The following is a 72,089-nucleotide window of genomic DNA, read 5'->3' on the forward strand; positions in this document are numbered from 1 at the left end:
AAAAAAAGTATCTGCTTTGAGAAATACCCACAGGAACACAAAAATGACACTGAACTAGCATAATTTTTTGCCAAGTTACCTACTAGGCTTAATGCCTGTTCTGTGGCTGCTCAGCAAAAGGGGTGGTCCTGCAGATGCCAAAATTTTCAAACCTAGGAGTAGCCCTAATTTGTGTGCTGCCTCAAAGCATACGACCCCACAGTTTGCAGAACCCTTTTGCAACACCAGCATTGTAGAAGCCCCAGCTCAAATGCTGATTTTCAGAGAACACTCACCATTTGGGAACCAGGGACTTTGAGCAAAAGGCGACTTTGAGATGCAGAACTCCCCGTAACAGTCGTGATAGCTCCATTGCTGTGAGTGATGCTCACTATGCTGCATAAAACAAAATTCCAATGTTAGTGTCACTCTTTGTAGTATTTATAAATATGGTTATGCCCTCCATTAACAGAGAGTTTAATAGCTTTGAACTATTTTTTAATAAACAAAATCTTCACATTTTTCAGTACTGAGATCAAAGCATAAGCAATTCTTATAAACATTTTATTTGAACCAGCATTAGAAATCAGTTTCACATTTGTTGTATCATTTGGTCCATTCTTATGTAAAAGCTTCCTATTCTGTTTTGTATATAATTTTATTTCAATTACTGTAATTTTGGTTTCTAAACACACACATTAAAAATCAGCTAGCCTGGAATATGTCTCTATAAAAAGCTCGCCGCTCTGTGCTGCTCGTTCTTGTTAATTGATGCATTAATGCACACCTGATTTAAAATGCATAGTACAAACACGAAGTGCAAATTACAGCGAACCAAGCTGCAATCAAGCTTTTCATGGCTCTGCAGTGCGTGGCGTGGTATTCACCAGCTGTAGCCTAGGGACCAGCAGGCTACGTTTAAGCCCTCATGCCTTAATGTATTCCCAATGACCAGCTTCCCTGGGAGCAGTGCAGAAGGCTTAGCATGTTCACTGGAAGCAAGCAGTGCTACAAGACCATATGAACTCAAAAAGACCCAAATCTTCAGGTCTAATTTCTTACTAGCCTGATTCACAAACAGCCCCTCGAGGCAAGTACATCCAAAAACTCATCAGGCCATTTTATTGTTAAATGATGTGGGGTTTTTTTCTAAAATTGAGGCAGCAACAATTTTATTTTTTTTTTTAGCAGTTGCAATTAGATATGGGCCGCATTTGCAGATTCAGAGCCTTTTTATTTCTCTGAGATTCTTGATCCCCAGCATACTAGGGAAGCGCTCTGCAGGCTTCGAATCAAGCCCACATGGCTCTGTAAGACTACGTTCAGAAGCAATTGCTAGATCAGATCCTTAATTTGTACTTGACAACGTTCACCTCATACACACAGTAGGTGGGCGGGGGAATTTGATGGCTTTCAGATTGTGTGGCGGAAAGGAAAAAACAGACTTTGTTCTGTACTTGGCGTGAAAATGATTAATCTGTTTTATATTCTTCTAAGTTACAACATGGATGTGGAGCGAGAGAGACTTAGATTTTTAATCTTTTCACTGAAGTAAAATAATTAAAAGGGTTTCACAACCTCATTTATTTCCACATGAAATATTATATTTCAGGCATGTTTGAAAAAGTGTTTCAGAAGCTAGTGATTTAAAGCAAGCAGCTGCATACTGATAGCAGGGGAAATATCTCACTGCGGCTTTAGATCACAGGAATCCACTCAGCAAAGGAACCAATTTTCCTTTCTAATTTAAAAAAAAAAAAAACCCACTGGTTAGAGTGCTAGCCTGAAACTAAAACACATGTCTGGTTATTTTGCAAGAGAAACATTATAAAAATGGGTTGAAAAAGCTGCAGCTCTTTTAATATCTCACAAACAATAATTTACCATGAAGAGAAAAGCTACTAAATTCTTCTTCCTCTAATTACTATTCATTTGTTATGTACGGACAGGAGATGTGCCACTGTTCATGTCGCTATTTTAAATACTAACTGATTATGAACTCTGTGCTTGCTCTTGAAGTTATTGTCACATAGGGGTGATGGCAGTGGGTTACATGTGCTCCCAGTGCTCGCTGCAGCGTGTCTCGAGCGGTGTCTGTCTGCTGGTCTCAGAGCAGAGGCTCTGTCACCACAAACATCTAATGCACTAAGTGCTTGTAATGATTTCTTTCCCGTGTAATAGCCTGCTCTTGCACCTTAACCCCTAACAGCTCAGTTTTATCAAATGATAAAATGCTTTATCACACGAGTCAATGCTGAGATAGAAAATGTGTTTTGGGAGAACTGGTGATGACCTGCAACCTGCTCTAGGTGACCCTGCTCTGGCAGGGGGGTTGGACTAGATGATCTCCAGAGGTCCCTTCCAACCCCTACCATTTTGTGATTCTGTGCTTCTGTGATTCTGCGACTTACAAGTTGGTTTGCTCAGTCCGTTTTTCTGTCCTTGGACTTGTCAAGCGTGGAGACAATCACATCCCGGCAGCGTTTACATTTGATGTCCATCTAGAATAATTTACTGGGTCAAAGAATTATCTCAGTCTGACACTTGGGGTCCCCAAGGGTGACCAAAGAGTGGGCCAAAGAGTGCCAGTGGTGCAGCAGACCATCTCTCAGTCGGGCTCCTTGATGGCCCATCAGGATAAAAACAGCTTCTCTCCGCTGGGAGAAGTTTTCACCTACAGATGTCTACAGTAACATGTGGGCCCATGATTTTCTTGGCAACTTTTCAAAACTGGGCTTTTTCAAAATTATTTCCATACTCACTCAATAGTTGGACATTTGGAGCTTGGCAGACTTGGAGAAAAAGATCTGCAAGGGAATTCAGGGTTCAGAAAGTCATATTCATGTTATCAGTATTTTAATTTGCCCTGAACTCAGACTTAAGCCCAGAAGGAATCATTAAATATTGTAATGTTCTGTAGATCACAGGCTTTCAGACAGTTACCCTTTGTTGAGGCCCCAAAAATGTTTGTTTGATTACTCATTTCTTCCATGTGAGATTTGATTGTTGATTTGAAGACATCCAGACATGGGAAGCCCTCCACTTCTTTTCATGGTTTGTTCCAATGGCTAATCGCTCTCACTTGTTTCTCAATTAACTCTGCCTGATGCTGGCTTCCAGCCGTCTATTCTTACAATGTCTTTCTCATGAAGTAAGGCAGCTTTGGGTAAGTCAGGGTCCGGCACTGGCAAGCTACATCCACTCAAGCAAAATGCTCTGCAACAATAGTTGTTAGCATTTTTAATTATAAACTCTTTATATATTTATCTAAATGAGTTGAGGTAAAAAACCCACAGTGAATTAGTGTTTTATACAGCATTTTAAAAGACTTTGAGCACTATATGAGCATGTGGTTTTATGTGAATATTTCTGTAGGTGGGTATTATTGAGAATTGTCAAAATAAAAAACCCTACGTATTTGTTCTTCTGCTTTGTGTAACAAACATCTGTATTCTTGTCTACCTCAAATGTCTGTTTATGAAGTTAGAGAAATCCACTGTCTAAGGAGTACGCCAGAACAGCACTGGAAACTGAAAAGAAATACCAGCTGATGGTCTGGCTGACTAAAGAGAATGAAATAAAACTCAAAGCTTCACCTGTCTCTAATGGAACCCATAGGGAAAACCCTTAAAAGACCCAACTATGGCATTCAGTAGCTGTATTTTCATTAGAAAGCTGTTTCTTCTCTGCCGACTCTGTCATGAAATCAGGATGGACAGAGAAACTGAGGCCTTAGATGCTCAGAAGAAACAGGAACTACTCAAAACCACAGAAAACACAGCCGAGAGAAGACAAAAAAAATCTGTGCCTGCATTCATTGAAACCTATGGAAGCTTTGCTCTCAATGCTAACACATGCTTTACTGCTTTGACTGAAATATTTCTGCTACACAGTCCCCTCAGATTCAAGAACTGTTAATATCATCCCCCCATGTTAATGCCACTGCACTGGGGTGGGTCCATCTGCCATCTGTTTACAGGCTGGGTTCGGAAGGATGGCACCATGAGGACATACTGAAAACCTGAGACAAGCACAAGAATGGTTTGGAAATCCACCGACCTCAAAGCCCACAGAGATGTAAAATCAGGCAGAGAGCCCAGGGGCAAGGGCAAGTAATATAAAAATATTTTTTAAAAACCCCAAACAGCCTGCAAAGTACTACTCTAGAAAGTTACTGTCATCTTTCTAATACAAGTTTCAAAGACCCCTACAAAACAAACTAGCCAAACTTGAGATAATGGTCTAAGTTCTTGTTGTTCTCCACCATGGAAGAATGACACTGCACTTAACTAATCGTTGTGAATGAATCGATTACACAATTACCATTAGTGCAGTTATCTGATTATGCCCTTTCACACAGCTAAAGGAAATCAAAGGCAATCCACGTACATTAATGTGCTGCACCTTTTCTGCAGGGTATTCTGGCATTGCATTAAGTGCTATTTCTAGAAACTGCCTGCAGCGGATTTAAATTCTGCTCGGGTTGAATAAAGGAAAGATAATGTTACTTCAGTCTCTTCGAGTCATCTGGGTTTTGTTTTGATCATATTTCAGGAATATTCACATGCTTCCCATACATACTGTAAGAGTATTTTTGTAACTTAAAGTTCTCCTTTCCAAGGTCATTTATTTTAGTTTCAACGCATCTCTGCTGATAAACGGGAGATGAAGGGGCATGAGAACTTACTTCCCCATTTAATCACAAACTCTAAGCAATAAAGCGTACTCCCTAAGTACTAAGAATAGTTTTGGGCCAAATCTTACATATGGGAAACTCCCATGGCTTTTAATTAGAGGAGTCAAGAACTACAGGACTCTACACCCCTTTGCTAGGTTAATCTTGAGGGTAGCTGAGGCTGAAGCACTGCTGTGGTATGGGTATGGTACCTATCCTATGGACACCCATACTGCAGCCCTTTGGGGCACCTGAGCATGGGGTCTGCCCCCAAGTCCTTGCAGGTCTCTTCCAGCTTTTTTATACTACACACATCCAGGGCCCAAACTATCTGGCGCCACATAAATAGCTCTGCTTGGCTTATGTTACTATTTACCACTGCCACTTAACACAAAAAGGGGAAACCCAGTCCTGAGCTCCTTGCACTGGCCACCCGAGGCCAGAAGCTGGCATTGAATGGAGCCATCAGCACTGGCACCCTCAGGTTTCCCTGAGCACCTGCACACATGTAGACTTTATTCCATTGCAAAGGTCAAAGTCCATTGGTATTGCCTCAGTCAAAAGCACCTTTGCTTTCCTCATTCTCATGCTTTGTTCAGACCTAGGCAAGAGGGCTACAAAGAAGTGCACTCTCATGGCCTCAATGCCCTGTGAAATCTTAGTCCAGTGTGGGATGTCCTGGAAGCCACTATGGACACAGGCCCTCCATGAAGGCTGTGATAAGCCATGAAGGCTGCTTCTCCATGGCAGGAGAAGCACCAACAAGGCTATCTGCTTTTCTAAAAAAGCGAAAGAAACCATGCTGAGCCCAAGGAAACCCATTTTGTGATTGCGTGTATCACTAAGAGTAAGTTTGAAGGATGGGCCCTTTCAGAAGGCAAGGAAGAAAGGAGTAAAAACTTGAAAACAGAGAAACTAGCTGCACAGGGCTACTGATTAGTGTCAGTCATGGATCCACCTCCTCTGTGTTTTCTTAGTCTTCATATTCTCCAGACACCTACTCATTGGGTAGTTCTGATAGTGCCTAATGGGAACCAAGCTGTGCAGTAGGCACAGCCATCACAAACTTTCTTTTTAATGGCTTCTGTGTCAACACTAGCTCTGGCAGAGATGGGGCACTTTTGCTGGTATATCCATCACCCCAACTTGTGACGCTACAGGATCACTTTCCAGATATCTATATACACACCTGGAGGAATATACTTCTTGGCAATGATCACTGTTCATTTGGCATGAAAGGATGTAGAAGCTAGAAGCAAGATGGTGGTGCAGTCAGGGGAAGAGCATCATCCATCCAAAATCAGCGACATGTTCCCTCACCCTGGCACCCTGGAAAAGCCGCTGCTCTAAAAGATCAGTATCAAGGTCTCTTTCTCAAAGGTCCCTTCAAAGCAAATCTTGGAAGAGTAGACAACTGGCAAACTTCTTGGTCCTCCCTGGAGCTTTGCTTGGGCTGATACAAGTGTGGAAGCCAAGGCAGGGGTAAGAAAACACTGACTAGTGACAGAGATGTCTGGCTGGGAAACAAAGACAACATGGGACTGTGGGAGGGTAAGACTGTGGGAGAGAGCGAGCCTTGTGGGAGAGGCTGGCACTGCCTGGTTTTCTGGGGCATGCCAGGCTGCTCAGAAATAGGTTTCTGGCATGTACTCACAGACAGAATTAGTTTGTGCCTAGCCCAGGAGGGAATCAGCTCCATGAGCCTCACGTATCTCCATCAACCAACCTGGATAAACACTGCAAGCCTGGGATGGGAAAATGGAGAGGTGGACGTTGGGGTGTCAAGGGAGGCAGCCAGCTGGCCAGGGCCTCGGTACTAAGCGGGATCAGAACCTTAGAGCAAACAGTTTGCATTCAAAGATCTGTTAAGATCTTTTCTGACATTGTATAGGGTGGCTGTGGGAAGCACCAGCTTGCTCAGAAATGACATAGAGGCTGAGAGGATGGGACCATGGCAGGAGCCTTCTGCAGCTGCAGGCGCAGGAGCACTGGGCACAGACAAGCCACATCACCCTGCCACCCACTTCTCCTGCTGCTGCTGACGGGGGAGATCCGGGTTCAGTGGCCATCTCACCACCAGTGCAGGAATGGAGAATCATGAGGGGGTAGGCCGAGGGATAGGCGACAGTGTCCTGCTGTCTGAGCACAGCACCCTGACTAGGGCCACAGCCATATTGTCCTGCCTGGGAGCCCTGCCACTACAAGGACACCTGGCCAGGAAGATGACAGGGACAGAGACACCCTGGAGCATAGATAACCCAAGGGTGTGTCCGTGGGTGACCCACTTGGGAAGACAGCAGGAGGAAAAGCAGTAAGTGGCAAAGAGCAGGAAAACATCGTCACAAATGGGAGCGTGTAGCTTTGTGACAACACACTGTAAGCACAAGCAAGGAGCAATGGAAGCTGATGCAGAAAGGACAAAGGTAAAAAAGACACAAGCGAGTACACGACTAGAATAACTATGCTCACAGTTTTATTCTAAGTCAAAATATTTTTTTCCCCAAGAATAAAAGTTAGAAGGAAGAGGTAAGAGAAACCTAATGTGTACGGCTATGAATGAAATAACTCAATCTTAAAAGAACAAAATGGGAAAAATAAAGCTTATTTCAATTCTAGTTAGATTCCCTTTTCAAAAGACACCTGGCTCTGACACTCTGGTTGCATTTAATCACATCTGTCCTATTAAGCAAGAGTGAATGACCTAAACTGTATGAAAATTGTTGCTGGCCCAAACATGACTCACCAGGAATGAAAGCCAGCCCCATTAATTACTTTCTGTGAAGGATTCCCAAAAGTGCATTATTCACCCTGAAGTTCTAAGCACTTTGTAGTTCATGAGGCAAAGGTGGGAAGACTCTCGTTCGGATGCAGGCAGAGAGCTACGCCTTTGGACTCAGCATGCACAAACTTGTGGGAAAGGGGAGTGACAAAAATGACACAGGATTCAAGATGATTAATTAACTATCTGTAACAGAAGTGCTGCCATAATCATAAAGGGAGACATGATTAAATGTACAAAGAACTTGATGGGAATCAGGTGACCTATAATCAGTTATAAATTTTGATACTTACCAGCTCTCTGTTCCTATCCATAGTCTGTGCCCCCAACCAGGTGTCTCTCCTGTCTGGTTGAGTATAAGCTCATCAGAACAGCAAGTGTCATACCCGGTGATGCTTTGTGACTTCCAAGTTTTTACAGACCTTCTGAGCTTACGTGACTCTCATATCTAAAAGTGATAATAAAACATATTATGTCTTAATGAAATAGTGAGTTACTGCATAAATATCCTATCTTCACAAAAATATAAAAAAACTCCACTCTGCATTATATGCTAAACTTTTTTTTTTTGTAATGAACGTGTTAAAAGGCTGCTGTGTTATTATTCTGAATTATTCTGAAAATACTTGCCCTGATAATGCAGCAATAGGCATGTGCAGTTGATTTGAAGGAGCTAAACTTTGCATCAAATTTCCCCTGGGTACTGTGTGAAACTGCACAATAAATGAGTATTGCTGTAACTTAAACAGATACCGACTCTTCAGAGACATGAAAATAAAAATGTTGTGGTGTTAAAATGTAGCCCTGACAGGTCTATTACACTCTTCACAAAGTCTGTTAGTTTTCTTCTAACAGTAGCTGTCTTAAAAATTAATGACGCATACTTTCAATGTTATCTCATTACTGATGTACAAGTCAGTAGGTTCAGATGAAATTCCATCTAGATGGGTACGTCCTCCATGTATCGGGGAATGGGCTCAGTTCACCAGAAAGCTTTCCTTCTGTGTATCTTCATTTTTCTACTTAATCTACAGCGACTTCCTGTGAGATCTTCCTCTCTCTGCTCTCCTTTCCAGTTACCAATAAGACTGTTTTAGATCTCCATCTTGGGTTAAAATTTCCATATGATAGCATAAAAATTGAGGGGTTTTTGACTGAAGTTTGTGAAAAAAACCCAAATATTTTAAGCTGTGAAGCAGAAAAAAATCTTCTTCTATAGCACCTGTTAAACTTTCCAGTAATATTTGAAAAGATCCAAGCAGATGAGAACTTTCCTCCATAAAGATGTATACAGCATTCAGAGTATTGAAACTCCCAGCGTAATTGTTATGATAAATTTCCCACTGGCTTATTATCACCAATTAATAATGCAGAAAGTAAGTAGCTTTTAGCCTTTTAATTTGGACTCATTTAAAATTAATTAATCTCTGTAGTCATATGTCAAACATGCAAACCAGCTTTCTAAAGGAGTGTCTCTGTGATTTAACAGAACTTCTTATAGAACCATGGAATCATGGAATTGTCTGGGTTGGAAGGGACCTTTCAGATCATTGAGTCCAACCATCAACCTAACTCTGACAAAAACCACCACTAAACCACGTTGCAAAGCACCACATCTCCCCGTCTTTTAAATACCTCCAGGGATGATGATTCCACCTCTTCCCTGGGCAGCCTCTTCCAATGCTTGATAACCCTTTCGGTGATGACATTTTTCCTAATATCTAATCTAAACCTCCGCCGGCACAACTTGAGGCCGTTTCCTCTTGTCCTATCGCCTGTTGCTTGGGAGAAGAAACTGCCCCCCCCCTCTCTACACCCTCCTTTCAGGTAGTTGTAGAGAGCAATAAGGCCTCCCCTCAGCCTCCTTTTCTCCAGGCTGAACAACCCAGCTCCCTCAGCCGCTCCTCTTAAGACTTGTGCCCAATCCCACCCAGTTGGCTCCCTCCAGCCCAGAAAAAGCCTGGGAAAGTAGGTAAAATCAGCATTCTGACCCAAAGGCCAGCAGATGTGGCTCTGCCAGGGGTGCACAGGACACGAGGGAGTGCAGTCCAGCATCCCTCACCCAGCTGGGGCCTTAGATTTCAGTGGACACGTACATGCTGATAGCCAACAGATATACGCACATCCAATATTCCCAGTACGGGCGAAATCCCGAAACTGATGTTGTTTTTTTCTTTTACATCTGAATGGTGGTTTACACTGCTTGAGCTTATGCTGCTAACATCAATCAATTAATCTCTAAAAGAGAATTAATGAAGATGTATGCTTAATACCAAGCTGGTCTGGCCGGGTGCCCAGGTACTGGGAGCGATGTGTTTTCCATTACTGGAATGCATTTACTCTCACTGCTGTGCAGAACTCTGATTTTATTGTTATTCTTTCCAAATTTAAGACAAGACAAAACAAAACATAACAAAAACCAAACTGCAGAGGCAGAATATCTAATTAGTACTATAAGACTGAAAAATAATAACCCAAGCGCGGTCAGTAGAACAAAGTGCTCACTTCAGGTAGCATTTTAGTGAGGACATTCTGAAAGGAGCTGTGAGTTTTGGTATGCAATGAAATGCTTTCCTCAGCCTTCAAAGCATCTGATCTCCCAGGAAATAAAAACTTAGGGAATTGAGTCTTACTTAAGTCCTTCTTTCAATAGAAAGAGCACTACGGAAATTTCCTGGTTAATAAATGTTTGAATTTATGTAAATTCCAGTTCCGTAAAATGCTGGTCACATATGTTAAAAGATGCACAGAACGTTGCAGAATGATATTCGCTTTACAGAGGGTTTTTCTATTTTCCATATTATTTTCCACTATGTGAATGGTACAAAAAGAAATGAAGTTAATTTTCTGATAAATTTTTCTTCTGAAGACCGAAAACCACACATTATCATTTGGAATTAGGACTTATCGTCCTTCTTCCCCCATTTCAGCAGAGGTTGAATTTTGTTTCATCTACCCCATCTGCTTTGAAATAACCCAGAGTCACGCAGCTCCAGTCGCAATAAAAATATTTCTGCTGCATAATATAATGAAAAATGTAACATAAAAAGGTAAATAGGTATCTGCAACTATTTTAGATGTGTAGGCATAGGTAGCTTTTGCTAGCACCTCCCAGTGGAATAAACCTCTTCATTTTTATTCTGGAAAGCTCTTCAGCACTGAGCAGTCTTAACTGCTTTCCCCGGTGCTCGTCTCTGGCTGAACCGAGCGTGGTGGCCAGCTGCTTTGTAAGATGAATGTTTATTCTTGCTAAAATCTGTGCTGCGACAGCATGCATAATTAAGGGAAATGCATTTTACGGGACTGTGGAAGCTGAAAAGCACATAATCACTTGCTTTATCTTTATGGTAAGGTTCAACTTTGCATCATCTGCCCAGGTGACCACTTTGACTCCCAGGCAGCCTGCAGTGGGCACACCAACGCACTGCAACAGGTAGGTCCTGGCACGTAGAAGATCTGCTTGAGGGTAGGAAGGCTCTACAGAGGGATCTGGACCAGCTGGATTGATGGGCTGAGGCCAATGGTATGAGATTCAACAAGGCCAAGTGCTGGGTCCTGCACCTGGGTCACAATAATCCCACACAGCGTTACAAGCCTGAGGAGGAATGGCTGGAGAGCTGCCTGGCAGAAAAAGACCTGGGGGTGTTGGTCGACTGCGGGCTGAATATGAGCCAGCAGTGTGCCCAGGTGGCCAAGAAGGCCAACAGCATCCTGGCCTGTATCAGAAATAGCGTGGCCAGCAGGACTAGGGAAGTGATCGTCCCCCTGTACTGGGCACTGGTGAGGTCCCACCTCGAGTACTGTGTCCAGTTTTGGGCCCTTCACTACAAGAGAGACACTGAGGTGCTGAAGCGGGTCCAGAGAAGGGCAATGAAGCTGGTGAGGGGTCTGGAGAACAAGTCTTATGAAGAGCGGCTGAGGGAGCTGGAGTTGCTTAGCCTGGAGAAAGGAAGGCTGAGGGGAGACCTTATCACTCTTTACAGCTACCTGAAAGGAGGGTGTAGCAAGATGGGGGTCATTCTTTTCTCCCAAGTAACAGGTGATAGAACAAGAGGAAACGGCCTCAAGTTGCACCAGGGGAGGTTTAGATTGGATATTATGAAAAATTTCTTCACCAAAAGGCTTATCAAGCATTGGAAGAGGCTGCCCAGGGAAGTGGTTGAGTCACCATCCCTGGAGGTATTTAAAAGACAGATAGATGTGGTGCCGAGGGACATGGTTCAATGGTAACTTGGCAGTGTCGGGTTGATGGTTGGACTCAATGATCTGAAAGGTCCCTTCCAACCTAGATGATTCTATGATTCTAAGAGTGAAAGTTTTACCTTCATTACTAAGTTGGCATCTCGCAAGATTTCATACCACAGGCACACTGCAAGCTGCAACTCTTAGCGCTGTTGATTTATTTAAATACGAGTTGATGGTTTAATAGTATTTACCTAAACTCATGTACTGATAGAGACAGCATAGTTGAAACCCGCTAAGCTTTGGCAGTCTCTTCTCATCAATGTAAATGGTGTTTTGTGTCCTGGATGGTGACAACGGAACCAGGATGACAAAATGAAAATTATCCCTCACACGTCACCCCCTGGTACCTGGCAACAGGGAACGACCAAACGCTCCTGCCCAATCTGAACTGCCTGTACTAGAACGTTTCCCACATTACGCATACTTTGTATATTTTCTACACATCTGCAACAAAACACGTGTATATATGTGTGTATACACACACATGCTCTAACACATATACATATGTGTATATCTATTTTTTTATATATATTTATTTACACACATATTGGGCTGCTCTCACACTGGGACAAAGCTGTATCTGTTCCCGAAAGTGATTATTTGATCCCAGCTTCATCCTGCAAGAAGATCAGACATATTAACTCCCAATACTTTTGAACTTTTCTCACTGGAGCAAGCTGAAATCCCTTTTACATATTGGGTTTATTAAGAAATTTGTTTTCACTGCTTCGAACAATATAAAAATCATTGCAAGAAGCTATGTGTGTTCCTGGTGGAATTGTAAGCTCTTTGGGAACAATTTTCACATATTTTCCAGCGAAGTTAGACGGCTTTGTCCCAGATTCTAATGCTACCCTGGGGGGATTAAGCTGTTCAGAGGTTGCATCCAGTTCTGCACAGATCCCAGGAAAAACATACTTGCTCATCCTGGCTGCAAATTTTTAGGTGAGAGGTTGAGCTGGTGCTCTGTGCTGCCCATGGGCCAGCAGAACTACACGGTTTTGCCAAAAGACAGAACACTACATTGTTTTCAGGGCTGGGATGAATCATTTTCCTGAGGTGCCACAGAATTCTTCAATTAACAGTTTTCCATGAAGCTAGGATGAGCATGTTCGTGCAAATCAGCATGCAGACCAAAGTCCTTAAATCGCTGTCTTTACTAAATTACTTTGTGATAGATACACTGACATAGTACTTTCAGAGGTCTTAATCTGCCTGTTTTCAAACGAACCATTAACCACAACCTAGTATGGCACTGGCACCAAAAGAACTAAACAGCAAGCTTCCCTGTGATTATAAGCATCTATAAAATAATTTGTAAACTTCTAAATTCAGATTTGACAGAGTGCTTGAGCATATGCCAATTTACAGTATGTAAGTAGTCCCTCCAGCTTACATCTGTGAAGACAAGGGAGGAGAAGAACACTGTCAATTTATGAAAATATTTGAGAAAAGATCACTCTCCAGAAGTGCATATGTACTAAATAATGTGAACTTATTATGAGTACTTCAACTTAATGAACGCTTTCTGAATCCTCTAATAGAGTGGCCAAAGTAAATCTGGCCAAAGTAAATCTGAATCGATTTAGACATAGAATCAGATGATTTGAAAACTGGTGAAAAAGCTATAAAACACTATAAAACCCAGCAGGTTCAAAGGGCAGGTGGTATCTTCTGCCAGCTGACCTCTTACCAGCTTCTCACACCTGGGGATTGTTTTAACTTTTTACATTTCCACTTGTTCCTGATGTCCATGTATATCTTCCAGGGCAGCTGGCTGGGTCTGTTCCTTTAATCTTGAGAAATCAAGCCTGCAGACATCACATGTGGAGGCTCCAGGTAATCCTAGAGGTCGCGGGCTTCTGTGCTTTGACAGCTTTGTGTACCTGCCAGAAGTGAGGGTATTCTGCCCAATTAGTAAGAACTGATTAAAAGGAGAAACTGAGGCGGCCTCTTACAACCCCTCCATATAAACAGCAAAGGGTAAGGCAGCAGCGAAGGTCCCTTCAGCGTCGCCAAATCCTCCAAAGGCAGCCACAGCACTAATCCTTCTTCCCCGTTAGGGGCATTTCCAGCACTGCTCCTGCACCCAGCATGTTTCCACTCGGTATCAATACCTTCCTACAGATTTACAAGGAGCAGGTAGGTGGGGTAGAATAACAGGATCCTCCCCCACATCATAGACTAGGAAGTATTCAGCAATTTAGCATGAATGAATAACTCAATAGTTTATTTTAAATGGAAGAAATTGGATCTGCAATAATTGCATTTTCGGTATTTTGAGTACTATAATAGACAACACCAAATGATGCAAACATTTTAAAATGCAAGAATAATGCAAAATGACTTCTGCTATAATACAAAGCAAATGTTGGCAACAATAGGAAGTAGATCAGATGAAGTACTAATTTATGTAGCACAGGAGAAATGCAACTGCTGTACAGAGTTTTGCATATTGTAAGAAAAGAAAAAGATCAGTTACATGTAGCCAAGCCTATGGAAGAATAACTAATCCACAGCATTTGAAAAGTAGCTTTGTATATAAATTTTCAGGCAAAATGTAAATACGATTTGATTTCTTGCTGAGCATATTGCTCTAATTTTTGTAATACTTGGTTTGTATTTTCTGTATTATGTATGAGAAAATTACATGTTGTTGAAGTGCCCGCTTCCATTTAAACACTGGCACCATTAAATTAGAGCTATGTTAACAGTCACCATTTGAGAAAAAAGCAAATACAAAAGTTATCATTGTAGTAGGGCAAAATCCCACTTTGAAAAATTAGATAAATAAAAATAAAACTATGGGAATATAAACCTAAAAGGGTTTTCATAAAGTGCATAAAGTTCCATTGTATCAATTCCTTTAGGAAAAAGATTTTGCAAACGTATATCCAAAGCAAGTGTTAAACTACAGTCCTATATTGTTTAAGTTTAGGAGCTAGTGTTGTGACATCTGATTCTTATTTTCCAGGTAACACAAAAATATTCACTTAAAAGCAGTAACTATGGGGCGGCAAACATATATATGTATCTTTTTGTAACTATACCTTCAAGTAGGGCATTTAAGATATAATTATTTTGATAAAATTACTCAAAGGGCTACTATACATATTTTGCATGAATTGCTGAAGAACGGCGTTATCAATTAATACTTAAAAAAATCTTTTACACAGCAGTTCCATTTCTGAAAATGGAAATTCATTAAAAATTGTAATAAGAATTAAAGAAGCTGGAATTAAATCCATCCTTCAGATTATTCCCCTAAGAAAAATCGTACTGCTTATTTTTTAACCATTTGACTCAAAAAGAACTTATTTCGGAATGTTTTGCTGATGAAACAGAGACCCAGACATTGTAGCAAATAATTAAATATATCATAAAAAGACAGACTTGAAACTTCAAAATAACTTGGAAGAGTGGTTAAGTGTGTAAGCAAGTACTAGGACAGACAAAATGTGACTCAAAAACTCTAAGCAACCAGATAAATTTTTAAATTCATTTGAGGCTTATTAACCTAAACTGTCTGGAGAAGTTGTTGACTCATGAATTCAGCTGACTGTACATATTCAAACCTCAGTTTTTCATCCAAAACCAGGTACCAATGATGTGAAATAAACGGAGCAAAATTCACAGAGCTCAGAGATCCTCAAGTATGTTAATGCCCTCCTGGGAACCTGAATGGAGGAAAACATAGAAAAAGTTTAGATCATAAAAGAAACCAAAAGACAACTCAGAACTGTATGGTTAATATGCAAACCAAAGTTGCTGTATTTCCACATTTGTATTTGCATTCTGCTTACAAAGTTCGGATTTAGGGATTTCAAGTGAAATGTTTGCATTTTTATACAGAACAAGAAAGAATTCTCTCCTTGATAAATCTATGGTACTATGCAGAGCTTTATCCTTCCTCTTAGGCCTGGCTTTTAAAACTTAAAGCCCTCAAAATATTACAATCAGTTGTGGTGCTGGAAGAAGGAACTTCGATTGCAGAAGTCTATTCACTTGTTCTTAACGAGCTGAGATCAGGTAGCCAAACCACGTTCTTAACTCTACAAGCAAGTAAGAGACAGAATCTTAAGAAACTATTCTTTAGAGTTTTTAAATGGTCAACCATGCGGTAAATTAGATTATCCCTAACCTGGAACATTCTTGTACCAATGAAAAATGGATAGGATAATAGAAATGTTACGATAGCATCTATTTTTTGTAGTATGTCTCAAGTATTTAGGTACCAACAACCTACTAATGTACACAGTCCAAAGGTTATTTCTGCTACTAGATTTTATTAGGAAAATAATTTTCCCCCATCATAAAATAAATTGCTTTTTCATTGAAAGACTAAACATCTTCAGAATCCTTTTTCAATGAAATCCAAAATATTTTCACCACATAAAATTTCCATGCAAATATTTTCAAATTTAAGTTAAAACTGGTTCTTCATAAAACTAGCTCAAGCTATTATATTTATATGATACCTTAAAGGGTACTATTGTAGCCTGATATTTCACATCAAGAAAGCATTTGAAAGATGGCTTTATTGAAATTTCTGTACTTTCTGCCTTCTAATTAGAAGAGGAATTCCTAAATGCTGGCTTGGGGCAATCCACCTTTTAGAATAAACACTCCAATAGATCGCGAGCCCTAATATACAAAACTGCTGAGAATTTTTACTTAATTCCAGTTGTGGGGATCCCCTGCCTTCATCTTGTGTTCATACTATATCCCTACAGTAATGGCAGCAATTACTTTCATGTAAAATAATACTATTATTACTATATGCAATGAATTTGTAGCTTGTCATTTGCTAAATAAAATTTGGCAACTAAAACCAAATGTCAGTATCATATGACAACACAGGAGCAGAGCAACAGGAAGAGTTCTGCAGAACAGTGGAAAAGGCTTGAGAACTTCAGCGCTGCTATTTTAAATATGTCTGTTCTAGCACCAATCTTTGTTCTTTTAACATTTTTCTGTACTAGTATATACTCTCCTTTGGAAGCTCTGCTCTTCTGATTGGTCTTAGAAGACAAACTTCCCTTTCACGGTAGTTTTTGACCTTTAAAAATGATAGAATGACTTTCATTAATAAAAGATAAAGTGAAATAGTAAACTTCAGACTTATTTTTTACTTCATAGTAAATATAAAATAGCTTAAAAAGAATCTACAGACCTCATCTGAAAACTCTGATCACATAGGTCTTTATTTAAACTATAAGAAGGCTACCTGAATAACTATTCAAGTCTGACTCTTGAGATGGCTTTGAGCTCTAGCTTTAGACCACCTACATTTAGCTGTCTATATATGTGTTACATCTATACATGTGTTATGTCAAAACTCCTATTAAATTCAATGGAAATCTAGTAGACATGCCTAACAGACTCTACAGAGCTCATTCAGCAGCAGATATCGTACCTCCACCCCATGGGCTGGGTACCCCAGCATCCTTGGGAGTTCCACTGGCCCAATCTGTATGGCCTTGAAAAAGAACTATGTACCCAGCATAGTCCTGACTTCTAAATATGGGGACAGGAGAGGGTATCTCAAACTCATGCTACTCCTTTTATGCCAAAGAAAGACCTGAGTCCTTCCCAAAAGAGTGGGGGATTGTGTACATATGGGTAAAAACAGAATTAATGAGAATGATTTAAGAATCAAATGTACAACTTCTGCAAATGTTAAATACTTCTCTCACCCTGCTTCATGTCATTGATTTTATTAACATACCCACTGTTTTCATGAGCAAAACAAAGAAGAAAATTAGGATGATGCTGTTATTTCTTGGACAAGTTAAGAGGCTGTGCAACTTGGCACACGTTAGTCATAAAACATGACCTTTTTTGCAAGATAGTTGTAAAAAAAATGTTTTATTGTCATGAATTATAGATCCAAGTCCTTCCTGTTGACTACATCATTGAATTCCATTCTACGACCTTCTCACCCATAAATCTTGCCACACAGTAAATTTGAAAACTTACAAGTAATTCTCAAGTGTTCCAATGAAAACATGCACTCTGAATGCATGTGTAATAATACATAATGAAGAAATTCAGAGCAAAACTTTTCAGAATCAAAATTGTGGGCACTGATCCAATAGCAGAAGTTATTTTAGCTCTAGTTTTCTTTTTAAGTCATCAACATCAATGAAGAACCCAAACCAATGGGATTCTTAGAAATCGTATTATAAGCACTTTATGGAAGACACTATTTCCTGTCCTGGGTTTAAGCATTGCCTACCACGATCAACTCGATCCTGTGGCATCTAACTCATAAATAAGAAAAAAGTTAGATTTTTTTACTTAAGTGAAAAAAGTAAAGTTCTGACCATTCTCAGAGACACCATTTCTATTTATAAGTCCTCAGTGAAAGTTACAGACTTTGGACCTACAGATATCCATGCTGAATCACCAAAACAGACCGCCTCTGAAGAAGGACAATGCCTGACTTGCCTGGCTTGAAGCAGAAGAGATAATGGGAAATTATGGGAAAGCATTCACTTGCTTTTTGAGAGATTTGGGAACAGGATATGCTGAATACTGAAGTATCAAGGTCCTATATGGAAAGGACATCCATTCATACAACAGACTTTCTTCAGGGAAAGTAGACAACCAATATATATATGTTCACCGCAGGAAACTGATCCATGCAAAGAAAGGAAGGACATAAAGTGCACCTCTGAGATAAAATTCACATTTGGCTACTTGTTAGCACTTATGTTGAAGCCAAAAGTCAGATTAAAAGACACACAGTTTATATTTTGCTTCTTTATTGCTATGGTTTTCTATCTATTTTTTATAATATAAGTTTTTGTGCTGTTGTGTCTGTGTGACCACCTTGCTTACATCAATACTTTCTTTTGAATAAATATACTTCTATTTCTCTCAGAAACAGTGAACTGTATAGGTTACTCCTTCCTGCCTGTTTTACTTCTGATAACTTGCGATGGGCCAATGGGTCAATAAAACTGGTGGATTTCATATGCTCTATGTATCCTTAATATTCAAAGGAATACTCAAAGGAAAAGCTTGTTCTATCCTGCAAGACTATTATCGACAACCATCCATGATGTAGGTTGAAATATCAGGTCACAAAACTAAATTTACTCATTTTGTGTGACCATTTTGTCCTTGAATTAGATCTTAGCACCACAAAAGCATTTAGCCATCCCATTTCATGTATTATTATTAAATAATATACATAGCTTCACTTTAGTGGTTTATGGTTTTAACTTCAGCTCAGATTCAAATGAAATCTGGCAGCACAAAGACCAGGTTTAAATGAGCCAATGAAAATACAAATTTAAGCCAAATTCTAAGTTCAACTAAGTACAAGATGTCGTTGCATTTAACATTGCTTGTTTCACACACACAAAAAAACCCCACAGCTTTATTTGCTAGTGTCCAATAAAACCAAGAATCTTAGCTTCTGTTACCTCATTATTTTGCTCTAGAAACTGTTTAGTAAAGTGATTCCTTTGGAGACAGCTGATATCATTATCACGATCCAAAAGAGTAGGAACTATTACAGATATCTGATACTATTTTAATAAAGAAAAATATTTAAAATTTGTAATGACCATACCCAGAGTTTTCTTCAGTACTCCAGAACATCCTAAATAGAAGGGTTACTTCTTTTGGCTCTCTTTAACTTTGAACAACCTTCTTCTTTCTGTTAACAAAAAACAAAAAAAAAGGCAAAAAACAGTAAAGCAAACGAAGCAGTAATACTAAGCTAACAGCTCAACTGAAAAATTGTTTCTGTGTGAAATGCTTAGTTGAATGGTATGAGAAGTAATTAATGAAAGTTTTTATTTTCCAAGGTAAATATAAAGTACGTTTCTATGTATAGTAGGTATATAATTAAAACCAGAGCTATTTTGAAAATACCCTTTTGCATGCTGGCAGCCAAGACTTTCAAACCGAAATGATTATTTTTGGTGTCCAAACTTGAGATAATGACAAAGGCTTACTCTTCAGAGAAGTGTTTAGCTGTGTCCCCAGTCAGCACCATCGTATTTTAATCTGGAGAGAGGAGTCAGACTAACGAGCACTGGAGTCCATCCCTACCCCAGTTAATAGACAAGTCCACCTCCTATTCCTGAGACTCCAGCTGAAGCTTCCCTAGAGCTGTACATCTGCCTCACTTGGCTCCAGCAGTGGCAGTGCTGCACTGTCAGCGTGTCAGGCAGACTGGGAGACTTTGCTGTGTCCTGCCGCTTCCCAAAAGTAGCTTGCAGGGCTCAGGCTGGTACCCGTGCTACTCACAGCCTGCCTGGAGAGAGAGGAATGGCATGGGGCACTTGTGACTCATGACTAGGACAGGACAGTGCCCCTTCCCCATCCCAGCAGTGCTACCAGACCAGCTACAAGCTCTCTACTTGCCCAGTCTGCCCAAGCTGCAGGGCTAGCTCCATGCTTACAAGCCCTAGTGTGGCCGAGTCATTCCCAGTGGCAGGCAAAGGACTTCAGCACTTAATTCATATTATGGTGGAAGTCTCCCTCCAGTACTCAGACCCCTGGGGTTGTTATTCTTATAACCACAGTTATTTTTAGTTGCTGTTTTTTTTCTTCTTCATGAGACAGACTCCTGACTCTACTGCTGTAGCATCGCAGTGCTGGGCCTGTAACTAGTGACTCAGTTGTGGCCTTGCAGAAGGGCCTTTCCCAGCTGCAGCTGGATGGGGCCAGCTCAGAGCAGCTGGGCTGGCGTTTCCCACACCAACTCCTCTCTTCCCTGCTGCAGCCTGAGCTCCAGGGTATGAGTGCATTCCTGCAGCAGGCCCCTGAGGCTCCTCTACTGGCCCTTTCTGAACTGCACAGATAGCACAGACTGTGCTTTTTTAATTACCATTAAAAACTGCAGAATTGTCTTGCATTTGGCTTTAAAGGCATAACAAAACAAAAAGATTGACACATAAAATTTAATGTTAACATGCAAATTAAGTGGAAGAACGTGAATTATGGATACATACTCTTAAGTTCTTAATCAACAGTAAATGAGTATGTTGACAAGGTAAGTTCATATAGCGCAACATGTGAGTAGGCGAAGGCACTTCAGATCAAGTATGGGTAATGAGACCTCAAATGGTCACAACTTGAAATGAAATAGAAAACACAAGGGAACCTGGATGAAAAGGGAGTTAAGTGTGCACAACTTTTCCTCCTGGCTTATTTTGTAGAGTTATTGCACAGAGTTTTCAGTTGGCTATTAGCAGAAATAATACACACATTATGAAGTAAGAAAATAAAATTGTACTGAGCAATGGAGACTTGGGACCGGCTCCTTCTAATGGGCCTAATTTGTAGGTAGCAAAAACACAGAGAATGTGGTTGTAAGAAGAAGGATATGGAAGATACAACCAAGTTTTAAAGAACTGATATTTAGAAGCAGAAGTGTATCCCAGTGGTAGGTAAAAGCAATATTTAAGAATCACGAAAAAATATTTTGAAGAGGAATTTAAAAGTAAACATTATTATCATTACAGCAGCATCCAAAGGAAGAAGTATTAAAAAATAAATAAATTCATATTGGGAACCTATCTAATTGCTGCTGCTGACCCCATCTAGTAATAGAATAACAACTTAAATATATTTAAGTAATTCAGAGAATACAACTTTTAAAAAACCCAGAATGAATTACAAATGGCCTTTTGGAACTCATCTCTATAGAACATGCTGAATTTAAGCACTTAAGATGGGATGCTTACAGAGGCAACGAGAATGCTCATATATTGGGCAGGATAAAACGGTTTTCTGTAGAAACAGAAAATCTGCTTCAGAAACATATTTACTTTAATTATACATCATTATTAACATATTACTTTAATTATACATCATTAAAGGTTTTTATTTCAGTAGGATCTTTTGCAGGAGACAAAATACATGCTTGAAGTAACAATAATATAACCAACAGTTAAAGTTAATTTTATCCGAAGCAGGCTCGATAAGATTTCTTGGTTTCCGTGTTTTAACTTTAATATGCTAAAATGAAAAAAATAATATTTTCCTTTTTATCTATTAATTCAGGTCCCTGTAGACTGGATCAAGGTGTGTACATGTGGGGTTTTTTTACCTGTCTTCTTCTGGCACAACCTTTCTTTACAGATGCTTCTGTGTTGCTCTCCTTGACCAAGGAAGTTGGTTTTGAAGTCAGTGTTTCACATGTCAGATACTCATTCCCTGTAATCATCTTAAAATACAGACATTTATACCTTCATTAGCAAAAAACTCCAGTATTTTTCTACTTGTTAATATGACCTACTTTTTCAAAAGGAGTCCTCATAACACAAAGTTGAAATAACCTACCAAATTACTTTTTATAGGTGAAAAAAATGATAAGCACAACACAGTTCATCTGTGTGCCCGATATGTGAGATATCATCCTCATAAAAATTGCACTGAAATCAGCTCAGCTATTTATCTTATTGAAATGCAGACAGAATCATAGAAAATTTAGCTTGTAAAATACCTGTAGTGTTCATCTATAACTTTTACTCAAAACAGAGATAACTTCAAAGTTCGATCACATTGCTTTGGGCCCCATCCAATCAAGTTTTGAGAATCTGAAAGGATAACAACTCTACAACCTCTCTGCGCAATTTGTTCCAGTACTTAACCACTCTGAAGATTTATTTTTTTTCCCTTATGCCCAGGAGGAATTTTTCCTGTTGCAAATTGTGCTTTTAGTGAAATTGTAATTAAAACTTGTTGCCCTGGTTTGAGGCCAGCCCAGCCCAAACCACGACGCTTTTATTTGCAAACCTTCCATGTTTGTCTAACAGCACAATGCCTTACACACACTGCAGTCACCACTGCACAATTGATGAGGTTTGAGTTTCCTTCCAGGAGCTGTTCGTTAATGTGGTTTCATATGAAGACAGACTGCACACTGAAAATTTCACCACGTTAACCTCACACAATTCTTGATAAACTGATAAACCGTCTTAAAGAAAAGAAAACTAATTATCCCACCTTAAAAGTCCCAAATAAAAAGTGTATCTCTGACAACACAGTAAATCATCTTCCCTTTCAGAAAATTCCCTGTCAGCAGCAGTGGCTGAAAACATTAACTTATATTGTAGAGATTTTATAAAACTACATTGAGAATGATGATAGAAAACTACGAAAGCCATGCTCTTTATTGCTTCCTGTTGTTTTAGAATATACTGAATTTGTGAGAACCAGTGAGAATGAGCCCTGTTATCTACCATACCTGTCCAAAGTTAGATTTGGAAAGATGACTGGTTGTCTTAGCGATAGTGTCCTTAGAATGGCATGCTGCTTTATTGTCTTCATTTTTGGCGATGCACATCATATCATTTAAGACAGATTCATGAATATTTAACCCTGCTCCTTCATTTGATCTCTTTGTTTGCTGCTGTGATAAACCACAATTTGTCATTTCATTGTCTAATTTACAAATCTGTAAAGGTACTTTCTTTGACTGGTGATGTTTCTCAAGAACTTGCGTGGTATTTTGACTTGCAAACTTTTTTCCCCTTCTTGCACTAGAAGATGCATATGTATTTGAACTCAGATTGATGTTTGATTTCTGAAGGACTGATCCAACATTCTTAAGAAACGAAGGAGAATCTGCCTTTTTGTGATTGACTTCACTTGAATTCCCACCTGAGTTACCAGAAAAATCAGAATTAGTCAGTTGTCCACAAGATACTGTCTTCCATCGAAACACAGGTGTACCAGGTTTTGCCTTTGTTTTTGTGTTCATTACCTCAAGTATGCTGCTATGACTAGGATTTTTGACTGACACATTTTGAACGGGTTTGTAAACATGACTTGTGCTGGATTTGCACGTGGTCAACATGGAAGATGAAACAGCCATAATTTTTACTGCTGAATGTCTTTCAGCATTTTCTCTTTTCTTCCCATCCATTTGATTTGTGGTTTTTCCGTTCATTTGCATCAACTTGCCTTTGAAAATTGGTATAATTTTGTTGACTTTTGAGGGAGGGAGTTCAAAGGCTGAATTAACAGGCATTCCCAAAGACTTCACAACTGGTAACTCCAGTACTCCTGGTATTTCTCTATTATTCATTGATTTCTCTCTTGCTTCAATGCTAACCTTTTCTGTACCCTTACAGCTACTCGAAAAAGTGTGTGTTTCTGGCTCTTTGATCAAACGCTCCATCCAGTGGCTGTTTTCCATACTGCACGGTGAAGAAATTCTAGGCAAAGTCTGTTTTCTTGGAGGAGCCTGCGTTAGAGATACTACACAAACCATCTCACCATCCAATTTCATATGCTTAGATTTTATTTCCTGCAATACAATAAGAGTTGCTAAATTGAATGAGCCGGATTTAAAAATCTGACAGTGACACCTAATGCATCACTATATGATATCTACCTAATATATTCTACTTTATATATATCACAATATACAACCATACATTTTCCTGTTTTGAATTAGAATGAACTTTTTTTTTTAAACAATATTTTGTTGTCACTATAAATGAAGATTTTTTTTCTCATCCACCCACTTCTTTGTTTATAAACGATGCTGGAATATGGTATTTCTCGGAAGGAAAGACTTAAATTACAGTCATTATCTTGGTTTAGTGCTTTCCAACTGGGTAATGCCTACCCCTTTTGTGGGGGTCTGCAGAGACTGACTGACAGGGCTCCTCATCTCTTAAGACTTCTAAGGGCATCTGTATTCTGAGCAAAAGACAGTTTGGATGTCTATAAAAACTGCAGATGACAAAGAGGAGCCATTCTAGCTTTGATCACTGAAGAGACATAAACAAGAACTGCTTTCTGAAAGAGGATTATAGTATTTTAGAATCTCTGCAATTTCTGTCACCATTCTTTGTTCAGAATTAATTACTTCATTTCTTCTTTCACACACTACTACCAAAGAAATTTGCGTCTCAGCCTTTGTCACAAGCTCAAATTGAAGTTTTGCTTGCTTGCCTCCTTTCCATCACCAGCCGTGGAGTGAAACTTACAGCTTGAGTGTTTTAAAATGTGTAAGTCCACAGAACTTTATATATTTCTCAGCTTGTTTTTTAAAAAATAAATTGTAATAATAACAATAATGTTATTATTGTTGTTATTGTTATTATGGAAGAGGTGTGAGAAAGTTCTGGATACCCAACTGTAAAATAAGGTCTATAGAACTGCAAATATTGATAGCAACTAATTAACACTAAGTCCAATTTTTTAATGTATTTGTGATGTGAACAACAACATAACAATGGCAAATAGCAATACATTTAATTACACATTTAATTAAAATTTACGATTGATAGTTGTTTGTTGTGAAAAGCATAGTTTTATGCTCTTACTGTGTTCTGAATATAAAAAAGACCACTTTGTACCATGAACAAAGTACATGCCATTACCGTGTTTATAAAAAAACCTTATACACACCGGAGCTCTGGAGAGTTCCTGTGTAGCATAAAGTGCTTTACTTGTCATCTTTACTGGAAATCCACACAGATGTGAAAAATTATGCTTCATGTCAGAAAGAAAAGATTTCAACACAGTTTCCGAATCTGTTCTAGGGAAATATTGCACTGGCTGACTTCGAATGCAACTTAAAGGGTACCTGAATAAGTGTTAAGGGATACGTAACAAGTTTCTCTACGTTTTCATAATTATGGATCATCTTCATTGAGAAGAGAGCATGAACATCTCTAAAGATTTTTCAAAAGGATGAACAAAAGCACTTACTTTCTTAAGGGACTAAAGCTTATAAAGTTGACTTCAACACGATTATACCACACTAATCTACCATAGTAACGATTACTCAATATAAGTAATCCTTAGTCTAGTCTTTCCTAGCAGGAAAATTCTCTTTAAAAAAAATCGTTGTTGGCCATATTTTTACAGTAACTTCACCGTTCCTTTTACATCACCATTTAGAATGGCATTATGTTTACAGAAGCTGTGAAGCAAACTGATCTATTTGACTTGCTATTATTCAATATTAGGACAAAGAGATTTGACTAAATATTTTGTTCGAATTTGTCTAGTGAAAAAATGCTCCACCGACTTCTATGAAATTATGGAAGAAGAAAACGTGGCACATTCAAAAATAAAAATTAGAACTTCACCAGAAGTGTAGTACAGAAAATGTAACAAAAATATTGTGAAAGGATATGTAAAGAACCTTTCCCCTATTGGTTTGAAGTAAACACTGAAGTATATTTTCTTCTCTTCAAGATCCTCTGGAAGAATATATCCATACTTTAAAAAAAAACACAAATGTGTATTACAAATACAAATTCAATACGTACAAAAAAGGTAGGGAAAAATGAAAACAGTGTATATTGTTTCTTACCAGATTCTTCCAGTGCAGCTGAAATTCTTCATACGAATGGAAGGGAGATCCTGGAGGAATTATGTGGCTGATGTTTATGATTTGACCCATTTTCATGCTATGCACAGGTAAAGAAGGGATGCTTAGAAATGATGTCATAAAACTCGGATGAAAATATACTGGGCTTTTTGGAAAAAAAGGTAAATCTTATTTTTGGCATTGAAAGTATTTATGGATTATTTTTACGTTTTAAGGACTAATACCTTTAGCTCATAAGTTTATGACAGAACAATAGCAATATTTCCTGGAGTATGGAAAACAAGTTGTCACGTACAAGTCAAATTTCTCTTGTCTGTAATACTCACTACCAGTGAATGTAGAACATAAGCATATATATCATTACTTCTCGTATTTTTAGGATGAAAATCATAGGTGAAAATAAAGATGGTTTGTGGCAAAGGTAGAAATATGTTTTTTATTTAAATTGACACTTTCTGCTAAAATTGTATTTGAGAAAAATTAATGCCCTTGCATATCACAGAAGCAGCAGAGAGACTGGTGAAATTGAAATAATACTTAAATGTGTATTTTTTGATTCACTGATTAATTTTTCTCATTTTCTATTACTTTGAGACTATAAAAGTAAAAAAGAAAGATTCCTGAATGGAAAATAGACTGTAAAACAGAAGTGTTCTTACCACTATTGTCAAATTCACAATTTATATGGCAAACATTCCAGGAAATGTTTGTTGCTGCTGAAACGTAAACAGAGTCCTACCTTGGCAAAACATAGCACCAGTTACTTAATATGGAATGTTGGTGAATAACTGCATCTTCATTGCTGTCAAACAGCTTTACGGTGTTTGCTGAAATATCAAAATCTCCCACCTTAAAAGTGGAAAAAAAAAAGTTATTTACAAATCTTTCTACAGCAATACAGAATTAAAATTTCCAAAAATAGTTGTGTAGCAAAATACACTGAAGCTTATGCATTGTTATTCTTTTATCAGCTCTCACAAACTGATCATTTCAGAAGATATTCCTATTATCAAACTGCACACTATCTTACGTTAGAGCCTACACTTCCAAAAGTTATGCAAGTGCAAGGTTTAAAGGTTATTTAAATCAGTGAGATTCAAACTTTATTTGAAGTGTTTTAATAAATAAGAGTACAGAAGGAATTTCTCAAACTAAGAACTAAAGTCCAAACCAGAGACACATGTTTGACCATCTAGTAATTGTGTATGCCACGTTGCCTAATCAAGTGTAAAGATCCAAGCAACAGAACAAATGGGACATACAGTTTCACCCTGTGAGAAGTCAAAAAACACCACACATTTTCACAATGTAAAAATATTTGACTGTAGGGGCTAATCGAACACTTAGAACTGAGAAACATTTTCTTTCTTTATGGTCTACCAGGGTTTGCATTTATTCACTGACAAGAAAATCTGCCCATTTCTGTTTTAGAAACATATTAAAATGATGAAACTGATAATGAAGCCATGTCATGATTGCTTACATTATTGCTTTGTGTCATTTTGGAATTGGATTCCTATAGATAGTTTTAATGTTTAGGCTGTCCAACTAGGTCACGGAAGAAATCCTATTCTTCTATTCTAAGAAAGAAGAGTTTGGATCAGAAATACTTGTTTTGGAAGAAAACAGCAAGCCTGACAAATATGCCCTTGTATGTATGGACATATTCAACAAAAGTGATATGGCTATCAGAAAGGATGGTAACTTTTCAACTTCAATCATGGTTTCTTAATCAGTGTATTAATTACGCTTACAAGCAGCATCATCCAGGCTGCTCCAGTATTTTGGAAGCTGCATAGAAAATGAAGCAAATTCCAGAATAATTATATACAGGAACCTTAAACATAGTGCTGACAACTTACCTGTAGCTTCACTTTTAAGATGTTACTCAAAACTGTCTGTGTATTACAGTGAATGCCTTCTATAAAACACTGCTAGTAGTAAATCTAGAATCATAAGGACACTTCACTACTATATTCTGTTAGCAGTTTTTGAAAAGTCTCTTAATTAGTCTAGAATCTCAATTTTACAATGCTTGCTAGAATGCATCAATATAGATGCAATACGGATGCTATGCACTTATAACAGATGCAGATAGTCAATGAATATGATTACTGTGTTAATGCTACTAGAAATAAGCACTTCTATCCCCATCATTCTAATTGCAAGTCACCTAATGGAAAATAACATAAAGATTAATAAGACAAACACAGGCGTAGAAAGTATAACTATTTTATACCTCAGGGGGTGGCAACCGAATTGAGAAAGCCTCCACACTGATGCAAAGCTGTCTCTCTGATACATTGAGGTCTAGAACTAGAATAAAAACAAAGCGCGAATCTCTGTTTTTAACTACAGTTCATCTGTTAGAAAGCTAAACCAAATGTTTATTTAAAGTAATTGTTAGTCAAAATGCTGCATTTGAAAATCAAAAGGCTAGACTTCCTCAGCATGAAAATTAAAGTTAACTGCACTTTAACTGAGAAAAATAATAATAATGAATTACTATCCATACAGTACATCTCCTTAGGAGCTCATGGCTGTCCATGCAACCGGATGCTTGAGACTCATGTCCTTGAAACGCAAACACCCATTTTCAAAGCAAATGTAGTTCTTGTAACCATTGGCTGTTCTGAGTCATCTAGCCCAGTTCCGCATCCAGAAAGACTATATGAGCAAGGCAAGCATTTATTGACACATCTCCAGAACATCCACACTGTTCTGAGCAAGCTCTAGCACACAGACTAAATGTATTATGTTCCTCAACATATGTCCCTGTTACAAATTTAGGCTTCAATATGCACAAATGAAAACTAACTTTTATACTGGGATAAAAACATTACTTTGTATTTCTGCAATAGCTAAGCAGCATGTTTGTGACTTAACTTTTGTGAACAGCAAACACAGTACGTACAGGACAGTCACTTTATTATGGACAGTCACATGCTATTATGGAACTTTCACATCACTTGCAAGACTCATAATTTGAGGCAAATGCATTTAATTGTAATAATCATAACTTTAAAACGGTAAACTTCAATCTATGGCTGTAAAAAAATTACCTTTTTTGTGGGTAATTTTTCAAAGGTGCAGTTGAGCTGACAACTATTACATAAAGAGCATCATCTGCCATCAAGTGTATTTTGACAGAGGTTATTTCAGAATGAAAAACAAAAAGACATTGTGTTGGCAATACCAAGATCATGGCAATATGAAAGCACATAACCATACCTTGCTCTTACAAGTTTACCATTAACAGAATATTGTACTTACCAACAGCATTTTGCCTTCCTGAACAAGACAAAAAATCTTTTCCTTAATAAATAAAATAGATAGACATTATTTTCTAAATCATATGCCTAATGTCTATGCAAAAAAAAATAGAAGAAATCACACAGTTTCATTTGTGTGTGTCATGAATGCTGAAAGGTTCATTCCTTTTAAGGACAGAAAAAACCCTCTCTCAATTAACTTTCTATGGATTCATTAACACCTTATATAAAAGATACATGAAAGTATATTAGCGGACAGCCATTTATACATTGTTTTTTCCTCCCAGTAAGGAAATTATACATGGAATTATTTTTAATTGACTAACAGTTAATAAATTTCTCAGGTTCAAAAGCAAATCTGGATACTATTACTACATATTTTACCATATATCATCAGTTTTGCCCAGCTTTAGTAACACATATAGTTAGACAAGCTGCATGTACCAGGTCACATCGCTAGTAGTCAATGTCTTTCGTTGAAGTCAGTTTTATATCACCTACCATCTAGCCCTCTACTTCTCTCTGCTATTCCTAAATAAGTTGATTTCATTCAGAGAGCTATAAATTTTGAAAATATTGAAAACAAGATACTGTTAATATTGTGGCTGGAAATAAAACAATAACGTATACACTTTTTGCATTGTATATTTGGAACGATCTATACAATTGCTCTACTTAATAACAGCACACCACAGTATCTGAAACACATCTGTTTTTCTATACTTTGGTAATTCACATTTATCCTACACGGGAGTTAGTAGGGAGATGTCAGGCAAAGGAACTACCATCTAAAAAGACAGAGCTTGGTAGAAGATGACCTGACAGAAAAACACTCTGTATTAGAAAAGCATGTGCAGAAGTGCCACTGATGAAAGCATGAATCTGAAAAACAAGCCAAATTTTTAGAAGACATTTGCTGACCAAGAATATTTGGGTCGGAAGTTATTAATCTGGTATGTTGCATTCACTTGAAATATTTTTCTATTGATTATTTGAGCTGAGGAGGGATCTCTGCTAAGGCACATGGAAAATAAGGAGGTGACTGGTGACAGCCAACACGGCTTCAGCAAGGGCAAGTCATGCCTGACAAATCTAGTGGCCTTCTACGATCGTGTTACAGCGTTGGTAGATAAAGGGAGAGCAACAGACATCATTTGACCGTTTGACGCTGCCTCGCATGACATCCTGGTCTCTAAATTGGAAAGGCATGGATTTGATGGGTGGACCACTCAGTGGATAAGAAACTGGCTAGATGGCCATGCTCAAAGGGTTGCAGTCAACAGCTCAATGTCCAAGTGGCAACCAGTGATGAGTGGCATTCCTCAGGGATCAGTACTAGGGCCAGTGCTATTTAACATCTTTGTCGGCGACACGGACAGTGGGATTGAGTGCATCCTCAGCAAGTTTGCCAATGACACCAAGCTGTGTGGCACAGCTGACACATTGGAAGGAAGGGATGCCATCCAGAGGGAGCTGGACAGGCTTGAGACACGGGCCCGTGCAAATCTCATGAAGTTAAACCAGGCCAAGTGCAAGGTCCTGCACCTGGGTCATGGCAATCCCAAGCACAAATACAGGTTGGGCAGAGAATGGCTTGAGAGAAGCCCTGAGGTGAAGGACTTGGAGGTGTTGGTGAGTGAGAAGCTCAACATGAGCTAGCAACGTGTGCTTGCAGCCCAGAAAGCCAACCACATCCTGGGCTGCATCAAAAGAAGCGTGGCCAGCAGGTCGAGGGAGGTGATTCTCCCCCTCTACTCTGCTCTGGTGAGACACCACCTGGAGTACTGTGTCCAGCTCTGGAGTCCCCAACATGAGGACATGGACCTGTTGGAATGGGTCCAGTGGAGGGCCACAAAGACGATCAGATGGCTGGAGCACTTCTATGAAGACAGGCAGCTGAGAGAGTTTGGCGTTGTTCAGCCTGGAGAAGAGAAGGCTCTGGGAGACCTTATAGCTAAAGGGGGCCTACTGGAGAGATGAGGGAGTGTAGTGATAGGAAGAGGGGTAACGGTTTTAAACTGAAAGAGGGGAGATTTAGATTAGATATTAGGATGAAATTTTTTACTGTGAGGGTGGTGAGACACTGGAACAGGTTGCCCAGAGAAGTTGTGGATGCCCCATCCCTGGAAGTGTTCAAGACCAGGCTGGATGAGCAACCTGGTCCAGTGGGAGGTGTCCCTGCCCATAGCAGGGGGGTTGGAACTAGACGATCTTTAAGGTCCCTTACAATCCAAACCATTCTATGATAAGATGAAAAAGTGAATGATATGTCCATTCAGATTGTTAACTTGAATCACTGAGCTTGGATAAAGGAACAACAAAAATGCAATCTAAGAAAAAAAAAATCATAGGATAAATGAATGAAATAATTGAACGTAATGAATGAAATAATGATGGAAATGAAATAATTGTGGAAATTAAATTATGGAAAGCAAATACAACAATAAAGAACTGAAAATTAAATGCTTGATCCCTGACCCAGGCAAATCAAATACCTTGCACCAAGAGATGACCAGCCTTGTTCCATCTGGGTGCAAGTCTTGCTGTAAGTGTGTAGGAGAGACAGGTCTGGAGAATGCCTGGACTAACTGTTTGTGGTGCTTCCAGCTAATAACATCAGTGAGAAAAGACAAAAACATTATTAATAATTTAACTGATTTTTTTTTAAAGGCTTCAGTCAAAATTTTATCAAAGATACTGCTACTACATCTTGAAACCAAATCTTAGTATATATTACACATCTTTACTTTTCATCTACTTAGCTACAGGAGGGAGCTAACACAATATTTGATGTAGGCATTTAGATTATATGTGTCATCAAAGTAAGTTGCACTACAATTCACTTAATATTTTCACGAAGCTGATAACAGACTTGGGGAAAAGATTAATTGAACTATATGGAGTACTTTACCAGATCCACATCTCTTTCCAGACAACGAGCACAACATCCAAAATTTACACATATTAACCCTGCTGTTAAACTCAAGACCAGAGATATTTTCTTGCAATCTCAAGAACAATAGAGAAATGTAGCTTTGTTCACCCAGCAGTACTACTTGCCTGACTGCTTGCCTGTCCTGCATAGCTTTCTATTGACAGCATTAGTCAAGAAAAATAAAAAAATTACAATGGGTTAAAAAGAGTTAACTAATACACCTCCAAGAGGATTTTTCTAATGAGATCCTGCAACGATCTACTTGCAGATCATTGCTATTAAATATGCTTCACACTACTAACCTGCTGGTGTTGGAAAATCTACTGATGACAGGTCAGTAACACATATCAACATAAAGCAGTTTTGTAAGGTAAGCTTATGTGAACAGTATATGTCATACTAATCCAAGAAGTGTAACAAAGACAAATACACCCAACTGCCTGTGCAAATGAATTACGAGCACTACTGGCTTTGATTACAATCAGTCTTTTGACTCAGCAATTTTAGTGCATCCACACATATATTCATAAAACCCACAAACATTGCATACTAGAAGATAGTAAAGCCTACACATAATGGTCTAAAAATATATCAGCTGTTAAGCTCACAGGTTCCATTTCTTCTCTATGTTTTTCTTTTGTTTCTCTAAGACTGTCCTATACAGTCTGGATAAACCCAAAACATGAATGTGGAGACAGTTCAGCTGTCTGAACACCCCCGCCTCTGGAACCTACAGGGCACACGCAGGGGGGTTACACCAACACGGGAGCTGCAGGTCTTTGGCCTGAAGGGCAGGTCTGTTGTTGCCTCGAGGTCACCCCTGAACAGGATCAGGATCCCATTACAGCAGAGAAATCTAGTGAAATTGCTCAGGAGCTTCTTAAAACTTCTGACCCTGACAAAGTATGCTTACTATCCCCAGATGCATAAGAGACATTTTGTCTATGGGACAGACTTTTTTTAGCCTGAAACTTGGCTTCTGTAGTGCCAGCTGCATGCCCTACAGAAAATAATAATCTCTGGCAACAGCAATTGCAGACAAGCATAACAATCTTAAGAAGTGTGACATCTTTCAGCACTCACAGTAGCTCCTTGTTTCTCTATGTAGGCTTGACATATTCCTGATTTGTAAAATGAAATCTAAAAATAAAAAAAAATAATAATCAAGTGTCTGAAGTTAACGGGTATTTTAGCAAATCATAAATTCTGGTCCATCAGTGACTTTGCCTAGGAAAAACATGCTAAGAAGCAGTTACAGCAAACATCATATCCTATATTTTCAAGGAGAATGATAACCGAAATTAGTTCAGGCATTTGTCATAGTGTAATCTCATTTCCAGGTAAAGATATATTAACAAGCAAGCAAAAGACTGCCCAAAACAAAAATTGCAGAACTCTGCTCCTCCTACTCTCATTGTGAATTGGGTGGCATCTTACCAATTGAGTCCATTCTGTTACACAAAATGTTCACCATTTGAAAAGCCATTTCATCAAAAGTGTAGAAGACATAAGTGTCACCTACATTACTAATGCACAAAAATAAAAGTTTGCTTTAAATGTCATAATTTTACTTATCCTTGATCCTCAAACAAAACACTTCTTAGAGAAACATGCATGTATGTGTGACAAATACACTTGACTCCTAGCTGTACTTTAGTTCAGGCTGACAAAGAAGCAACAGGCCTCACGTTCTTGGGGTGAACTTGCGAGCTGGAAAGCCCCTGGCTCATGTACAAGGGTGTGAAGGTGTCTTGAAAAATATTTTGAAAGGTGGTTTTGAAACCCAAAAGTACAAGATAACCAAAGCACAGAACAAGGTATCAGAGCTAAACCAAACAAGATATCAGAGCTAAACCGAAGACATCTGTCTTGTCTATACTGTTGAATAGCAGCCAACTACTTCACCCTATAAATATTAAAATCAGGATGGGCCCAGTGTGAGCTCTCCCTGAAGAGCAGCTGGCCTGCACACCAGGCGACTCTACCCTTGAGTAGGGATGCCTCTGAAGGTTAGAGATTCTTTACCTGAGGCTAAGAAATCCTTCCTTGCCCAAGGTGGAGAGATCCCTTACTGCAACAGATCCTATGTAAGTGACTGACAACATGCTGAATTAATACTATGAAATGTTACTAATCCATGCAGCTACTCAGATATTATAAACTTTGTATGGATAATTCCATTAAAGAGGAACCATTGACCAAGTCTGAAACTAAGATTGGATCCAGCCACACCTAGGCTCCAAAATGGAGTTTAGAAAGCAAGGGGGTCCACTCTGAACCTCATGACACAATGGGAGCATCCTCTTTACTCTTTGTGCCTCCTTTGTATGTTTCTTCCAGGCAGTAATTAATAAGGTGAACCTTGCCATCAAACTTCTTGAACCTTGTCAAACCATTAAAAATTCATTAAATTCCATCAAACTTATTAAACTCAATCAAATTATTTTACCTCAGTAAAACATATTGCTGCTTCTCTCTTTTGAGTGAGGTGCATTCTGCTCATCTGCAACAGTATGTAACTACAAATAGTTATTTACACAGTGATACTGACCGCCATTACAACTGAAATTTGATTTAGTGTTCCAATAACAGGTGCAGAAAGGATGTCTTGATACAGGAATAATAACTGTCTGTAAGAAAAAGTTAAAGAAAAAATCAAAAATAATTTTCAGTACTTGATTTTCTGAGCTTAAATTTATCTTCCTGACCTTCTGCAAACATAATACATTTCACTTTTAATCGATTTCCAGTGGTTCAGTATAATATATTAGACTAGTCCAAGTTACTTGCTCTTAACCCACCCACAGTGGTCTAAGACCGCTACAGGCCTTTGGCACATAAACAGAACTCTCCAAAAGTGTTCCTTTTGGCAGAATTTCCCATTTCTTCCCTTTCCTATTAAAGGGAATGATATAATTCTTGGTGAACACTGAGGAGCGTACATATGCTTTCTGAGTACTTTTTTTCATTCAGTCTCAACATAAATAAAGCAATACAATAATTCAAAAGATGTACCTAAAACATCCCAACATTGCATGTGAATACAGACTGATTTTAACTGTTTATTAATTCAAAGCAGGTGGCCTTGTTAGTTTTAGCAATGACATTTAAAACATAATAGAAATGTGGGTTTTTTCCCCCAATAGCCAGCAAGTCCCCTACCAAAAAAAACCCCCTATTTTAAACAATTTTATACTGTTTGCTGCTGATATGAATTTTGATGACTTTATTGCAGGTAATTCTAGTACTGCTAATAAAATCCTTGAATAACAACACCAACAGCTTCTGAAAATAATAACCCTCAGAATTCTTTACCTGCAAATCTTTATCTGTGTATTCCTCGTCTCAGTTTCTGGTATCTGAGAACTCAGTGTTACTGTAGTGGCACAGAGTTTTTGTAGCTCTGGCAGACTGACAAAGAATAGAGACTGGTGCCTGCTGCCATTCATGTTGTATTGTTGATTGCCCCAAAGCAGCACCTGGGTCTTAAAAGAAAAAATTAAATTCATTTTTATAAGGCAGATATTTGTTCACAGAACTTTGTAAGCATGCGGTATCAGGTAAATGAATAATCAATTATCTTCTGATTAAGATTAGGTAGGCAATATAACATAATTTGGTCAACTAACACAGACAGCTCAATATACTTTTGCTATAAATAATGCATTATACTTGAAAAACCAATTATTTACAAAAGTCAAAATATTCAGAGTAAAGACATCCTTTCAACTTTCTCAGTCTGCGCTGGGGCTGGAATCTATCTGGGATTCAAGAGCTGAGGAATCCCTCTGTGATGTTGGTGCCCTCCTGTCTGGCAAGAAAGTTTAATTCCCAGGAGCTCAAGAGAGATCTCCTAAGTCATACAAGAACCGTGGCCAGCCTGTCAGAGAGAATGTAAACCACAGAAACACGGAGGCACACTGGAAATTCTTTTATTTTTTCCCCACACCAGGCGCCCTTTCTAGTGCTCCCTGCTTAAACCCACCTCTCTTCTCAAGTGGCAGGTGAAGACTGTATCCTAACCTATGCAGAACTGAGTACAGTCTTACACTGGACTGATAGCTGTACTAATCCATAATTGCATTCAGCTATACAAATAATAACGAACACAATTTGTTCTCCCATTCTTGCTCTCAAAGGAGAAATGTATGAAGAACTGCATTTTGTCTTGGAGGGATTTTTTAATAGGTACACTCCTAGGTATTTATCAAAAGATGAAGAAAACAGTTGGTATTTGGAGTGGAATGTGATTAGATATATAGTGGTTCTACCAAAGCTGTCTTTCACATCCTAAGCTTTGCCTTATAACAGAAATTAGTGGCTATATTTTGTGTTCAAGAGTATGAGGCAGTTTTGGGCTCAGGCCACAATCATTATCTTGATATTTCACTTAAAATTCGAATACAGAGTACATGTATGTTCACTACCATACTACTGAGCAGATGTGCTGCAACTCCATCACTTTTGGAACTTCGAATAAAGCACCAAAATGAAGAACCAAAAGAACCAGAATTTCAGACTGAGAATGTGATCCTTTGATGCAGTACTAACAAATTTCATGTGAGTGGGAGTAATACGAAGTTACAGCTATTACCTTGCCTGTTGGATGCCTTTCATACCCTATCACGTATTGCAGCACAGATCAGGCTAAGTGTAAAGGAACTAGAATATTTATGGCAAAAAAAAAGAACACCTAACATTTCATTAGAAGTGAAAATACACCTTTTAACTATAGCACCTTTCTCAAAGCGTTTCAAAGAAAAAGAGGCAGGGAGAAAGTCTGCTTGTTATGAGAAGCTGGGAACACTGCACTCCAGAAAAAGCTGTTTTAATAGTTCTCGCCCCTTCAAACCCTAAAAACTTTTTGGTAAATGGTCTTACCAGCACAGTGAATATAGCAATAATATTGTGTTTCCAGATTTTATGAAGTCACCGGGTATTCACCTGAAAACCAATTTGCAAATGATGATCAAAAAATTATGAACTGGAAACATTTTTTGAGGAACGATGTCAAAGATAACTTTGCTGTTCTGATTTTGCCTTGCCTTGCTTACAGTGTAACACATTAAAAAGATTAACCTCAGTCATATCCTAGAAAAATCAGAAGATCAATGTTTTACAACTGTAATTTTAAAGAAAACATTTCCTTGGTTTCCTTAAAGGAAAACACATATCAAGTTTTTTCTAGCAATCATGAAAAGCAGATTCTTTTAAAATGCCAGTCAAGACTATCAGTTTATCAGAGAATTCCAAAAGCTTAAGGAAAAGGACATTTTAAACAAATGAGAAAAAAAATCTTGTCTGTTTGCAAACACAGAAAAGAAAGGCTGGGTCCTCGGTTTTCATAATGTTTAAAAGAATCCTAAAAGGTCACCTGGGGATTTTTGTGGCAAAGATGTTGTAAAATCCATGCTGCAACATTCAAGCGATCTGCTTGCTGTTTGAGGCCAACTGCCTGTGGGAACCACTCGCTGTATTCAGCGTAAGTTAAATCCTCCCAGTCATCTTAAAAGCTAATGGGACAAAGTGCTTGCAAATGGTTTCTCCCTTCAGGGGAGAAGCTAAAGAGAGAAGTACCAGTTAATAGAACTACCAGCTATAAATCATAGGAAATAAACCCAACTGCCTTCTGTAGAATGTGTGTGGGAGAAATTGCATCTTTAGAGGCTGATAATCACAACACATGAACTTGAAACAACCACAGAGCTCCTGTAGGCTGAACAGGACATCTGTTGGGGAACTGCTACTGCAGGTTTTCTGTCAGAACAGACAGGTAAACCACAGATCTTGGTGTGGATATTTGTTATTTTCAGTAACGACTTGGAAGATGGAATGACGAGCCTCCTTATTAAAGCTGAGAATGACACCAAGCTGTGAGGGACAGTAGCTACTCTTCCCATTAGGCTGACTGCAGTGAACTACAGACAGGATCTGAAGATTGTGGTGGCATTCAGTGAGGAAGTACGAAGCCGTCCTGCACACTAACAACCAACAGCCCATGCAGGGGGTACAAAACACCTACCTAAGTGCCAGCTTAGAGGAGCAATGCCTCAACAGGTCACACAGGGTAAATTTTTTGTCACTGAAGTTATGCTGTAAACAAAAAAAAAAATAACAACACGGCCTGTTATCAAGCTGGAGCACATACATGGGACTACTGCTGCTGAAACACCCAAGCAGCATTCAGGTGTGACCTGAAGCAGGGAGCTTCCCTAAGGGGTAAGGCGGGAACCCATTCTGGCCCCATAAGCAAAGCCACCAAACACATCAGAGGCCAGAGCAAAGGAAATGGGTTTCCTCTTAAACAAAACTGAAGGAAACCAGGGTGATGGCTGAGCGAAAGGGCAAGCGCCGCTCCCCGTGCCCTCAACCCACCCGGCGGCACGGTAGGGGGGGTGTCACAGGGAAGCCTGTGCTCAGAGCCGCCGGCAGAGCGCTCCCAAGGCAGGGCGAGGGGCTCCTGAGGCAAGTTCCGTCTGGGAAGCACCTCTGCCAGCGGCGCTCCTCAGCCCGCCTCCAGCGGCCTTCCTCACGGGCCCCGCGCGCCGCGCGCCTCCCGCCTTCGCCGCGAGCAACGGCCGCGCGCACGCGGCGGGAAGGGCAAAGGAGGGGCGAGCGGCACGTGACCGCCGTGACGGGCTGCGGGGGGGGGAGGGGGGGCGGCCTCTTGCCCGGCCCTCCCCGCCCACCCAAGCTCCACCCCGCCCACCCAAGCCCCACCCCCGCGGCCACCTCGATGGCCAGCCTAACGCCTTCTTTTGAAAGGCATTTGGCTTCACCAATGAGAAGCCGGCAGGGAGGGGGCGGGCGGGCGCTGATAGGCTGGTGGCTGGGCTCTGATCGGCGGGCGCGTGGGGGAGCGGGGCTATAGCCGGGGGCGGCGGTGGTTGTCGGCAGTGCCGTGAGGGGAGATGGTGGGTTCCAGCGAGGCCGGTAACGAGTCGTGGCGGGGCCGGTACTACCGGTTGGAGGAGGTGCAGAAGCACAACAACAGCCAGAGCACCTGGATCATCCTGCACCACCGTATCTACGATGTCACCAAATTCCTGGACGAGGTGGGTATCCTGGGGAGGGCGAAGTAGAAGCCGGGGACGGAGTGTGGGGGGGAAACCGGGCTCTTTTCGGCCTCCCGCGGAGCGGGGACGGGTGCGGCGCAGGAGAGTGTCGCTTTCGGCCTGTCCCGGTAGCGCCCTGGAGAAACCGCCGTGTGGCGGCCCCAGGGCCGTTGGGGTGAGGGCGGCTCTAACGGCGGAGGGGGAGCGGCCGCCCCTCGGGCTGGGAAAAGGACGACTGTACCGAGCCTGGTGGGCCCCGCTGGCCTATGATCTGCTGCTAGGGAGCTGCTTTCCCCCCACACCCCCTTCTCCTGCCTCTAAACTCTCCCGGGCTTTGTAGGAAGGCTGGTTCCACACGGGCTCTGTGCTCCCGCTGCTGTCCTGAGGCGCTCGGCGCGGGCATGCAGCGAAGCTGCAGAAGTTCAAACTCTAGTAAGAGTCCAGCGGTCAAATTCAACACCTTTGGCTTGTTTTTTTGCCCCCGCCCCCCCCCCCATACCCAGTTAACGATTGATATTCTTGATCACTTGCTGATAGTGAGCAATTGCTGTAATCATTGATGGGCATAGTTAATAAAGAAGCAGTTTAGTTACTGGACTAAACCAATGGAAATGTTTTCTGTGAAAGTGTAGAAACACAAACACTGAGCAATCATTTTCAGTATTAACTGTAGCTAGGATTTATCAATGATATTTTGAACTTTCTCACTCCTATTATTCCCAATCTGCAAAAACCTGGCATCCAACTAAAAAGTATTATTGCAGATTTAAATTAATTTCTTTGAGAATACAGTTCAGATTGGTAGTGACATGATGGAATTCAAGCCTCAGTAGTTCTGTAGCCCATCTTGATTTTTGTGGCTGTAAACACTGGAAATTCAGGGTATAAACTGAGCATTTTGCAAATAACATGTTGACAAGCGATTTTTTTTTTTTTTTTTTTTTTTTTTTTTTTTCCAAAGGCAGCATTCCCACAAGTAGTATTTGGTTCTTAAGCTGTGTGCCAGCACAAATTGTTTGGCTTTTCAGCAAGGCAGATTGTGAAACTGATCTACTGACTCTTTCTTGATTACTTTTCATCTAGCTCTGTCTCTGGTCTGGTTCGTCCTTTAGTTATGGAAATGTTTTTTAGGTTATGCAGGCATGGACGATTTAATTTTAGAAGCCCTGGAGGAGAATGCAGTTTTTCATGCAGCCTAAGAAATTGATGTAGCTGTTCTTGGAAACTTGATCAGTTTTGGTTGACGCATAATTGTGTAAGTGCTTCCAGACTGGAAAAGGGAAACCCACGCCAACCACACCAAACTCCCCTTCCCCCTCTCCTAAGCCCTCCCCCCCAAAAAAAAACCAAAAACCCCAAACAAACCATCCCCCCCAAAAAAACCCAACCAAAACCTAACACAACACAAGAAAAAAACACAGTTGACAGAAAATCCTAGATCTAATGAGCTTTTGGATTTAAGTAGTTGCACAAATAAGCCAACAATCTCTTGCTTCATGACATCATTACCAATGTGATGAAATTGGTAAATATTAAGAGGCACTACCTTGTGCAAATTTCTCCAAAAAAGTCTTCATTTCAGCCTTCAAGACAGCATTGCTAATTCAGCAGCATATCAAAAGAATTCAGTTTGTCTGTAGGCAGTTAAATAGTTGTGTTTCAGACAATTGTGGGATGTCTGATGCTTGTTCTGAAGCTGAAATTGCTGGCTCATATTCTGAGATAATAAATGAATGAGATTGGATAGCTGTTTTCAACAAAGTATCTAAATGAGGAAAGCTCTTGCGTATTGTCATCTTCATTGTGTTGGTGATTTTTGGGGTGGAACCCTTGTATTAAGGCATTTCATAGGACACATTATTTACTGCTTTTGGATACTTTTGATTCCTGGTTAATTTATCAAGTGGTATGTTAATTCTTTTGACACTGTTAGACACCCTGAGGCATTTAGATGTGACAGATGAGGAGAAGTTGGAGCTAGCTTATTGCTGGTGCATTCTGGAGTATGGTAAATGCTTCTCAGTGAAGTGGGGATTATGTTAGCTGTTTCCATAACATTATTGGTCAAACTCTGGTTTATTTCTTGAAGTTCTTTGCAGGTGTAGAAAAGCTTAAAATATTTCAAGAATTAAATATAGACTACTTAATGAAGTCTGGTAATACTTCAGAGGGAGCACTGCTAAGGCATCACCTCACTCCTGGTCTTCCCAAATAGTAAATAAGTAAGAGTATCAATTTACTAAGGAGTGAAGAACTAGGAACAGAAGCTGACTTCACCAGTCCTATTTCTTTATTCAACAAACAATCCTTCCAGCCACTGCATTAGCCTGTGGAAGTATTTTCTTATTGATTATGAAGTTGAAAACTCTACAGTGCTTCAGTGTTAAAGATATCCTGGATGCTCTCATGCCTAGTAAGTGAAAGTATGCTGCTGCCCTTCATTACAATACTTAAATGGTGTTTTTCCTCTTTCCAGCTGTTTGTCTCTTCATAAAGCTTGTAGATCTTCAGTGAAACTTGTTTGGTTTTGGGAACCATCAGCCTCTGTGAACACTTGATTGAGGTTAAATAGTAAGTGTACTGGAGGCAGTGATGTATATGTTTTGGGAGTGGTGAGGCTGAATAGGAGTGGAGACGTCACATAGCATGACCATATTAGCTTGGTTTCCTAAGGACAAGGCTTAAAAAAAAAAAAAATCCTTTGAAATACGGATGAAGTGCTGAAGGAGAGAAGGATTGTGCACTTTGACACTTTATCCTAAGGCTTACTGGAGATGAAAATTCCAGCTTTTTAAATTTTTTTTCCTAAATGACAGATCTCAGTAAAACTTTAACGTGAATATATATCTCTGAATTTTCTTTAATTATCAAAGTATATCCTCTAGTAGATGAAATCCAGAGACCTCAGCTCTTGGAGTGCAGTATCTAAAAGCTTTTGGAATGAAAAACTATTCTGGCAACCAGAAACTTCTGTATGTTTGGGAAAGTTTTTTCATAGTTTCAGGTCCTACATCATTTAAGGTAAAATAGCTACTAGAAATGCATGTGTAGTCACAGCAGGATCTTGTGGCAATATCTTTACAGATGATTACATATCTGAATAATATTAAATGTCAATTAATGGATTAAGTGTGTTGGTAATGCTTATAGTATTTCTCCATAGTTTAATAAAGCAATCCCACTAGTCAGGCTTTGACATCAATCTGATGAGCTAAACAAGAGCAGCTGGGCCTATAAAAATAAGGATTAAACGGTCGGTGTCCTGATCTGCTTCCATTGTGGTGAGAATCCTCCTGATGGCTTTTGTGGGAACTGGGTTAGATTCCTTAAGCTAAGCAGGGAAGCTAACAAGAATAAGAACATCTCTACCTGAGAGAATTTCCTTGTTCTGGAAGCTAACTAGGATATGTATTTAATATTAATCTTGTACGGACTCTATTTAGGTTACTTGAATTGTTGGTGGTCTCAAAATTCAGCAAAAATATTAATGGCCAATGAAAAAAGCTTTTTTTTTTTGTAAGGTGTGAAACTGTGCTTTCAGAGCACTGTTTATAAACAGAATGGACAGCTCCCACAAAATGTGTTTTGGAATGCTGATCGAATAAAGTGCAGAAAAACAAATATTGTTTTATTCTGTCAGAATGAAAAAGGTTTTCTCCACTATGTGGTGACAAGTTATATTCATCCAGTATGATGATATTGTGGAGGAGTAGCATAATACCTTCCATGTTTAAGGTAATGAATAGCTTACATTGAAAGGTGCCAGTGCTAGTACATTTTGAATGTGAATTTTTATTGCAGAACCTTGCAGTCTAAGGATTAAAACCAATGCTATCATTTCCTTAAGCTCTGAAGACTTGAAAATGCTGTGAGAAATAGCACTTCTTAACACTCTTTTATGCAAAACACTGCAAACTGTAATTGTTTTCTAAGTGGGGAAATGGGGATCCAGCTACTGGGCATTTCTTTTGCAGTTCATCTAAAACCCTAATGATGGTTTTCAAAAATACACTCTCATAAAGAGATCTACTCTCCTGGGCTCCTAAAATTTTACATATGTACAGAATTTCTGTCCTGCAACTTAAATAGGTGATAGAAATTATTTGGAGGACTTTTCAGACTATGTGAAAGTGCCCTTAAAACAAACAAGTATTAGTCTGTCTGTCTAGCACAATAAAGCTGAAGTTCTCCAAGTCTTTCTGTCTCTGTCACTGCCCCTTTCTGCTTCTCATTCTCTGCAGTGGAGAAAGGAAAACTTGAATATGAGACTGCTGCTGTTGGAGACCTTTGTGAATCTCCCCAAAAGTTAAATTGGAGCCTAGATTTGATTCTCCCAGTATGCAAAGGGGCGGGAGGCAGGAACTGTGAATTAAGATAGCTATGCTTTAATAGAGTCTTGGACTATGATACCGAGAAAGTTGCATGACTGTAGTGAGGGGGGGAGAAAAGGTGATAGGAGTTCAGGATGAAGTAATCACAGGCTTCTAACCCAGATGAGAGCAGCGAGTTTAACTGCTCATTTGCTTTATCTGAAACTTTCTGATGTGCTGCTGTTAGGAATTAGTCTATGCTATGTACTAGTGCTGGCTCTGTACAGATTTCTGTTACACTTGTAACTTTAACATTTATGTTAGTGTATTGGGGATGTCCTAGGAGTGAGCTGGACTAGCATAATTTATCAGCAAAAGCTTTTTCATTTCCCTTGAACCATTGCCTGTGAAAACACTTTAGTTATTTGTATCAGCAAGACTTCAGTTTAGGAGTCATTATCTAAACAGTCTTGCTGGCTTCCAGTTACAGGGTCTATCCAGAGGCTCTTCATTAAAGTAGAAATTCTGGTAGCAGGCTTTGTTTACCATGCATAAATGTGAACAAAGGCCCTATATAAACAAACTTGGAGAAACACATTGAAACATGCTAAATGCTCAGCTTTTGATAGAAAAGTCACTTGCCCTTAGTGGGACACTGCCCTTTCATTAGAGGAGGCAAAGTCTTTTCATTAGTTGCTTGTATTGTGTGCTAGTTTTCCGAGAGCTTGCAAGTTTGCATCTTTAAGCAGAGGTGCCATCTAAAAAACCAAAAAGTGTTCAGCTTTAAGTACTTTTATGTATGTATAGTAGGTTACTAGTAACATCTGTTAGATGGCTTAAGTTAGGAATTCTGCGTGTGATTCTCTCTGCTTTAATCTTGTTGATGTGAGGAAAAAGTACTATCAGTTGTCCAGCTATGGTAAGAGAGGTCAGGGTGAGTTTGTCCCCTTCAGCTGATGTGTGATAGCCACTGAGGGGTTGGTCATGGTCACTGTGGTGAGGCTAATATTGTGGTTTTGTAGACAGAGGAATCAGTTACTAATTAGACCAAAACCTTCTCCTGTAGAGAAAAGCTGGAGTGCCTTAGTGAAACTGCCCAGATAGCTCCATTAAAAAAACAAAACAAACCCCACATTGCTGAAGGAATTATTTGAAGACTTAGTTGTGGCAATATCTGTGAGAACCTGTTAGACCCAAGTTCAGCTTCTTAAATGTACTATACATTTCAAGGCACTGAACTTGAGTGATCTCTCAACTTTTGTCCAGTCCTTTCCCTGAATACTTACCAGAATGGTTTCAAGGGCAGGATTTTGGTGAGCATGTCATATTTGCATGTCTGCTTGCGTAATCTTTACTCTGCATGCACTCTTTTAACCTTTTTTGGCTCAGCTGCTGTGCCTAATCTCTCTATCAATTGCTTAATCTTGCTTTTGCTTAGTCATGGTAGGGATCCCTTACCCTTCTAGCTGTCCTGTCTTGGCCCATGTAAAAAAAGGTGTTGGGTTGGTTTGCTTTTTTCTAAAGAAAGCAACTTCCTTAATCTAGCAAAATAAGTGCCTGCCTTTAATGCAAAGATTCAAGCTTTGGAGTTCTAGTACTGCTGGAAACTGGTAGTAATAGTGTCTTCTGGATCTGTATTACCAAGTCTTATTTTTGTTGTAAGTGAAGGATTGATAGGAGGTTAATATGGTAGATTTGAAGTAAATGCCAATCTGAATTCCCTAGACTAGCAGAAATGTTAATGCCTTTTATCTACTGTCTAAGCATAGCCTTTCTGTTCAGCTATACTCCAGGCAAGGTGACCCTAAATAGTAGCAATTTTGCCTGGTTTTGTCATTTTTAGATCCTGTAGTCAGAAGCATAAAAATGGAATTGAGGCTCCAAAGCCATATTTCCTCTGTCACTGATAAAGTTATAGAACTTACTTTATGGTTGCCTTAATTCAAGGCAGTAGTAATAAAGTGTTTTCAACTTGCTTACCTAATCACTCGTGGTGTTTACATGGTAGTTTCCTACTTCAAAGTGGTGAATTTTTATGGCATGTTACTTATCTGTTACATGAATGAGTAACTTGAAGCTGAGAACTTTCACTGAACTAGATATCGTATCTTGAAATATGTACAGAATTATTTGATGGATGGAGATCTAGAACTGCATGCAATCCTAAAAGTGGATCCTGAGAAAGAATAACAGTCAGTGGAGAACAGGGATTTAGAGTAAGGAAATGGTGATGGGTTGAGGTATTAGAAGATACTGGCAGACGACTTAAACATCTCAAGGGTTTTATCAGCAATGTGGGTTTGGGATTCCATAGTCTGCTAAAACTGAATTGCTATTCTAGCATGTTGTATGAGCTTTCCATTGTGGTTGAACAGTTCCAAAGTAGCTGGCTTACTAGATAATCATACCTTATTTTGGAAAGGACCCTTGAGGGTTATTGTATCTGTTCCATCCCCCAGCTCAAACTAGGATTAACTTGAAGGCCAGGTTTCTTGTTGCCTAGACAAGGCAAGCCACTCCCGAAGGATAGAGATTCTGTGCGCTCTCTTGCCAACTTGTTTCTGTGCTTGATTGCTCTTTGAATTAATACCTTTTTGTTATATCTACCTGGAATATTCTTGCTGCAACTTAACACCTTTTGGCTTTTATCCTTTTGCTGTATAAAGCGTTGTTTGGATAAAAATATACATTTCCTGCAGAAGTGAGAACATGGAATGTAGCTTTAGATAATAGTTGGGCTATTAAAAGGCTAACTGATTCCTACAACATTCTAAATGCTTTAGTTGCTAGGGGTAATGCCTCTTACTGCTCCATTGCTGATGGATCCTTGGTTTTGGCTTCAGAGAGTATATAAAGCTCTCTAGTTATTCAGAGAGGTTTGCTCTAAGTCTAGCAGCTGATTCTGCAAGGACAATATTTTTTATTTTTAGAAATGAAGAATTTCCATTTTTAGAATGTGGAATGGTTTTCAGTAACAAATTCAAATTCATTAAAAATTGCAGCACCCGGGTGGTGAAGAGGTCCTCAGGGAGCAAGCTGGAGGAGATGCTACTGAGAACTTTGAAGATGTTGGCCATTCCACAGATGCAAGGACACTGTCAGAAAGCTTTATTATTGGGGAACTTCATCCGGTGAGTATGTGAGAGTACCACTACTTGCTGTTTACTGTAGTTTGTTTGTGTCTAGTTATTTCTCTGGTAATTTACTTCAAAATAAAGGAGAGCTGCTAGTTTGCTTGGATGCCAGTGTTGCAGCTGGTTTTGGTGGACCTGGACTGGAGATAGGTTCCCCCAGCGTGAAGGGATTTGATTAGTGTAGCATAAGGATGGTCACATCTAAAATTTTGCTGCTTTGAAACACTTTACAGCCTAGTTCTTGAATAAACTGAATATGGAGTCATGCCATTTCTGGTGTACCCTGTGAGCTTTATAATGACACTCTATAACCCCTGAAGGTGGTATGTCAGAATCTCTAGACCTTTTCTTATGTCAATATGCAGTTTTCATTCACAGCTGCTTTCATTATTCATCATTGTAAATATATATGCCAGGCTTCTGTCTGGATCTAAAAGTACAATCCTGACTCTTCGTATGTATGTTTAGAAAGCAGCTGCTGTAAGCATCTTCTAGTTTGGTGCTCTATCTTCTCACTCTCTGGCTTCTCTGTTTTGTGCTGTATCCATGTTCCCTACTTGTAGTTGTCTGGGTTGTTTATGACCAGTTCCCATTGGATCATCTGTCGTGTCTTTTTTATGCTGTTATTACCATTTCCTGTGCTTTTAACAAGCACCGTTCTGCTGCATCAAGCTTTGGAGGCTTTATTTTTAGCTACAGAGATGCTGCCTTGGCTTCATTCAGATAGACTTTTTTTTAAGCTCTCCTGCATCTTAACAGTTGAAAACCACTTGTTAGAGACTTAGGCTGCTAGTGTGCCCATCTGCTCTGCTTTTCTGCCCATCCCTGCCTCTTTTCCTGTATCTGTTTTGTCTTGAATTTGGGGTAAATATCACTGTCTTGAGTAGCATACTTCACAGTAAAATTCTTGGTCTTATATCTGTCTTAGGTGCTGTGTTGATAAATATTAATAGTGTAGCTTCTCCTAATACAAAACAACTCGGTCTGATGCACACTTGAACCTCGCAGGCTTGCCATCTATTTCAGATGGCAGTTGATGCCAGTGAAGTTGTTCTTAACCTGGCTGCCAGTCCAGTTCTTCCTTGTTTGACAAGTGCCTGTTTTCATTTGATATGAAAGAAACAGCTTGACATTTTAATGTACAAATACAGCACTGTCAAGATTATATGCTGTTGGGCTTTTTTGTAGTGAATGTGACTATTTCAAGTAAAACTTCATGAGTTTGTGAAAGCTTCATGGAGCTTTGGACCTTTGTACAGGATGTTGGACCAAAACTAGTTAGATGATTTAGCCTGGTAATATGAGCAGACTAGCTAAAAGTAAACTAATAAGATTGTAAGCAGTGTATAACCAAAGGTTATGTGTACTGTTTAGAGACAAAAGAAATGCAAAAACATGGGCACAAGAAATAATGAAATATGTTGGAGACCATGTTTTGTTTCTTTATTACATACTAGGAAGTATTATTTCAGGAAGCAATCTTGTTTATGGTAGCTCAAAAGCATACACTGACATCTGCTCTCTTGCAAGTCTGTTTCCTAGGTGAAAACAGATAGTGTCAACAGAATAGAATTGCAAACTGAATTTAGTGATAAATGTTATTTGAATGCTTTGGGTTTTTGTCTAAATGGTTTTTTGTTTTCTTGCAGGATGATAGAGGGAAGCTTCAGAAACCAACAGTAAGTGTGTTTCTTGAAATGCCACATTGTTTCTTTTAGGCTTTAGGAGCACTGTCTCTCTCTAAGTGGCATACCCCCAGAGGCAAAAATAATTCAGCTTGATTTAAGCGTAGTGTTTCAGGTCATAAGTATCTTAAACATGTTGATCTGGCTTCAATTTAGCCTTCCTGTTAGCTATTATTTTCTTTAACTTGTGTGGTTTCAAACCAAGAGGTTACTAAGTGAGGTAGCATTACAACATAGCAAAAAGGTGAGTCTAGGGTCAGTCAAGGGTTTTCTAGTATTCAGTTTAAGAAAGAAAATCAGTTTATGGACAGAATGGATCAAACTAGTATGTGTTTGTGGGGAAAAAATGTGGTGCTTAACAATATACTGGTAACACTAGTAGATCTAAAATATAGAGGCATTTGATTGCTGTATCATGGATCAGTTAATTTGCAATTGTGAAACCTTTCCAAGGTGAAAATACTGTTTGCTTCCTGTCTGTTTCAGTAGATTTTGATAAGTGTCCTGTCAATGCAGTATTGCACTTATTTTTCTAGGGGTGTTCTCTATCTTTAGTAAAATAAAGTTGTGTTGCACTAAACTATCAAACTCATAAAGTTCAGATGTCCCTTTAAGGAGCAAGCGCATCAGGGATTAATCTGTACAGTTGCTGCCGCTATGTGTATAGAGGATGTTTGCTCAGGGCTGGCTTAATAGTACAGCGGTGCACTTGGGAAATAGTCAAAGATTATTTTTAAATGAAGTGTAGTAGGAATAGGATATTACTCTTGCTGTTCGAGAGATTACTTTTAAGAAACAAATCACTTCTGTAAGGTCTTCCAATAATATGAATAACTTGAAAGAAAATATAAATGGAAATATTTGCTATAGTGATTATTAAGGACTGGAACTAGTATACTAATAAAAATATGAAATGGAGCGGTGACTGGAATTCGGAGCTTCTTCCCACCAAGAATAACATCTGCTATTCAGATTTCTTTTGAAATTCAGGGCAATTCACACTTCAGCTGTAGGAGCACCAATCATAAACGCAACTGAGAAAAATACTGCCCAGTGCAAGCTGTAGTAATACAATCCTTTGATTAAGCTCACAAACTTACTAAACTGAAGTACTTAAAATATTACTTCAGTCAAAGTGTGGTCAGTTGGGAGTTAAGATGGATCCAAATTACTTCTCACTACACTCCTGTTTGGTTTATTCAGTTGTTTTAGTGATGGTCATAGTTACCTACGCTACGTGTCTATTTTCTGTCATTCCAGAAGGAAGCTGGAGCGCTTTCCTCCAGCAGGACGCATGGGCTTAGCTGATAAGGCAGTTTCACTTTGCACTGTGCTCTCAGCGTGTAATGTGACAGGTTAGGCCTTGTGTGCCCTGGCTCTCTAGGAGCTGTCAGAAGGCCTTGTGCTTTCAAATGTCCTTTTTGTCCTTGCACTGTATTTAAAGTACCCTCAGTGTATACATCCAGTGTCATACTGTTTAAAAACAGGCTTTTGATGAGCTGGGCCATGTTCCTCTTACTGTCTTGATGTGGGGAGGGCTATGCCCCAGCCCTGGAAGAGGCAAAGCAGTTGTAGAAGGTGTTAGTCTTGATAGTGCAGGCACAGGCTGTTCCATACTGTTTGGCTTTGGGATTAGTTTTTCATGGAGGTGTTCACAAAACCAGTATAGATGTAATCACTGAGTATTATTCTTTAAAACATGGTATTTATCACGTATTAACCTGTGATTGTTTGGGTGCTTGAAAAAATAGCCTGTTTGCACCTGTGAGAGGATGTTAAGAATCTTTCACTCTTTAAATGAATTGCAAATATCATGATACTAAAACGATTCATTTTTCAGTGATGGATCTTGTACCACTGAATTTAAGTACAGTTTTAATCCATGTATCTTTTAAACGCACTTAAGGCCATGTACAATTAGTAGTATTCAAATTAGTAAGTCTTCATATAAATTGTGCCCATGTACCCAACTGGGATTTGATCTTGTAGTGCTTCTTTCTTTGGAAACTGAACAAGAAGTCCAAATCAGTATCAGAAACAACTATAACAATTCAATTGATTCTTAGGCAATCTGAAACACCACACTAAAAAATGATGTTTATTAAGCCCTGTGGATGTAAATTAGTAACTTGCTTCATGTAGGTTCCATATAAGAAATGCTTGTGTGTTAATTCAGTGTCTTTTCAGTTAGATTTTAGGCAAGTAAGGGATCTTAGTCTTTGAGGTGACTAAAACTCTTCAAATGTAACCTGAGATTGAAGTTAGCTTCACGGAAAACTGGCAGTAAAATTCTTTGTGATAACATTTTTTTTTAATAACTTTTGATGCAATATTGACTACAGCAACTGCTGCTAGCTAGCTTCTAACACAACGGTCTGTTATAGGAATTCAGAGAAAATGCTTTCCAAATGCAATGCACTGAGTTGTTTTTAAATTAGTTCCACTTAAAGAATTTTGAGAAATTGAGGGGCTAGTTAAGATGGAGTAGGGTGTCTGCCTGAGGTAAATATCTCTCTATGTTTTGCTTTGCAGGAAACTCTTATTACCACCACTCAGTCTAATTCCAGGTATAGTATGACACCTGATGGCAACTTGAAATTCCTTGTGATTATGTTTCTAAAGCTTAGAAAGTTGAATAGTTTCTGTCTGCTAGAAGCTTAGATGTCAGGATGAAAACAACTGTTCTACATAAAGTCCAGGTTGACATTCCATGTGCCACTGTACAAGCATGTTAGCTTACTGTCTATAATTTTTTTCTCACATTGATATGTATCAGCCTCTACCAAATGGCTTATATTGCACAAGCCTTCATTTCTGGAGGCTATCAGGTGAATAGAAGACACTTGTTGATATAAGTGACTTTTGTACTGACGTGGATGCCTCACCTTTAAAATTTGCTCCAACTGTTGCATCTAAGGGAAATAAGAGGATTGTTTCTATAAGAAGGAAAATCTGTCAGGATTGGGAGCGGGCAAAACCACTTTGGAACACCACTGAAACAAACTTTATAAAGTTATATCCTGCTGACAGTTGCCTACTGCTGAAACCCCAGGGGACTGTTCCATGCCCCTCTGAGTGGTGGGGAGCTTGGGTGCTTGAAACTGTCAAGTGATGCTGCTGCTTCCATGGCTTTTGAATGAATGATATTCTGGGCAGTGTGCCATGACTTTAAATGTGTCTAGAGTCTTACTCTTCTCTAGTAAGCAAACTTCTTGTAAGCTGTAGTACAAAGCCTTAAAAGGACAAGTTTTTTTACTTAGCTAGAGTATTGCTGGCCAGCCCAGGTGTTCTGTTGCCCTGACTTTGAAGTATTTGTTGGAGTGGGGAGGAAGGATTTTCTAATTTATTTGTTTTTTTAAAAAACTTGCTGGTTGTCACTTCCTAAACTGCTGTTTCAAAAACTTCCTTCCAGTTCATGGTCCAACTGGGTGATCCCTGCAATAGCAGCAATTATTGTGGCCCTGATGTATCGTTCCTACATGTCAGAGTAAGCGCCTTACTGAGAACTAATGCAAGAAGACACTCATCTGGGAAAGAATATAAGCAATCCTAACCCAATATGTTTCTGGACAAAAGCCTGATGTCTGAAGAAAAATTCAACTTTTTCAGAAAACTGAACAATTCTTTTCTGCTGTGCACTTTTCTTAATGTTGCCTTCTTATTTGCTGCTCTGAAGTGATAAAAAGGCAGGGTTTCTCTTTTTGTATAACAATTTTATTCTCTAATGAATTATTTGATAACTGTATTGGTTTCTATGTTAGAATATTGTTTTGTATGTAACAAAGATTCTGGTTATTTCACTTTAACCTGTAATGGGGTCCATAGGGCTCTCTTTACATATAAATTTTACAGCTTTAAATGACTACCAAAACTGTGTACGTGTATTGGTCCATGTACACAACTTCACTTAACTTAAAAAATCATGTTGTCTTCTTAAACGTAGTATGTTTGAATGAAATGCTAATTAAATGTAATGGAAAAAGCTGGCTGGAGTAGTGGGCATAGGTGCCTCCAAGCAGTTGGGCCGTACCAATCGGGCCACAATGATCTGATTAGTTTTTTTTCTCCTTTCCTCTTGGTATTTGCTCTTATAATTATTTTAGATACTCCTACTAGCAAACTGTTCTGTTTGGCTCCCATTGAAAAATTCAGGTGAAATATGAAACTCCGTGTTTGGCCCAATTAGGTCTGTCTCAGTTTTGTGAAAAGTAGCTCTTTTTTTGCAAAAAAAAGCAGGAAAAAGTGCTGTGTAAATACCACTACAGGTAATGTAACTGCTACTAAATAATACTGTTCCTGCCAAGCACTCAGGTGACTCTAGAATTTATTCTGGAATTTTTAGACTTTTTATAAAAATCTTTGTCATGTACATTGTGAGGGGAAAAAGCTGGTGCATGGAATCTGTTCCTGACTCTTCTGTGATGTGCTCCTTGGTGCTTTACTATGAAGAGATGACTCTTTTCACAAGATAACTGAAAGTTTGCATTTTGTGGTGAACATTTTTAGTCATATATAAGTGATCATGAATAAAAGTTCAATTGCTTACTCTTGATGGCTCAAATGCATTAATTTCAAACTTTGCTCTTGCATATTGGGACACTTATCAGAAGTACCTGTTTGATGGTGCATCTTGAAAGTCAAGATACTTCCTTATGCAGGGAGGTTGCATATGAAAAGTGTGTAATGGAGCAGTTATGCTGATGAAAACATTTATCTATCACTTAACAGTGGTTTGGCCCTGCAAGCTCTGCCTCCCTTGACATTCATCAGGACTTGAAATGCTATTCCAAGGGCTGCCTCTTGGCAGCACCAGGGAAGATGCATGCAGTTTACAAAAAAAAAATAAAAGATAGGGGAAGAAAAAGGCTGTGACTTAAGATTGTCTTGTGCATATGTAGGAATATGTCAATACAGGAATCTTTTAAGAATTCCTTATTGTGGGATTCCTGTTGTGGGAAATCCTTTACTTGTTTAGTTATAGTAAATAAGGAAATCTTGTACAGCTTCAACTGTGAAAGTGTTTAGGATCTCTTAATGCTTGTACTCGTGTGTTCTGGCAGACTTGGTTTACAGATAAAGCTATGTGTATGCTCACAGTAGAGCCCATCAACTTCTTTACCTTGGAGATTTTAACCTGCAGTACAAATGGCAGTGTTTAGGATTGTGTCTAGCAAACTTATTTTGTCCAGTTCTTGCCCTAGCTTTTCCTTTGAATGTGGTGGAGCTGAGTTTAAAAATTCAGGCTTTATTGACTCTTTACAGTTAACTTTTAAAAAGTGTATATTAACTGAGTTGGTATTTAGACTCAAATCAAGTTTGAAGTACTGAATTTTCTGTTTGTTTTTAAACTAACATTGAAGTTTGTATGCCTAGGTGAGGCAAAAAAAAAACCAACGCAACTTTAGAAAGTGTAACCTTTCGTATCTTTTTTTGCAAGAATTTCAGACTGGGATTATTATGTCCACATCACCAGACAGGGTAGTGCAATCAAAGTGGGTCCACAGAGCAAACCACTCCTTGCAAAAAGCCTTTTTTCCATGCTGTGTATGTTTTGGGAGTTCTAGTATAATACAGCTCTGCTTGGGTCCCGTAAGCTGGCTGGCTATTTATGCAGTCCCCTGGAGAATTTATGCAGGCTCAGTTCCATCTGAGCGACCAAAAGCTGGGTGAGTGGAGACAAGTAGGCAACGCTTCAAAAACTGATACAAGTTCAAATGCTAACGTAGATGCACACAGCTCCTTCCCTGTAGTTGGTCTGTTCATATTCCCTTCTGCCACGGCTGGTGTAAGTTTTTCTTCAGAGGTGGATGTGACTAGTTGAGGTTTTTGAATGTAAACTGATAAATTTGTAAACTCAAAAAATAATCCAGCTTATAATTTTCCTTTTTAATACCCTAAGGTTAGAGCTGCTTTCCACAGGGGGTCATACAGGATTTCTTATGTGACTTTAGCTTTTGGTTATGAATATGAGAGGAAGAGAAAAGGTGTATGGGTGTGGTGAGGGCTGAGTGACTATGCTATTGAAAAACTAGTCAAGTGAATTGGGGATAATCAATGTTTTTATGGTCTGACAGCAAAAAGAAAAGAACGGACAGTCTGCTTTCTTCTCAGAACAAAATCCTTTGTCCCTAGATCTGAACTGAAGGTACTTGGTCTAATTATTTGGCAATTAGCTTTAATACTAATTTTTGTTTGGAGAGGCCATTTTTGGTGGTCGATGCTCTAAATCAGATGCTGTCTCATATTGTTTACTTGTACAGCTTCACAATGTTGATACTGCCCTTGTATCCTGAAATAAATTATTTGGGCATTGCATTTTTGGCCTTCGTTTGCCTCTCCTCTTTTGTTCACAAGAATGCGCAGTGGCAGAGAGCTCCTTTAAATGGAGACGGCCTTGGCTTCCTCTCGGTGTCTGTGGAGTAAAGCCAGCACAACTTGTTCGCTTGCTGCCTCTGCTATGACGAGAAAAAAACAGTACACTGGCCCTTTCTCCGACTGACTTGCTTCTGCGACAGTGGTCTAATGCCTTTCTCTAGCGCTGAATGTGGTGCTGCAGTTAGGATTTCGCAAAATGCTAGAGAGGAACTGGCAAGGGGGTAAAAGCTAGGCAAAATGGAAGCTGATTACAAATTTTAAGTCATAATATATCTTTCTTCAGAGGCAAAAAAATTGGAAGGTGCTATTGGTTTTATTTTCTGAATGTTTGACTACTGAGGGTAAATGAATGCTTCTCAGTTCTTGGCCATTTTGAGCAAAACTAGCTGTATTTTCCGCAAGGCTGGCAATGAAGATTATTAACTAAAACTCAGTGAGAATGAATGAGCTGTATTGAAGTATCATACAAAACATATAGAACATTAATAGTATTACAGCGTTTTCTCCTAGATATAGAAAAGGATTTCAGAAACAGTATAGAAAGAACAAGGAAGGGAAGGAAGCTCCTACTCCTGTATGCTTAGCTCTAATACCTGGCAAGATCTTACATGAAACTAGTAACTGATCATAAATTTGAATTTTACTTTCCTCATTTTACTTTTGTACTACGTTAAATTCCTTCTCGTGATTAATTCATTATGTGTTGAAATATTTAGAGTTTTGAATGACCTGGCTTATAAGTAGGTGGACAGACAAGTGCATAAATTCATGAGAAATGTTGGAACATTGGATCTCGGTAGATTATTAATGCTGGATTTCTCTTCTTTCTGAAAATTAGTTAGACTTGTTCTTAATCTTCTTACATGTACAAGTGTGCATAAAACAATCCCTGACATTTTCTTTGCCAGCTTTCTAAAACCAGGAACATACAATGCAACCACTGCTCTGTCTTTGATAGCTGCTAAAACAGAGCTCAGAAGGGACTCAGTTAAACTGCAGAGTCTCATGTATAAGGAGTAAATTTTGACTTCTATCCTGCGTGGTATAACATCCGTGTCTGCGTCTTACAGTTTACTGCACTTAGCCAGGCAGCGTACTGCCAAGAGCTGTCAGTTCTGTTCACCGAGAGAAAAGTAGCACCGCCAGGCAAGAAGAGTTATGCACAGGAAAACCTTAGGGAAGGATTTTTTGGTATCTTTGGGCAGAACACCACAGAACTCACATGGACACCCAGCGGCTGGGAACTGTACCCAGCAGCACAATTAACACCTAAATCTTGTCTTTTTCCATAGACCCTCATCTATGGATAAAGCTGATTGATCCTATTGCAGGGTGAGAGCACTCCGTGGTATCTCTCGAGTTCCACCTACTTAGGTCCTGGATAAATGCGGCTTTTAATTTGAAATTGTTTGAAATTACAATGTTTTCACCTGTCAGCTGTGGGAAAATGTCTCTTTAAATAGAATGTGTTCTGGAAACTGCTTCAAGGTCTACGAGGGGCTGGTTAGAGAGAAAAAGGTAAGCCAAGCAAGGGGAGTGCTTTCCTAAATGACTTCTTGAAAATAAGGAAAGGTCACTCGCCTGTCGCATTCAGTTCTCACAGATTCCTGAAGCCAGTTGGTGCTTTTAGTGTCACTCATCTGGTCTTAATATGGCTTGCAGGGATGTCTATAACGATGGGTGTGTTGTCTACATAGGTGTTGAGGATGGACATGAAAGAAGAGCTTAGCCTGCTGCTTAGAAGCCCGCAGAGTGGTGGGCTGGTGACTGGAAACAAGCGAATCTGTCCTTTCATTTGTAAACTGAATGGATTCCCAGCCTGTATTTATTTGGATCCATTTTCAGAGTAGTGTTGCAGTGGATAACATTCTTTGTGTTGGTCTGAGGAGGACAAGCAATTTATAAATAATAAAGGAAAGTTGGTATTTGAACAGTCGCAGCTTCTGGGATTAGAATGAGAAAACCTTGTTTTATTTTTAGGTGATTCTGTAGAACTACTTCTTGGCCCTATTGAAGTAACAAAGACGTTTGAGTAATACAGGTTATTATATACTTTGTTGTCACAGCTTCAGAGCTGAGGATATGGGTGAACAAGCTAGGGTGTGTGGATTTAAAGCTAACCAGCTACTCCCAGGCAGCTCCTGGTCGTGGGCTGCTCTTAGTCTCAGTTGCATACGCAAGGTAATTTATTGCTCACTTGCTGAAGGATATATGGTCATGTGCTTGAGAAGCTCAACATCTAGTAGATGTGCAAGTCTGACCAAACAAGACCTTCCTGCTTGAGGTCCCACGAGAGTCTTGATCCAGGGTGGTGTCTCAGATCATGTATAACACGCATCAACAGGATCAGACTCTTCACAACACATTATGCTTTTTCCTCCAGTAAGCTGGTGTCTGCAAATAAGTGTCAGCAGGTGAGAAAGAGCAGGAACAGTTGCTAGAGAAAAGAGAAATAGCCTGTGAAGCAAAGACTATCATCTGGGATTTTCTTTTGGAGCTCTGTGCCCTAACTGCTAAGCTACAGAGAGTCTGACTCTCTTCTCTCCACTATGAATCCAGTGTTGTTTTTTCTGCTGCAACAGATGAACTGCTTGAATATTTACCCTGGTTCTTGGACAAAGTTTTACAGCCCGGGCGAACTCTGGCCTAGTTTACAGCGAGCTGGGATGTGTCCGTGTCATTCCTGTAGGCGTGACCTTACTGGTTTCTGATGGGCCTTGCTTCTGGTTTGCATGAAACATGAAAATACAGCTCCAGACTTGTTGCACACTTCCGCGTGGGAACGGTTTGTTCTTGAAGTCGGCAGGAGCTCGTTATGAATCCCTTAAAAATAGATGGCCTTCTTACTTCCAACTGCTAATTCAAATTTTATTTTTTTTTTTAAAGTATAGGGTTAGTATTAATAACAAATCACTAAACTACATTCTTTTTGTGCTTTAAAAATCCACATATTTTAAATCCATCGGTGCAGGGACTTCACTCTTGTGTGTAAAATACCTAGTACGAATAGACTTTTGGAGTTTGGACTGTTTGGAGTGCTCAGTAGTTCTAATAATGCTGCTGAAAAGGCTATCAGTAACAGGGCTTGCAGCCAAGCCGATGAGTCTAAATTCCCTTGTAAATACAAATTTATACATGTCAGTGTTAGGGTTTTTTTTTTTTGTTTACTGTGTAAACTACCAGAACAATTAAAAATCTGAAGTATGCAATGAATTAAGACTGCGAACTTTGTCTTGAAACTGAGCACAAAATGAGACACCGTGCGTTGAATGTTGTGCTGAACTGCAGTTGTGTGACATGTTGTGGAGTGTTATTTAAAAATAAGCAAGGGGAGTACATATGTCACTCGGCGTGCCATTCTTCTGGCATACTGCGCTCTAGTCGTTCTGTCTTTTGCGTAAACCTTCCCTTAATAATCTCATTTTGAATCCACTCATGCAATCCTATCAGAAGAAGGCTAAATTTACTTTAATGCTTGTTTTAGTAACACAATAAAAAAAAGGACTTAAAGGTTTTTAAAGCCTCATATAAGCGTTACGAGTTCTAGGATTCATTGATCATATCCTGGCCGTGAAATCTTTGGAATTTCCAAAGATTTCCAAAACCTTTGGAAATCAGTGACCAGGAACGTCATGAAGAAAACAGGATTTCCACAGAAATTAGATTGCTATATCTTAAAAATCCTTTGTTTTTTTAACTTAAAACTTTAAGTAAACTTTAAACTGAGGCAACAGTGTCCCTTTTAGAGGGATCAACCCAGTCTATGCAACAAAGTGCTGTCAAAATGCTCAGGAATAAGGATAGCCTTCTGCCAGAAACATGTTTGCTTAGGTATACGTATTGACGTATTGTTTAGCATCTTGTTGCGTAAATTGGCTCTGTGTAGACCACAAATCCATTCAAGCAGCTGCTCAGCATAAGAAAATTTTTGTCTCCTACGAGTATAACAAGATAGGCATTATCTTTATCAATGTGTTGCATTATAAAGACTATAAATAGAAAGTAGTATCAAAACAAGCTTTAGTGGTCTCTTGTTTAAGTGGCTAAGACATTAGCAAAAGAGGTACCGTATACCCTGGTTATCATCCTCCTCCTGATTTCTCCATTTCATGAAATAGTCTGACTCTTCTTATTACAATTTAACGTGTCCAGGCCAGAGTGCAGGCATTTCATCTCTCTCCCCTAGTAATAAGCATTTCATAGGGTACATTCAATGACTTCACAAGGTCAGAACTTGATTTGATTTCCACTCCAACAGACAAATGAGAGGTTCACCAACGTATTACATTACTCTTTCTTTTTAAACTGTAGTATTCCCAATATTGAAGCCTGCATCCAGAAGTTCCTCCAGTATCTAATGATATTGTGAGTTACTACATCACCAAGCAGTTCAGAGATTAGAAGTATGATAGTAAAATAGAAATAGCGTACGGAACTCATCAGGGCTTTTTAAATTAAAAGAATAAGGAAGGTAATTGCAAGTTTAAGAAGTTTTAATTGGTAAAATAAAAGTATGGTTTGCTCCAGGCAGTGAGCATCAAAGACAGAGCACATGGATTTGAAAACTCCAAGAAGCTCTTCTCAATAAGTAAGAGTTGCTTTCTTATGTCACCTTCTGAGTGTCCTGCAACACTTCGCTGGTGCCAATCTTCAAACCCAAAGGATTTCTAGAGTTATCTTTGGGTAGTGACAGCCTTCCAGCCCTGCTCCTTGCACGTTGCAGCTCCGGTACCCCACTATGCCACTGCACCCCGTCTGCCGAAGCTTCCTCAGGTGTCAGAGGGTATCCATGCTCCAGGGCACTTCAGCGGTGCCTTGTTGCACGGACCAGGCTGATCCAGCTGAAACAGGGACCATTGCCTCAGTTTAAAGATGCTTTGTAGCGGTGAAGCTGCCTTCACGAAAGACCTTGTGCTGATAAAACAAGGCCACCTTCACCCACTTGTTCCATCCACACTCCAAGCCTCTTGCAACCTAGTGCCAAGGTAGCTTCCCTTCTCAGAGGCGCAACCATGATGGAGACACAGTATTTATTAGAAACACTTGAGCAAAGCAAACAGATCTACTGAGCTACAGTAAATCTTAAGGTTGCTTGATGCCAAAAAACTAGTTGGATTATTGTTCTGTGCTGCTGAAAGGACCTAGATATCTTCCTAATTGTTTATCTAGCTGCATACATGTAGATATATGTTAACAACTGAAAAAGGGAAAGCTCTCATAAAAAAGAAAAAAATCAATTCTCAGGCTTACCTACTCATCAGTGAGAACCGTAATCCTTTTCTTTTTGAAAACTTCTGTTTGAATTTTTACCTAAGAATGAGTAGCTCCCTTCCACCTTCTCCCTGGAGTCCTTAATGCCTTCTTCTGTAAGACAAAACCTGTGTGTTGCTTTTGTAATGGTGCCAAAATGTAGCTGAAACACGGGTCTCGGCCCAAACAGAGCTGCGACGTTGCCAGACAACATGACCAGTGAGGAACAAAAGGTCTACTAAAAGGTTGAGGTGATCTATTAATTTTTTTCCTTGTCAAGATAAAATTACAGAAATATGTACCACATGGGGTTGGTTACCTGGGTTTTGTAAGAGCTGCTGCTGTGTTTTCTTCTTTCAAAGCTTTTCCCTTCCCAGCCTGGGTGATGCAGAGCATGCCGCAGGCAGGGGCAGTTGGGGGATCGGTATAAATACCCCACTCAGTCCTGCTCCCACAGATTTACTATGCCTTTAATTGAAAGTTAGGCAGAGGCAGAAGAAAACTCAGTGCCTTTAAAAAAATGTTGGGCCAAATGCTGCTTGACCGTAAATTCAGGCTAACTCCCACTGGCCTTGTTGAAATAACAGGGCTCTGAGTTGTGGAGGGGCTTTCTCTGTGCCCAGGGGAGGTTTTGGATGATTGCCTCATTCTTAGTGGATTTTATTTATTTTATTTAAGTACTGAGGGTTCGGAGGAGGAAGAAATGCTGCACATCCACCATGGAAGAGCAGATTTTTTATTCGTGTGTGTTTTCCCAATACTTGCCAGTGCTGGCTTGTTGGCTGAAGGTGCTTGCTGACTCCCTCTGTGGCCAAGGGTTTAATTAGCTACAGCTGAGGGGTTTTAAACAAATGTAGCGGACTGGGTCATAACGGTGATGTTTTAGGCCTGCTTATTGTGTTTCCATAATTCTTTCTTTTCTGATAGTATGGCTTTATTTGCAAGACCCCTTTCACAGGCACCTCTGAAGGCTGCCGAGCTCTCGGAGCAAACACTTCTCAGGGGGGTTGTGAAGGGCACTTGAGGAGTTTCTTCTGAAGGTGTGCCAGGATCAGCTGTGCCACGCAAGGGCATGTTAATGAAAACAAATTCAGTGACCTTAGAAGCGAGGTGTCATAAAGTTGCACTGAGGGAAGAGCATATGCTGGGATCTTGTTAAGTTGATGAACTGTCAAAAAGCTTTTCTACGGTGATGAGGAATATAGTTATGTGAGGCTTAACTGGAGACACGTAATGAAGCTGACATCTTGAATGGCGGTAGTGTTGTGTTTTCTTCTGTAAAAATTGCCATTTACTAAGACATCCAAAAATGAAAGAAGATGGAAAAAAAACCCTGAAATCTTTTTTTTCTTTTCAGTGTAATGATAGGTCAAAATATTTTTTAGCCTTAGTAAATTATTTGTAAATATGAAGTGTATAAACAGAAAAGAATATAAGGTGATTAATTTATTTTTAAAGTAAGCAAGATGTTTATATCTGGTTTTGATTCCTTTTAAAAAAGAGAAGAAATAATAAAAAGCTTTTCCTTCCTACTTATTCAGTAAATTTTTTAATTCAGTGTCTTTGTGTAGAATAATTTTCATATAAATATGAGTGGGAAAGTCTTTGTTCTGATGTTTTTTCTCTTTCGTCCCTGCAAAACTGGATAAACCTCTTATCCTCTCTCTGTTGTCGCCCTACACTAGTAACAACAATCAATCTTTTTATGATCATCCAGGCAGTTTAATTTATCTTTCTTCTTCTTCCCAGTTGCCCAAGCAGACTAATAATCTTTTGTTTACTTGAACTTTAACTGTGTCCTTCTGGACCGTGTGGAGGCAACAGTCCCGGGCCAGAGTCCAAGGCAAAAGAGTTAAATCGACCCTGTTGCATGACAACTCCATTCAGAGGTTCTCTGCTTAATTAACTATTTCTGTCGCCTAAGAGCCATTGTCATGGTCCCGTATCCAAACTGTAAGGAAAAACATGCAGAGTCATGCATTCCCCGAGACCTAAGCCAAGTCCAGAGACACCAGACAGCAGGAAGCCCAAGGGAAAGGTGGGACTGTCTTGGGGACAGTGAAGTGACTGGGGCGCTCCCTGGGCAGCCCATCTCCTTCTCCCCTCCTGCTGGCACAGCACGACCCTCTGCCGAGCTTCAGGCCCCCCAGATTTGTCCAGCAGCAGCAGCAGGGGAGGCAGAAAGCTGCTGGAGTGGTGGTGATACCAGCCAGGCTCACCTCCAGCCTACTCCTGCTCACGGGTGTATGCAAACCTGAGCCGTCACCCATCCATGCCCACAAACCTGGCCCCAACTGGGACTTGGGATACACCAAGGCAACTGATAGGTTAAAAAAGGTGGTGGCAGGTTAAGCTGTCAGCTGATGCCTGCATGGGTCACTGACCTCTGCCTCTGCTCAGGGTCACTCAGCAAGGGTTGATGTGTTTGTTAGAGTTAGGGACGCCTGCGAAAATGTAGCTGCAGATGTGAAGGGATCACAGTGAATGGCATTGGTTTAGCTCAGCCACACCTGACAGACCTTTTGGAGCCCAAGCTCTATGCGTTCTGGAAGAGGCCTTCAAACCTGAGCTATGAACCCAACCTTAAACCAAACTCTTGACTCCAGCCTTAGCCACAGTCTAGCAAACCTTGCCACTTTTCGCCTAAATACATTAGTGCTTATACAAGCCTTGTGACATTCAAAATCTTCTTATTGGGGGGTGGCAGGGGAGACCAAGAATTTACTGTTAGTATAACTGAAGTCTTAGCAGTCTAATTAAAAAATTGTTATTATGCAGATCGACTTTTTTGTTGTTTGTAAATAGGAATATTATTATTTATGGAAAGCTCCAGTAATAATAATGATAATACAGTCAAAACTGTTATGCACGCACTGTCTAGGTGCCCTTTCCCCTGGTGTCCTGCTCACCCTTCCACTGCTCCTCTGGGTCAATGGCTTCAGCCTGGGGGAAGTGGGTATTGCAAGGCAACAGCATCCCGAGTCCTTCGCTGGGAGGAGTACAGTGGTGGTGGTTTCTTCCTCCTCCTCTTGGATCCACTTGAGTTCATATTAATGTTTCCCAGTGCCTTTTGTGCTTTTTTCTTTCTTCATCGGTCTGCAATTCTGCATTACAGGTGAATTTACTATATATGGTGCATTTCACCTGTGTTATAAACTTATTCTTTATTCTTTTTCTTACTTTTTCTTCCTCCTAAGATGGGTTTTGTTCAGCTCCCAGGTTTGTACTTCTCTAGCTGACCACTGGTGCATGGGTTATAGCCCTGCAGCCCTCAGCATTATCCCATGCTCCGTCTCCCGTCATCCTGTGCCTGTGCTCCTCTACCACCACCTCTTGCAAGCCCATCTTCGGGGCCTCCTTTCTCATACCAGGCCTGCATTGCCTCATTCTGTTAAGGTCATAAATATTTCATGCTACACAGAACAGCTGCGTGTTACTACTACCTGTATAAAAGCTATGGTATTGCTGCATGAAGAAAAGCAAAGCAAGTTAAGTGTAACTGCCTGGTCATTAGAAAAATGGCTGTTACAGCAACAAATCAAACTAAATAAAAGGAGAGCTCTGGGCAGGTCTAGACAAATTCAGGCAAAGCTAACCTGATAAACCCCTGTCCCGAGGCTCTGCAAAGTCAAAGCAAAGCCTGTGCCCTGCTACCTGTAACAGCTGTGCTGTCTTTACAAGGCTGTAGCCTGCCATGTGTCCTGGGGAACCCATTTTTTAAACCGGGGTACTCATGCTGTTCTGAAAATTTATCCCAAACCTAATCCTGGTCTAGGCATCCCGTGTAGCCTCAAGTGCTGAAATGTGGTGCTGAACATGGAGAGTAGCCTTCAGTTCGGCCCAGCAAGACCTTGCCAGTTCAGTGACCTTCCTGCATTGGGCTTCACAGGGTCTGAAACCCCACCTTGATCACATGGCCCCACATGCATGTGGCCTTGAAATTTGTCCTGGGCCTCCACCTTGTTCTTTGAACGAGCCTGTGACCCAGCATGGCCATCCCCCATGGGACAGGGTGCTGGTGCAGGAGTCCTCACAAGAAAGCAACTTCAGGCTTGTCCAGAGACCCATGTAGGCATCAGCCTGATGGTTGACCCCTGGTTCGGCCCCTTCTCAACCCCCTTGGATTATGGCACTGTACCCTCATCCCTTGGCCTGTTCTTGCTCCTGGGACAGTGGCCTCCCATGGTGGTGGGGGCCTTGCCTGAAGCCAGACCTTTGCCTTGGCTTTCCTGCACCAGGAGAAACCAACTCATGGTGGCCTCAAAGAAAGGCATACAGGGCTGGAGGTGTTTGGAAAAAAAATGGTCTCTGCCAGAGGTGGCAAGGTGAATTTTGGTTTGGCAATATCACAGGCAGCTCTTTTTTCTCTGTTTTGGCCTAAGTTCAACAGGGGTCATGTGCTGGGATCCCTTTGCCATGTCAACTTTGCAAAGAAGCATCAGATCCTTTATGGGTTTGGCAGATGCTAATTTTTAATCCTGCTGGGCGGGAGGAGAGGATTAATTTATTTCATAATGAGCATATAACAATCTTGGCTACTGTTTCAGTAACTTGTATTCCCAACTTGATCCCCAGATTCATTCCTTGATCAGCCTGATTTATAAAGAGGGGATATTTTGCAGGGAATTTATGTTTTGGAGCTGTTTAGAACAAATAAGACTAATTTGGGGGTTTGTTTTGGATTTTGACAGTTTTGCGGGGGTGGTGGTGGTGATGCAGGTAGAAATAGTTTTTATGTTAGGGCTCTGGGTTGAGGTCTGAGGAAATTTTGAATTTATTGCTGTATTTTTCAGACTCTGGGTTTTCTGAAATTAGGTTTGATAGGGTGCTTCTGACAAACGTTGGTTGCTTTTAAAAAAACGTCTCTCTTGGGCTACAGTGAGTTCAGGCTAACTCATGCGAGTGCTCCTCTGCGTGTATTCTAGAAGGATCACCCTTTTCTCCAGTGGAGCAGGTTGGCGTAAAGGGCGGCTACACCAAGCTATGGATGTGCACTGGCATGGTCTGAGGGCGTTTTTTTAAGTCTCCACCTTCAAAAGGCCCTTCATCCAGGACTCAGGTTAGCATTTGTGCATTTTGGGCTTGCAAAGCACCTTTTTTCCTAGTAATAGGTATAGACTGATTGGGCTTTGCAAGAGTAGGCTTTTTTCAATGGTTTAAGTGTAGAGGTAAGTCTCGCATTCATAAAAAATGCCCAGTTTTGTTGAAGGTGTCCTAGTTTGATTTTCCTCTTGAGCTGATAGGAGGTCCCTTGGATAATTTGTAGTTAGAGTTAATTACAGGTTTCAGTTAAAGAAACGGGGAATTAGGGAAATAAAACAAATATTTAAGACATAATTTTCTAATTTCTGTTGAGCTATATTGGTCATTTATTTTTGACTTGTAAGTCTGGAGTCTCAGAATATCTTGAGTGAAATGTGTCAAGGAAGACAGCTAGACAGGTTTGCCTTTTTAAGCATGTGTAAAGGATTAGGGTTGTGGTTTAGATGCATTTGGTTTGTTGGAAGTTGATGTGAACAGGTAACATTTTGTTTTGGAGGGAACTGCATCTTTCTGCTTTTGGGCTGCAATGATGGGACATTTGATGGGAATAAGGGACAGACAAGGAGCTGATTTGTAAATCAGCATAGGTCATTGTGAAGGGGGGCCAGGGTGTAAGATGTGTGCTTGAGTTCACTGAGCGAGAATAAGGCTTCAGTTAGAAGAAGCCCTGAGGGATCAAATTTGGGCAAGAACATCTTGCCACGTTCTGTCCTACAGCCCACAGGGTATGATTATGGCCAATGCTGCAGCTGGGATTTTAGTTTTTGGAGGCTGGAGACCAAGCACAGGACAAGTGTCCTGGTGGTGGTGACAGCCTTCTGATGTCCAAACAGGCAAATGGCATGCAAACAACTTGGGGACTTGTCACAGGCTGCGCAAAGGCTTGGGTTAGGCTCACAGTAAAGGCTGCCTTTGCTCAGGCAATGAGAAATGAGGCCTTGTTAAAAGATGGATTTAGGATCACACTTCTCAACCTACTGAAAGGTTGATGTGCTGGTTGCTCTGCCTGGAAGTGAGAACAAGAGGAGCCGATGGCAATACCAATTTACAAGAGTCCCAGAGAGAAGTCAGCTGGGGTTACAGCAAACGACTTTCCTGGTTTGTGGTCATCTCTGCGTGATGCTATCTATCTATCTCACTTGCCTACTGCTACGTGGAGCAATGGCGCTACTTCAGCAGTAGCGATCAGCCTCCTTGGACATGCTGATCCTCTGCGGTAGTACACTTGCTGCTGTGCATGTTGTGTCACCCACAACCCCTTAGCTGTGGAGGGCTGCCTGGGCGAGGTCTATGCAGTGGGGACCTCTGCCTTGATCCTGTTTTATTTCCTGCTGCTGATGTACTGTAGCTGATGGTGTCAGAAGCCAGATGAATGTATCGCCCAATGTCCAAAACTAAAGGTCCTGAAAACCATGCCTGGGTGTTGCTCAACCCTGGAGTCGCTTAGTATCCAGAGAAAAATCTTTCTGTCTGGCTTAAGTTTCCCCAATGACTACAGTATCATCTGTATGTGTATCCAGAGATGTCCCAGTATTAACCAGTCTGACCAAACTGATGCCTTGATCATGTGAACCATAAAATGGATGTCCTTCTGCTTAAAGTCCCTGAGGGTTTGATCTAGGAGGAATGGCTTTGGTATCCTCTGAGAACATGGACAGGCTGAGGCTTAGCATGCCACACAGGTAGGGCTAAACTTTTCTTCTAAGAGATGAGGGTCAGTTAAAGGGAAAAGGAATCTGGAGTCTCTTCCTCATTTGAGGACAAATGCTCTAATGTTGTGTGCTGCTGAGCCTAATAGCTCTGACAGACATGTACCGGTGGATTTAGCAGAACAGATGTTCTGCTGGAGGTGTCAGCTCTGTGCCAGTGGCAGATGGTGTAAACCCAGTCTACAAATCAGCATATTAGTACAAGTTCGTCTTCATAAATGAGAGGTTTGCAATGGCCATGACTGTGACGGATGAAGAGTGGAGACAGGGATGGGCTCAGCAACCCTCAGCGGTGAAGAGAGACCTTCAGCAAGGTCAAGAACATCTGAAATGACTTTGGCTTAAGCTACAGCAGCCCTTGTTTTCTAGGCTGGTCCTGTATTTCACCTGGGTTCTACCTAACTGAAAAATTTCATCTATCTATTCAATGTTTTGTGTATTTAAAACATTGTCTGTGCGAGCTTTTTCCAAAACAATTCATATTTTTAACTAATTGTATTTTATAATGCAAAATATCAACACTTTGCATAGCCTTTCAAAATGATGTGGAACACATCAAATGTCGCAACATTTTGAAACTTATCTTGAAACAAACCCATGTTTTTGCCAATTGACTTATTATTTTGCTTACTGACAACTCTGAAATGATGAAAAGGAATTATTTTCCCCCAAGTAATTTATTAAAAAGCCTAACTAATTACTTTTACAGCTCTTTGAAAAGGTTCATCATCGATAAAGAGCAAAAGAGTTCAGTCCTGCCAGTAAAATTTTGGACTGTTTGATTGCCAGAAGTCTATTAATCAGTAAAGGAAGTTTTTCAGAATCTGTGTGTGAGAGAACCTAAAAGGAAACATCTTGATACAATTTTAATTTTAGCCCTTAAATTGCATGCCTGTATATAATGTAATTAATTTTTTCCCCTAAGGGAAAAAATACCCGTGATTTTTGTCATAGCAGGGTGAGAGTAAAACGCCAGGAACAGAAAAGTAAAATCACAGAGCAGTAGATTATAATCCAAGCCCAGATCTGAGTCTAGTGAATGGGATGAAGTGTCTTTGCTTTCACATGATCCCTTCCATTTTAGTGTTCTTAATTTATTTTGGAGATAAACTCCGAAAGGTTAAGTCCTTGAGCTGCCTGTGCTCTGGATCTAAGCCACTTGTTTATTATGGAAAGAGCATACGTCTCCATCCTTGGAGATGATCAGAACTTGACTAGACATGACCCTGAGCAATCCAGTCTAATTTTAACATTGAATCTAACTTCAAGGTTGGTGCCTACTTTGAGCAGGGATCAGACTAGATGAGATCAGGAGGAAGGATCCTTCTGACCGAGATTTTTCTGCAAGTTTCTTTATATGTGCCATAAGGCATTCTGGCTAAAGCAGTGAGTAAAGAAATTGATTGACATTTTTCTTGCTATTCTACAGCATGTCAGTATGGAAAATCAGCTATAGGAAAACCAACCCATGAGAGTAAGGGGTTGCTATTTAGGGATTCTGCAAGTTAAATTTCTTTTTCCCCAATATATTTGTTTCCTGCAGAAAAAAAATTACAGAAACAAGCTTCAATCCTGTGTGTTTTGGCATTTCTAGCTCCAAAACAGGCAAATCTAGAAGTCTTGTCTGTCTGCACAGCAAAAAGTGACCTACAGCAACTGGACGGAGGTGGTGGCCTGAGAGTTTGGTGGAGGCAGGTTGTTGGTGTCTCCAGCAGCCTGTCTTGGTCAGCCTTTGCTGATAACTTGTTTGCAATTTCCCTAGTTTTTTCCTGCCTCCACTCCCGCTCTCCTTCATCTCCTTCTTTTCTCTACCAGTTGCTATTAGCTAGGAATAGCACTTAAATCCCACATAAATCCTTTTTAAATGGCCATAATATGCGTGCTAAAATATATGTTCATAGGAGAAGAAAATACTCTTAGGAAAAAAAGCCTCCTAGAACACAAGATGTATTATCGTGTCTTTGTTCAATATGCAAACACAGAGTTACTCCAGTTTTTGGAACAGAATAAGAAACTTTGAAAGTTAAATGGCTTTTCACAGCTATTCAAATTGAGAATTACAGCAAGTATTTCTTCAGTCTGATCTCTGAGGGCTTGATGATCCCTAGGTTCAGGCATTCATCTGTGAAGCCTGAAAATCTTGTAATCTAATGCTCAGCTGCATTCAAAGAAAGTTGTGTAAGAAGATGAAAATCCCTTTGCAGGGGGTGAAAGGAATATAATTAGGAAATTATACAGAAGGCTGATCAGAGCTTAGGACATTGCCGGTATAAGTCAGTGTAACCCTCTGTCAATCCAAAGATTTATTCCATCTTCCATCATCTGTATGTAGGACGCAAGAGCAGCAAAGTACTTACTAGTGTATACCACTGCAGTGGAGAGAAAAACAGAAAACCAGAAAGCATGGATGGCGAAGTGAGGATCTGTCTATCTAGAAATCACTCAGAATCTCTTTATTATTTCCTTCATTCATAGTGTGAAGTTCAGGGTTTAGAATGTGCTGAATGTGCTGATATTTAGATGCAATATTTGAATGGTAAGGAGCATAACACTATTTAAAAAGGAAAATAAAAGCAGTCAGAATTGAATTGTGGGAACTATGTTTCATTAAAAATGAGGTTTTGGTTAAAAGGAGCATAATTAATGACAGCCACACACGTAATGCCAATTTCTGTAGTGCTTCGCCACAGAAGCTCACTGTACAAACGGCATGAAATGGTACTTCTGGAGACAAATACAATTTGTTATCTTGAAATGAAACATTTAAACTAGAAATGGACAAACTGTCATGCAAAATGCCAGTGCTCATGCAATCCTCTTCTGTTCTCTCTTTGACTTGCTTTCACTCCTACTAAATGAGGTCAAAGATAAGATGTACTATAAAATCCCTAAGAGCCATCACGGAAAAGCAGGTTTGCTCCCTCGTTAGCATGTCTCTCTCATTTCTTTCTTTCTCTTAGCGACGCGCATCACCCTCAGCGATTTGAGGGCCGGAGCAGCGCCGGGGGCAGGTGCGGGCTGGGAATGTCCCCGTGGGGAGGGGGGTGAGGGTGGGTGCTGCGAGCTGCCCCAGGAAGCCGTGCTGGCAGCCAGCGGGCTCGGGGACAGCGAGGCCAGGACGCACGCATCCAGCCTGCCCATGTCCCAAAAGCTCCCAGTGCGTGGTGCAGGCAGGGAGCGAGTACAGGAATAGGTAAGGTGAGATCAAGGCTACGAGTGCATGAAATGCTCCTTGGCAGCACCCCAGCTCTCCGCTTGTCGTGCTTTTCATTTATGACCGTTACTTTCCAGATTGGCTTTTTGGTCCCAGGCCTTTAAAACGGGACAAAACAGGGCGTCTTCAGTATCTTGTTTGATGGTCAGCAGCAACGTGAGCTCTGGTGTAAGATGGAGACTAACTAGGGTAAGAGCAGCTGGAAGTGGTTTTTACAAGTGTCTCAAATGCTGCCATTTCTTCCAAATGTCTGTGGTTTGAGGGCTGGTGATGCAAACAGGCTTCACTGACTCCTTTCCTATGCTATCATAGGAGTGATAGCTTTCTCTTCTATTTTTGACTTGGAGACACTGCTGCAGGACAATTGGACTGCTAAGGTCGGCCCAGTCTGGGGTTTTCTCTTTCCTGGGAATACTTGTCCTCCAGCCTCTTCCTTCTTATTTTCTGGTGTGATGTGATGAGACTAGGGAAAATTCCCCTGGGCACCCTTCTGAGAAAGTCTTCCCTATGTCATACTCGGTTCCTACAACTTTTGCATCCAAATGCAAGCCTGTTACACAATTTACATCTCTGGAGGATAGTGTGCCTACCAGCATTGCTGAGAAGAGCACTGTAATGGATTTCCCTCTAGTGATGAAATATATCAACTACAGAGTATTCTACATATCTAAAGTACTGGCACAGTAAGAGTAGGTCTTTTTCCCCCTTCCTTTCAAACAGCCACTTTGAGAGGGGAAGAAAAGAGAATCAGAAGCTTATTGGATCTGGAATACTATGAAATCAAAGTGTAAATAATAGGACTCTTTACGATAAAAAAACCAAACACCAAATCTGCAAAAAAACCCCCAACCCCAAACAAAAGCAACTTGTTCAAATTAGAAACAAAGTTTTGCACTAAATAAACCTTCACATCAGGATGTTATTCTGGAAAAAAAGCCACTAGCTTGCAAAGCAAGATGAGTATCATCATGTGTTTTCTGGTGAAACAGGTAACCCTTTCAATAGTTCTTTTCTCAGTGTTTAGAAAATATTTAATCTTCTCCAGGCCTGAGACTGTCACTGTTTTCAGAGTTGTTGTCCTGCGCCAGGATTTAAAAATTATAGCAGAAATAGGTGCTCCAGGGCTGAAAATCGTGTTAGATTCAGGTGTGGATTCATCTGATTTTGCTCAGCCGCTAATGCATGGGCATGCCCTGAAGGACAGCAGCGTAGGAGCAGAGTCCGTGTGGACGCGGTGTGCTGGTGGGGGGCTGGTGTGGAGAGCTGCCAGCCACACCTTCACTAGCAGTTCATGCCTGGTTAGGGAGCAGGTAATTTACACCTTGCTCAAGGTGTCTCTTGCGCAGATTTCCTTGGATACAAGAAGGTGTGAACACAGGGGAACATGATTAGAATTCAAAAGCGTTGAGAAACTGGAGATACGGATTACTTTTATCATGGAGATAAAAGAAAGGTGGGGCAGGAGTCGCTGTGTACTGTCACTGCACAGGGAACAGATGTTTCGCTTCTGCAGGAAAAGATCAAAGGACATTTGGGGATTGCAGGTCCAACAGTGCTGCAATAACATACTATTATGGTTTGAGGAACCCACAAGAATTTATTGATGTTTAGAGAACTATTCTATCACCCGATGACCCCTCCCCACCTGGGGAGGAGAATCAGGAAAAAACAAGAAAGCCTGAGGGTTGAAATATAAATAGATTTATTAGAATAATACTAAATAATTAAAACTAATAGTATTAAAGAAACAATATTGATCCCGATAGCAATATAAAATATACAGGATTATACTCAGCCAAAGCTATCAGCAGGAAGCTGTGCACTCCCAGCAGGGACAGCAAATGTCAGACACCGCAAGAGCTACGGCTTCGGGAAGAAGGGAAGGGATCAGGGGTCTGTCACTGGGGCACGGAGTTCTCAGGATGGCTGCCATCAAGTAAGAGGAGAGAACTCCTCAGTAAACTTTCTAATTTATATTGAGTGTGTCATTCATGTATGAAATAATCCTGTTGACCAGCCTGGGTCAAGTGCCCAGGTCTCGCTCCTTCTCATCTCTGCACCTGGCAAGGCTCAAAAAGACTGAGACCTTGAAACCCACATACCATAACT

General features: G+C 40.1%; 2 protein-coding genes across 2 annotated transcripts; one reads left to right on the top strand and one right to left on the bottom strand.

Moving 5' to 3' along the window:
* Nucleotides 1-19,290: 19,290 nt before the first annotated feature.
* Nucleotides 19,291-35,654, bottom strand: C2H18orf63 (chromosome 2 C18orf63 homolog). Its single transcript, XM_074573596.1, has 13 exons — nucleotides 35,521-35,654; nucleotides 34,757-34,835; nucleotides 33,289-33,345; nucleotides 31,766-31,877; nucleotides 29,272-29,313; nucleotides 28,238-28,314; nucleotides 26,738-26,847; nucleotides 25,981-26,077; nucleotides 25,780-25,886; nucleotides 25,068-25,245; nucleotides 22,891-23,955; nucleotides 21,751-21,867; nucleotides 19,291-19,347 (listed from the first exon to the last, which is right to left on the bottom strand). The coding sequence occupies exons 1-13, from the start codon at nucleotides 35,652-35,654 to the stop codon at nucleotides 19,291-19,293; spliced, it is 2,232 nt and encodes a 743-aa protein (XP_074429697.1).
* A 3,314-nt stretch (nucleotides 35,655-38,968) lies between these two features.
* CYB5A (cytochrome b5 type A) lies at nucleotides 38,969-52,936 on the top strand. The gene is made up of 5 exons (XM_074576530.1): nucleotides 38,969-39,260; nucleotides 46,573-46,701; nucleotides 48,354-48,383; nucleotides 50,922-50,956; nucleotides 51,802-52,936. Exons 1-5 carry the CDS (start codon nucleotides 39,117-39,119, stop codon nucleotides 51,878-51,880), a joined length of 417 nt encoding a protein of 138 aa, XP_074432631.1. The 5' UTR covers nucleotides 38,969-39,116; the 3' UTR covers nucleotides 51,881-52,936.
* Nucleotides 52,937-72,089: the final 19,153 nt, after the last annotated feature.

The sequence above is a fragment of the Larus michahellis genome, chromosome 2 (genome assembly GCF_964199755.1).
Source record: "Larus michahellis chromosome 2, bLarMic1.1, whole genome shotgun sequence".
In the NCBI taxonomy this organism is placed as follows: Eukaryota; Metazoa; Chordata; class Aves; order Charadriiformes; family Laridae; genus Larus; species Larus michahellis.

Coding starts and splice junctions, on each gene's coding strand:
- C2H18orf63 (XM_074573596.1), bottom strand. CDS start 35,654: ATGAATGGCAGCAGGCACCAGTCTCTATTCTTTGTCAGTCTGCCAGAG. Junction 28,315..29,271: donor AGGAAGGCAAAATGCTGTTG/GTAAGTACAATA, acceptor TTTTTATTCTAG/TTCTAGACCTCAATGTATCA. Junction 26,078..26,737: donor TGGTGCTATGTTTTGCCAAG/GTAGGACTCTGT, acceptor ACCTGTGCATAG/CATGAAAATGGGTCAAATCA.
- CYB5A (XM_074576530.1), top strand. CDS start 39,117: ATGGTGGGTTCCAGCGAGGCCGGTAACGAGTCGTGGCGGGGCCGGTAC. Junction 39,261..46,572: donor TCACCAAATTCCTGGACGAG/GTGGGTATCCTG, acceptor TAAAAATTGCAG/CACCCGGGTGGTGAAGAGGT. Junction 48,384..50,921: donor GGAAGCTTCAGAAACCAACA/GTAAGTGTGTTT, acceptor TTTGCTTTGCAG/GAAACTCTTATTACCACCAC.